This window comes from Tasmannia lanceolata, unplaced genomic scaffold (assembly GCF_043159265.1).
Source record: "Tasmannia lanceolata isolate RefF3 unplaced genomic scaffold, GAP_Taslan_0.1 ptg000013l, whole genome shotgun sequence".
NCBI lineage: Eukaryota > Viridiplantae > Streptophyta > Magnoliopsida > Canellales > Winteraceae > Tasmannia > Tasmannia lanceolata.
In genome coordinates, this window is record NW_027518690.1 from 27,483,356 (window position 1) to 27,555,444 (window position 72,089).

The following is a 72,089-nucleotide window of genomic DNA, read 5'->3' on the forward strand; positions in this document are numbered from 1 at the left end:
CATCCTGCGCGCAAGGAAAAAAACCGGCTCCCACAGACTGGCGACTCTGTTGGGGAGATTTTGAAAAGATATTCTTTCTCTCAGCAGACCTGTTATTGAAAATCAAAAAGGTTATAGCTCAATTTTGACTTAACTTGGCATTTTTGAAAAATTCAACCAACTAACTTGGCTTTTTCCGCCGTTATTAAGGTTATCCTTAACCTAATGTAGCCTTTAGGGGTATCCGCAAGTTGTGAACACTTCGCAAGTTGCGAATGCACCTGACGTGCGAAATAAAATAAGTGTTAGATTTACTTTCCAGTACCATATCCTTGTTCTGCAGGAATTGCAAGAGCCAATGCTCAAAATTGCCGCCAATTGCGCGAAAACGCCCTGGGAGGCACTTAGACTTACCTATTTACTTTTATGCAAACACATGTACACGCCATATTTTGCATACCTATTACCCTCGGGAGTGACTAGCACTTGGAATAGATTCGGTAGCATTTGGGATTTCATCACCCGATTGTAGCTGATCTCGCCTCCATTTGATGTGAAAGCACCACATCTTTGCACGTCGCCCTTGTGGTGGCGTTAAAACGATGATGTATTAAACTTCTCGCAGCGCTGAGGACCACCTTGCAACGGTTTTTTAATCACTTCGGCAAGAGGGACCTTCAAGCCTTCATCATAATGCATCAGCCCAGCATACACACATAGATGCTACCATACTCGCATAGGGCATGCTGAGCTTAGAGTTAGGCAAAGCCAAAACAAGTTACTCTTGAGAGATGCGAGGGTCTTCCCAAATAGGAATACCCTAAACCTTTGGCCCACCTCGGGCATGCCAAGCGAGTCTAGAAAGGTGTCCCCGGGTTTCCATATTTCTTGCTTGGGATGTCATTACCCTAGCTCGATGCGCAAACGGTCGCAGCTCATTTTACCATAAACTAGAGGTTACTGTCAAACCTGTAGTTTTGTCCAGAGTTATGTTTACAAACCCATATCATCACATTCCTTGGATAAAGCAACTATTGTACCCTGGAAGGATGTTTGTCCTGCGGTTAACACGCTTAGCCAAAGATCCTCATTCTGGTCCCATCTTTCAAAGGTCATTGTAACCCCTCAATCATCTTCATATCCAGACCTTCTTGGTCTCAGCCTCGTCAGGCTCTACTGCTTTTCGTGTATCGATCCGTCCTGACTATCATTATAGTCAAGACGGCGAAGCTCTGCATGGATAAGTCTATCTTCCGCTAGACTTACCCCAACCACCTCAGTCAAATCCTCTTTCAAGTTGTCTTATCACACAGAGATAGACCTTCCCGACCCTTGCTATGGTTAAAAGCAGCGGAGCTCTGCCCAAATAAACCCATCTTCTTGTACGATGATAATCTTGTTATGACCATTATTATGGTCACAGTACCCGAGCTCTGCTCAATCCAAGTCTTTTCCGAAAGGTTAGACTCATCTCGACCACCCATTATGGTCAAGACAACGGCAGAACTCTGCCCAAATTGTATTAATCTTCCTCTGGGAGGATGGCCCTTTTTTCGACCAATGTCTTGTTCATAATTCAGGAATCACACTCAGGTCATTTTGTCTTCAGTTTTGAAGACAATCCTGTCCCGACCTGTTCAATGTCGAAGCACCAGGGCTCTGTTCGAATGAATATGTCTTCTCACGAGAAGATATACCCGCCCCAACCTTTGTCATAATCTAAGTGTCGAACCTTTGTCCAATTGTCATCTCGAGAGTAGGGTTATCTGAACCCTGATCAAATTCAGTCATTTCGGGGGTGTCCTCCCAGTTCTCAAACTGCAGGAGCAGACCTTATTCTCAATCCCTCGCTTGTCCAGGATCCGTCCAAAATTTGTAAAAATTACAAAAAAAGAAAACAACAAAAATAAAAAAACAAATGTTTTACCGTTCTTTTAAAAAAAAATTTACCGTGTTAATGTTCTCTGTCTTCCATGTAGATAGATAATGAACCACTAGAAAGAATTGAATGATTGGATCCACAACTTCTACTTCGTCGAAAGTCTCGACTTTAGCTGATGGTACACAAGTCCATTCGAACAGTTCTTCCCTTTGCTTTCCTCCATTAAGATCGATTGGAATATGCTCAGAGCAGCTGCTCGATGTTGGGACAAAGACAATCATGTCTTTCGATTCGGATTGGAAGAAGTTTGTCCCACCCATGAGGAGTTTTGTACCTTACTCGGTGTGCCAGAGGAAAGACCCTCTTTCAGGCCTATCATTAGGCCGGGTTATCTACAATGACTCAAGCGATTTTTTGCATCCAAGGGCAAGACCCTTCGGACTTCATGACTTCAGAGGGTGTCCTCGTCAACTAGCTAATTGAGACATTTTCCCCAGCTCGAGATGTGGATGATCTTACCTATCAAGCGGCTTGGCATAGGGCTCTCTTATTTTGCGTGTATGCCAAATACCTCACCAGGCAAAAGTTTCGACAAAGCTTCCTTTGGCATTTTAGTATATTGGATCAGGTTCCTGACAAAGCCAATCCAGTAACTACTATGTAAGCCCAAGGGTTCCCATGGGTCTAATCATTCACCTTACCTTCTTGTTTTGATGCTAGCAAACTCAAATTGATTAGCATTTATGGACTAATGTGTTACTTTGAGGTATTGTGTTGTATACATGATTTTCATGACATAATCGCCATTACACAACTCTTCTCAACACATGACTTGTGGATCAAGAAGCAAAGGAACTAAGAGCTTGCACATACAGTGAAGACATCTCCATTTGGAGATGATCAAGTCAAAGAAGCTCGAAGATGAAGATTCCACAAGTTCCTAGCAAGTGTCAAGAAGGAGCTTGGAGTTGAACATGCTATGGTGACACCTCATATACCATTCAACATGTATTGAAGATTGGAGGAGGTCACAAGAGCTAGAACGAGTTCAAGAAGTTCACTCACAAGCCGAAGAAGTCCAAGAAAGTGCAAATGAGCCAACCATTTCAAGAAGACTCAAGGTCCTTTTACTTTTAGAATGTATTTTGGAGTCCTCTTATTTAGATGTAAAATGCACTTTCAAAAGGTTTTCAAATGGTTTTCATACCTAACTTTTTATGTCTTTGGAAACCATTAACACACCCAAAAATGTGTTTGAGAACCTAGGACTTAAGCCCAAAGACCATGGCCCAAAATCCTTGAAACTTATAAGTTAAAATGGAATTTTAACCAGGGTCAGTCGACCAGGGGTCTCCTGGGCAACCACGGAAGCAAGGCTGCAAAACCCAGCACTTGTGAGAAAAGAGAGGTCTAGTCGATCGGGGGAAGCTGGGCGACCACGGAAATGGTTCTGTCAAAGCAGAACCATTCCGTCATGGGTTTGGGGCGGACGACCTCCAAGGGCCGGTTGACCGCGGAAAGGTTTTGCGCTTAAATTTTTAAGAAACAGGTAGCCCTCGTCGAGCGACCGCCATTGGGCCAGTCGGCCGCAATGATTTGAATTTTGAAATTAAAAAGGTTTGCCCGATAGGGGCGAGAGACAGCCGTGGCCCAGTCGACCGCGCCGGTATGGCAAAAGAGCCGTAGGGGCTTTTACAGGTTGACCTTTTTAACCCAGTTTGTTACAGTTTTACCCCCAAACAGTCATATTTTCAAATGGGCTATATATACATCATAAAAACCTTTCTAAACAACCTTTTTGGAAGATCAAATCCTATCTTTGTGAGCTTAAACTTTTGATGTTCACTCAAGCCGAAGAAGTCCAAGAAAGTGCAAAAGAGCCTATACATTCCAAGAAGACTCAATGTTTACATCTTTTAGTTTGTATTTTGGAGTCCTCTTGATTTTATGTTTAAATGCACTTTCAAAAGATTTTCAAATAATTTTTACACTTAACATTTTACATCCTTGAAAACCATCAACACACCCAAAAATGTGTTTTGAAAACCTAGGACTTAAGCTCGAAGACCATTGCCCAAAGCCCCTGAACTTTAAAGTAAAAATAGAATTTTTACTAGGGCCGGTTTACCGAGGGTCTTCCGATTGACCGCGACAAGGTAGCTGGAAATCCAGCACTTGCTGAATTTTATCGGGCCGGTCGACCGGGTTGGGCCAGGCGACCGCGGAGGTGTCCCTGGAACGCCAGAAAGGGGTGTCCCGAGATAGGTTTTTGAGCCGAATTTTTGAGCAAACAGGTTAACCTCGCAGGACAACCGCCATGGGTCGGTCGACCTCGACGGTAAGAAATTTGAAAATAAAAAAGGGCGCCCAATAGGGGCGGGCAACCACGGTGGCTCGTCGACCGCGACGGTCGGGCAAACTAATGCTGTTTAATAGCTTTTCTCTACAAGAAAGGGGTTTTTCTCTCTCCAAGGGTTTCTTCTTCTTCTTCCTTTGCAAGGACATTGATCCAAGGTTATTGGGGTTCCTTTTATGGTGTTTTTGGGTTGTGAAGACATTGTAAAGAGGGAGTTGGGTTTTGCTTGAGTTGTAAGAAGAGGGTATTGGTGGGGTTTTCACCATTGTTGGAGAGGTAAGGGTTTTAACCCTTGTGTAAGCTCAAATTGATTAGCATTTATGGATTAATGTGTTGCTTTGAGGAGTTGAGCATTATACAGGAATCTCAGATGTCAATCATCATTACACAACTCATCTCAACACATGGCTTGCGGATCCACATACTCTATTAGGGTCTTAAAACATGATAAATATCTTGGGACAAGCCTTAGAGAACACACCCAAAAGATAGACATCATTGGCACTTGCTTAGTAATTCATTTTGTGACCACAGAACTTAATTTAATAATAACTGGTCCAAAACTTTTTTAAAGATTTTTTAAACTATTTTTAACAGATAGATATCCTTCTTCTACAGCACAGGAATGTCGAAATCCAATGAGAAACGAAGGAGATATGAATTTTACAAGTTAGACGTTGTAACCTGGAAAACTAGTTACAGACCTCCGTGGGATCCCACAGAGCTCCGTGTACGGAACTCCGTGGGATGTCACGGAGCTCCGTGGAGGCACCTGGACCAAAATAAAAATGGCTAACAGGTGCCACAGAACTCCATGCTTAGCCTCCGTACTAGTCGTTGTGGGCCCTATAATTGCTAGTTTTAGTCTCCCTTGCCTATAAAAAGGTCTTTAACCTTTCTAAACTTAATTCTAACACTCCTAAGCCTCATTTGAACATATTTAGAGTTAAAAAAACCACCCTTCAGCCTCTCTTAGTCTATTTGCAAAGGATTTGAGCTAGAATTTATTTGTACATCTTCTATATCAAGATTGTAACCCTTTGGAAGGATTTTTGTTTTCTTTCTTTCTTCATCAAACATTGTATTTGGACGAGTGATCGGAGAAGCAGAGCCCTCTCTCCGTGGTGAGGATTGCTACCAAGGTTAAAGCAATTGGAGATTGTAATTGGCACCGGTCTTCGCCGAAGTTAAGAAGATCAACATAGTGAAGCCATCAACGTGTTTGGTTGGTGAAGTGGAGTAGGCCTCGTGGGTTTGAGGACCGAACCACTTTAAATCTCAGGTGCACTCTTTCTTATCTCTTGCTCTTTACATTTGCATTGCACTTTAGATTTAACTTGTTTGCTTGAATGTTTTGATCTCTTATCTTTAATTGGAGAGTTTAAAATTGGGATAAAGTTTCAAAAAGTCGGGCCGGTCGACCAGGTCAAGCCGGGCGACCACGGAATGATTTCTCAAAATTGAGAAATCATCCCAGAAGGTTTTGGAGGGCGACCGCTATAGGTCGGTCGACCGCGACTCATTTTTTGAGCCAAATTGTTGTCAAACAGGTAGCCCTCGGCAGGCGACCGCGGTCACCTTGGTCGACCGTGGCGATTTGACTTTCAAAAATAAAAATGAATGCCCGATAAGGGCGGGCGACCGCTGTAGCTCTGTCGACCACCCCGGTCTGGCAAAAGAGTCGTTAGGGCCTGCGCAGGGTAGGTATACGTACCCAGTTTATTATAGTTTTGCCCCTGAATGGTCCGAAATGAACTAGAGCTATTTAAAGACCATTAAAGACCTTCAAATTATTCTTTTGAGATATTATCTTTGAAACCCTAGAACTTTAATCTTTGAAAATGAAAAGAAATCTTCTTCTTCATCTTGTGCATTTAAACTTGCATTCATTTCTTGTCAAGAGGATCTCCCTAAGCATTTAGTTTCAATCATTGGGAGAATATTGTGAGCTTGAGAGTTGTATATGCCTTAAAGAGGCTTGAGAGCTTTTATTTCTTTTCCTTCCTTCTTTTGGAGTTGCAGAGAGGAGTTTCTTTCTTCAAGGGGGCGGTACAACGAAGAAGAATATCCTCGGAGGTGGATTGTATACAAGGGTGTGTCCCCTTGTGGAGGTGGTGATTGTTTGTAACACTTTGTGAGTCGGCGTTGAGGAGTCTCACTGTAGTGGAGAAAATCACAAGGAAATACTAAGTACTTGGGTAGTGGAGTAGGTCAAGTTGTGACCGAACCACTATAAATCACGGTGTAGTCTCCTTGCTCTCTCTCTCTCTCTCTCTCTCTCTCTCTCTCTCTCTTTTCTTATGGTGTGATTGGTAATCTCTTTTCTTTTTCTATTTGAATATAATTTGAACAAGGGTTAGAACTAATTAGGTAAATCTCATTTGCCCTAGCATTTTAAGTAGAAAATTTTTAAAACACCCAATTCACCCCCCTCTTGGTTGTTGCCCTTTGGTATTTCATTTGATATCAGAGCTAAAGGCTCTTATATATATATTTTATCCAAAAATCTACAAGAGAAAAATCCATGGCAACAAATAGTCCCTCCTCATCCAATCCCTTTCCGGTAGCCCCTTTCGGCTATGCCGAAGGTCAGGCTTCAAATAGACCTTCGTATTTCAATGGTTTAAACTATGGATATTGGAAAATAAGAATGGCTTTTTATCTAAAATCCATAGATTTTGAAATTTGGGAGCTAATTGAAGAAGGGCATGTAGAACCTACCACAGAAAGGAAGACTTGGAGTGCCACGGACAAGAAAAAGGCACAATTGGATGCTAAGGGAGTGACACTACTATTTTGTGCACTATCTCCCGATGAATTCAATAGAGTTTCAACTTGCAAAACGGCAAAGGAAATTTGGACCATTCTTGAGACAACCCATGAAGGGACAACTCAAGTAAAAAAATCAAAAGTAAATTTGTTAATTAGTGCTTTTAAGGCATTTGAAGTGCATGAAGGAGAATCTATCTCCAACATGTTTACAAGGTTTACTAACATCATTAATGAGTTGAATGCCACAGGAAAAACTTACACAAATTATGAGTTGGTTCAAAGACTCCTTAGATGCTTCCCGGACTCTTAGGATCCAATGATTACGGCAGTTGAACAATCAAAGGACTTGGATATCCTTCAACCTAATGACCTCATGGGAAACCTCATCACCCATGGCATAAAGATGAAGAAGAGGGAGAGCAAAAGAAAAGGGAAGAAGGAAGAATAAAGGAGGAAGGATGTGGCTTTCAAAGCCAAGGTGGATAGTGAAGAAGAAGATAGTGAGGAGAGAGAGAGTGAAGTATTGAGAACTTAACTTCGGAAATGGCTCTCCTCACTAAAAGGATCTCTAGATTTGGGAGATTCAATCGGAAGAATAGGAGCTCTAGAAGGACAAACTCCCCAAAGAGAGATAAAGATAGAAGAAGAGGAGAAAAAGATGATGAACCGGTTCGATGCTATGAATGTGGCAAAGAGGAACACATTCGTCCCAAATGTTATGAATATGGCAAAGAAGGACTCAGATAGAAGAAGAGGAAAAGATGACAAGAAGAAGAAGAGTTTTAGTGCCAATTGGGATGGCTTGAGTGACTCGTCCGAGAGCAACTCAAGTGGAAATGAAAAATCCAACTTCGTGTGTGTAGACACCCCCATTTTGCTCCGCCTTAGTCAACAAAGATGTTAATGTTTTCTATCGGTTTTTCAGTGTTTTCCATTCCTGTGTCCGCCTCGTATGTTTTCTTGATCTTTTTCGGTCATTTCTGTCGTGTTTCGCATGTTTCCGCTAAGTGTTGAGAGGGGTTATTTAGAAGAACCTAAACAAGAGAGAATTTGGGCCCATTGGGTGGGCCCGCCCTGAACATGTCGATGGAATAGGATCAAGCAAGTGGGGCCCACATTATCATCTTGCTTAAACTTATGTCAAGCAGCAAAACCATACATTTTTCCATGAAAAATGCATTTCGGCTTTATTTGGAGTTAGCATTGAAACATTAATTTCCATGAGAGGGTGCCCATGCGTTTTAAGCCATGGGATGGGGCTCACCATGTGTCCAGCATGGTGTGGACCCATCGCCATATCTGTAAAACATTCAGACAATTTGGAGTAGGGCCGCCATGGTAAAAAGTTTAAACACTGGTAGGGTCATTATCATTGTGGGGTCGCTATATTAATTTAATTTTCATTTCATGGGAATTTCGGCTAATTTTTAATAAGGTTGGGCTATGTCGGATCACTTATTTATACGTGAGGGCCCGCTGATTGATCATTCTTTAGTATATGTTAGCCACTTGGGTTTTCTATTATTTTGACGTAACCCATAGTGAAAACGATCTACATGGGGTGGATTCATGTGTTGCGGCCATGTGATGATGCTTACCATATGCATGACATGGGTCCACTACATTGAAAGATTAATTTCATATTTTATGGGGTTGGGTCAATATTTTGAGTGTGGCTTATTTAATTCTCATAGGCTGCAATTTAGAAAATGACCCTCATGCTTTCTATAAAGCACGACCGGCCATCTAAGAAGATCAGCATCACTCTCCCTTTGAGAAATTGCCAACAATTCCTTTCCTTAACCAATATTACAAACCTCTCTTGATATTCTTAATATATGCTCTCTTATTCTCACAAATTCTGTCAAATAGCAACATGCCATGTCCTGAGTGTCGAAAATTCTCATAAATTCTGTCAAATAGCAACATGCCATGTCCTGAGTGTCGAAAATAAGATTGTTACTATTTTTAATGAGAGTAAAAGAGGCAGCTTTCTCTCTTTTGATGGGCCAAGAATGTCAAGGCATCGCTCTTGAAAACTCTGATGAAAAAACCTCTAAAGAGGGGAGAAAAAGCACACGTAGATCTGGCTGAAGGGAGGAGTAAGTTAGAATGGGGTTTTCTTTCAAAAAAACCATAAAAGGCCGAGAATTCTAAAAGATCTGGGGACCCTCTGTTTTCTCTCGGTTTCTCATCATCCTTTGCTTTCCCTCTTCCTCTCAACACCCTCTGTCGGATCCTCCCCACACAGTTTCTCCCTCAACCTCTCCCTGACTCAGCGTCTCTCTCTGTCTCTGTTCCATTCTCTCTATCTCTGTTTCTGTTTTCTTCTCTCCCCAATCCTACTCTCTCCGTTCCTTCCTCTCCCCTACCCATTGCCCTCTGTTCTTCCCTTCCCCTACCTCTCTCCATCTCTCACCCCCTCAAGCAGCCGAGCGATCTCTATATTTTTTCTCCAAAAAAAACAGTGTCGTTTTTTTTTGAAAAAAAAAACGAGTAAAAAAAACAAAACAACAGAGCCCCCCTATATCACTCGATTTTCTTTCTCTCTTCCCCTCATTCTGTTTTCATCCATTCATCACCTCCCATTCCCTCCACACCTTCTGTTACAAGAAAAAAAAAAAAACAAAAGAAAGAAAGAAAAAAAAAAAAAACAGAGCATCGTTTTTTTTAGTATTTGCCGATTCTCTCTCTCTCTCTCTCTCTCTCTCTCTCTCTCCATCTCTAGATCTCTGTCTCAATCTCCATCCCTCACTCATGAATTCTCTCTTTCACTCTCGTTCCCTACCTCTGTCTCTCGGATTCCTCATCCTTTTCATTCTCTATATTCTTCTCTAACTCTCTCATACTCTACATCTCTCATTTCTCGATAGCTCTCAAACTCTCAACCTCTATGCCGACCACTCTCACTCATTCTCTGCCATTCTCACATTCTCCTCCCAATCACTCCCTCTCTCAGCCGTGAGAGAAATAAAAACAAAAAACAAAAAAAGAAAGAAAAAGGGAAAGAGAACGGAGCGGATCGCACGTCGGCGGGATTTTTCGGACTCTACGGCTCTCGGATTCGGCGAGGAACTCTATCACAGGTAGGTACACTGTTCTCGAATTTTTCCCGAATTATTTGGTATTTTTTAGATTTTTGCATGATTTTTAAGCATTTAAATGAATTTAATTCAATATTAAATGTGTGGGCTCAAAATCATGATCTGCATGAGTGTTTCAATTCCGATTCGTCCCGAAATTTAATGCACTGATCTATCTAAATAGAGTAAAGTAATCATCGGATCGGATCGGACATTGGATCAAAGGTTTTCGAAATTCGAAAAAATAGCTATCTCAGGATGATTTATTTTTTGGAATTTTAAATTTTTTTTGTGTTCATCAAATCAAAACAAGATTAAAGGACGTTTTCCGGAGTCGTAATTTTCTCGAAAATTGTGTTTTAAAAATAGAAAACTCTTCAAAAATATCTTTTTGATGAAGAAAAATAAAATATATACTAAACAGATTCCAAAATTAATGCAATTTCGTAGGAAAATAATATGATACTGATACATTCTACCATGAAGTTTTGAGAGTTTTTGGGTTTTGTTTGATATATTATTTAATGCTTTCTTTGAAAATTATCAGATTTTGTGAGAATTTTTACTGACATCAGATCACAATTAAAATTCTCAAATGTTTTACAGTAGTCTTATATTTCATATTTCTTGCTTCTGTAAAATATTTAACTGATTTGGATCTTCTTTCCTTAGGGATGTAGTGTAAATTCATAATCTGGTCATAAAATTGAAAAATCTGAACTTGGTAGTAAATAGTCTTTAAAATTCATGAAAATCTCACAGCATGCTATAGTTACTCTTATCTTATTACTATAGAAATTTCCATGAATTTAGATTTCTATTTCTAGTAGTTTCTGTTTTAATTTTGCAATCTAGTCTCATCATTGTTAAATTAAAATTAAATATGAGCTTAATGTAAAAATTTGCAAAACTCTTCCAGTAAGCTACATTCTATCACATCTTGTTGTTGCAGAAATTTCAAATCATTTCAAATTTGTTTGCAATAAATTCACTTGTAAAATCACTCATGCGGTTTAAAATTGATAAAATCCACTCAAAATTGAAATTAATCAAAAATCATTATCAAAATTTCTAAAGAACCTTAAGTTTCTATCACATATTCACTCCTTAATCCATTGAAACAAAAATTTTAGGATCTTTAGACTCCCCTGGAAAAATGGTCAGTGCATCCATAATCGTATCCCAATTGCAACCGATCTTTGACAATTTGAATATTTAAGCTATAGCATGTTGTTGGCTCCGAGGTTACTGTCCACGAAAATCCTGAGATATGCCAGGCAACAAGATGCTATAACCTAAGTATTAAATTGCACAAGGAAAGAGCGCACGATTCCCTTCCTTGAATTCTATTCTAGGCCGAAATTGGTGAACCCTAGAACCATTGGTAATCCTTAAATGTCCAAAAACTGAAAATCCTTGAAATCTGAAATTCATTAACTTCAAGAACTGAAATCGATTCATCTCGTGTCTCTCGGAACCATTGGATTATGGTTTCCGTCGTAAGAATCATTAGAGCCCAATTTAGGAACACTGGTGTCGTGTCGTGTCCTAAGTTTTAGGGAGTCTTAGGTTTTAGGGAGTCCTAGAGTTAGGAGTCCAGCCTCATCACGGACGCTTGCTATGGATAGCAACTGTGCCATAGGTCTAGTTACACTAGTCACCCAATCTTTCCCCAGGACAAGCCTAATAAACTAGGATGTAGGCCAACCTGCATTAGTCTAAGGAACAACTTGCATTTAGATAAGAATCATATAGCATCTTAGATGAAATTCTAGGATAATAAAATCTTCAACTTGAATTAAATAACTTCTCCTAAAACTGTTGAAACAGTCAATCCCGTCTAGGTCGGTGTCTTAGTTGAGTTAGGCGTAAGTAGCTTAGCTTAGGTGCACTGAACTACGTCGACTCTGATCCCAGTGAGGCTTGGGTACATAGGCAGCTTGGATGTCTGATGGCATACCAACCGCGAGTCGGCTCCACAACAAATTGTGGTGTTTTGTATATTAATTTTCTTGTAAATGCTTAATCAAATCACTTAGGATTTTCCATGAAATTAGAATTTTAGGAGAACTTTCACTTAGATTGAATCCAGACAAATTAAGGAATCAAGATACACATTTAGGATCCACAATGAAATTAGATCATAGGATGCATGTCACATAGATATCACATTAACAAAGAGTTGAATGAGCCATTTAAAATAAATTTAAAAGAGTTAACTTTCGGAATTGAAGACTGATAATCGGGCAGGAATGGTGCATGTGGTGGATAACTCCCCATACCTTCCATTCTTGTAACCAGGTAGCGAGTCTAGATTTCTGGTTACTTATGGGTCCTAGATCCCACATCTAGGTGGCGACTCTGTCAGTCTCTTTTATGTGGAATTCGGATTGCCTTAGTGATCCCAAGTTCACATAAAAGATGAATTAAAATCAACACTAAAAATGCACACGTCAATCGCGTGGGTACGAGAGACCAAGGGAGATCATGGCGGCTCGCACCCCGCCCCTCTCGTCGGATCGGGTCCCACAGTGTGCTACATGGCAAGCCATCCCTCCAAACCCAATGTAAGTCAAATCTTTAACTCTTTTATTCAACATAATGATAGTAATAGTGGTAGTGAAAGTGATAATGAAGATGAAAAACCTTCCATGAATGAACTAATTCAAACATGTCAAGAAGTTAAGGAAGCACTACTTCTTGAAGTTTCCAAAAATAAAAAATTAGAGAAGTCTCTTGAAAAGATAACTAAAGACTTTGGAAACTTGAAGAATGAGCTTGATGAAAAATCTTCCTTAAACGATAAACTTTTTATGAAAAATACCTTACTAAAAGGAAAGCATAAAAATCTAAGGTGTAAATTTGATCACTTAAAGGAAGAAATGAAAAATTGTATGTTGATATTGAAAAACTATATATTGAGAACTAAAGACTTACTAGTGAAAATGATAAACTTGTTCTTAGACATACATATGGAAAGAACAAGCTTGATGAAATTTTAAAGAGCAAGATCTCTATTGGGAAACAAGGTCTTGGTTACCAAGATTCCCAAAAGAAGGTCGTCTTCAAAAATAAGTTTGTTAAGTCCAAAACCCCTTATAAGAATTTTAACACTTATTCTCCTAAATGCTACTATTGTGGAAAACGTGGACACTATAAACATGCATGTAGATTAAGAAAATCTTCTAACATTGTGTGGGTAAAAAGAGATAAGTCTTGTGATACTAAGGGGTTAAAATAGCTTGGGTACCTAAGACCGAGACTTGAATCTCATTTTGTAAGGGTGCTTGAGCTCAAGATCCACAACGGACAAATGGTACTTGGATAGCAGATGCTCAAGGCACATGATGGTAGACCCCACCAAGTTCTCTAGCATTGTCATGGGAGACAAAGGGCATGTCACATTTGAAGATAATGGCAAAGGGAAAATCATCGAGGAAGGTAACATTAAATTCAAAGGCCTTAATATCAAAAATATTTTTCTTGTTGAAGGTCTTCATTTAAATTTGTTAAGTACTAGCCAACTACGTGATGTTGATTGTGAAGTTTTATTCAAAAATAACAAATGCATAGTTAAGAAGAAAAATGAAAGTAAAATCAAATTTGTAGCAGATAGAGATGGAAGTCTATATTCATTGGTCCTAGAAGAGCTTGATGACCAAGAAGTGAAATGTCTTTCCTCCTTGGAAGACAATTCATGGATTTGGTACAAAAGGCTAGGCCATGCTAATATGGACCTCATGTCTAGACTCGCTTCAAATGAGATTGTAAAAGGTTTACCCAAGTTGAAATATGAAAATAATCTTGTTTGTAGAGGTTGTCAACTTAGTAAACAACATAAAGATTCTTTTAAACCCAAGAATATCATATATTCATCTAGACCATTATAATTATTGCATATGGATTTATTTGGACCTATGAAAACATGTAGTCTAAATGGTAGAAGATATGTGTTTGTGATTGTTGATGATTTTTTTAGATTTACTTGGGTTTCTTTTCTTACATCCAAAGATGAAACTTTTTAAAAAAAGTGTACTTTGTGTAATAGATTACAAGTTTAAAAATGATGTAAGATTTCAAAAACTAGAAGTGATCAGGGAACTGAATTTGAAAACATTAACTTAGTATATATTGTAAAGAACATGGAATTGATCACAACTTCTCAACACCTAGAACCAAAAATAGGGTTCTTCAGGATATGGCTAGGTCTATGCTTCATGACAAGAATTTGCCTAGAATCTTTTAGGCGGAAGCCATTAATACGGCTTGCTATGTAATTAATAGAGTCACGATTAGACCACATACACACAAGACACCTTATGAGCTTTGGAATGATAGAAAGCCAAATATTATATATTTTAAGGTGTTTGGGTGTAAGTGTTATATCTTGAATATAAAATACAACCTTCATAAATTTGATGCTAAATCCGATGAAGGTATTTTTCTTGGATACTCTACTATAAGTAAATCATATGGAGTATTCAATAGAAGAACACTGTGTGTTGAGGAAGTAATTCATGTGAAGTTTGATGAACTAGTGAAGAAATCAAAAAGTCACATGACGATGATGATTATGAAGTAATTCCCCGAGACATAAACGAAAATAAAATTGAAAATGAAGTGCAAGTTGATAATATTAGTAAAACCTTAGAGACACTAGAGCTAGAAAGCCCTCCTAAAGAGGTTGATGATCAAGAGAAAGAAAAAATGATTGTATCTCATCACCCAAGTACCCAAATAATTGGTAATACCTCTCAAGGAATTAAAACTAGGTCACACTATAGAAATGTATGTGAGTTTGCTCCATTTTTGTCACACATAGAGCCTAAAAGTATAGATGAGGCTGAAAAAGATGAGTTTTGGATTATTGCCATGCAAGAGGAACTAAACCAATTCAAAAGAAACAAAGTTTGGAAATTAGTTCCTAGACCTAGAGACCACCTAGTGATTGGCACTAGGTGGGTCTATAGAAATAAGCTAGATGAACAAGGGAAAATTCAAAGAAATAAATCTCGATTGGTAGCCCAAGGTTACAATCAAGAAGAAGGAATCGACTATGATGAAACCTTTGCACCCGTTGACCGATTAGAGGCCATTCGGATGCTTCTTGCATTTGCTTGTCATAGAGGATTCAAGCTATATCAAATAAATGTCAAAAGTGCATTCCTAAATGGGTTCATAATGGAGGAAGTTTATGTTGAACAACCTCCCGGATTTGAAGATTTCAAATTCTCTAACCACTATAAGTTGGACAAAGCCCTATAAGGATTAAAGCAAGCTCCTAGAGCTTGGTATGATAGGCTTAGTTCCTTCTTATTAAACAAGGGCTTTGTAATGGGTAAGGTTGATAAAACCCTTTTCAACAAGAAGCAAGGAGATGACATACTCATTATGCAAGTTTATGTTGATGATACCATTTTTGGTTCAACAAATGAGAGTATGTGTAATGAGTTTGCTCAATGCATGCAAAATAAATTTGAAATTAGCATGATGAGAGAACTCATATATTTCCTAGGTCTACAAATTCATCAATTAAAAAATAGCATATTCATTAATCAAGAAAAATATACAAGAAAATTGCTTAAAAAGTTTGGGATGGATAGCTCTCCAACAAAGCCTACTCCTATGAGTACATCCACCAAACTAAGCAAAGATGATCTTGGCCCATCTATTGATCAAAAGAAGTATAGGGGTATGATAGAAAGTCTACTATATTTGACTATTAGCCAACGGAACATTATGTTTAGTGTTTGCTTATGTGCTAGATTTCAGTCAGACCCTAAGGAATCCCATGTGCGAGCTGTCAAGAGAATATTCAAGTATCTCAAAGGGACTCCTAGTCTAGGTTTGTTGTTTGAAAATTTTAAAAAATTCAACCTAGTAGGGTATTCGGATGCTGACTTTACCGAATGTAGAGTGGATAGAAAAAGTACAAGCGGCACTTGTCAGTTTCTAGGTAGATCTCTTATATCTTGGTTTAGCAAGAAGCAAAATTCAGTCGCCCTATCCACTACGGAAGCTGAATATATTGTTGCAGAAGCATGTTGTGCACAAATCCTTTGGATGAAGAACACCTTAGAAGATTATGGTCTTAAATTTGAGTGTGTTCCAATTCAATGTGATAACACAAGTGCAATCAATCTAACCAAAAATCCCATTCAACACTCTAGGACAAAACATATTAAAAGTAGGCATCATTTTCTCAGAGATCATTCATAAAAAGGTAATATTTTTGTTGAGAATATTAACACTGATGAACAACTTGCTGACATATTCACTAAACCCCTAAGTGAAGAGAGATTTTGTGATCTTATAAGTGGTTTGAATATGTGGTCACTTCATCAAGTAAAAGAATTTTGATTGAGCTATTGAATGTCTATTTCTATACTATGAATTTGGTTGTGTGTTTGATATTGAATGCATGGTCATGATGTCAACTTAACTTTAAAAGCTACTCAATTGGTACTCTTAGTCCTCTTACCTCGTAAGATGGAGAGTGTACTCTCACCTTTTAATTAAGACATCTAATCATTTGGCTATATGCCTCATCAAGACCATGAACATATCTATTTGCTTCTTATTACTATATTTACTTCGGCATGTATTTAGTTATCCAGGGGGAAAAAGGTTTTTAACAAAAAAAATGAGATTTTCACCTGTTTTATCTTTCCTCATTCTTTCTGATGTTACTCAAGGGGGAGAAGAATTGTAAATTGATTATGTATATGCATGTGTGCTCACCCTTTCAATCTCACTTAGTATTCCATGCATTTGTTTCCTCTAGTCACCATGATAGCACTACCTATGCTTATCTTGTAATAATTGTTCTAAGGCTTCAATTAGTGCATAAATATCTTAATCATCTAAATTATGATAAGCATATATTGAGGGGGAGGCACAATTTGCATAATTGTTTTACTAAGGGGGGAGCCTTCAACCTCATAATCAATTTAGATTTGTCATCATAAAAAATGGGGAGAATGTAAGCCCAAGGGTACATCCCTCTCTTGTTTTGATGATCAACAAACCCAAATTGATGATAGTTTTCTAATGGCTTCTCTAGTGTTGTGTTTTAGATAGGTTATGTTCATATCAACACTTGAAGCAAGAAGAACCTGGCTAGTCTTGGAGAAAGTCAAGTCTTGATGGTCAACCTTCAAGCCGGATGGTCTATCAAAGAATCAAAGGAACCACAAGTGCAAGAACAAGTTCAAAGACTATCTCAAGACAAGGAAAGTTGTTAGCCCAAGGGTTCAACAAGTACTCTCATTGACATGTTCTGATGATTAACAAACTCAATTTGTTATAAAAAAGGTTTTAGGAACTAATGATTTTCATTGGCTAAGTGATTGTGTCCATAGTACCTTCAAGATTGCGCAACAAATGGTCAAATCATTCAAGCTCAAGATGATATCAAAGACATGAAAAAGGCATCATCAACACAATGACAAATCAAAGCAAGAGGAGACCAATACAAAGGCAAGACAAGGTAATTCAAGAACAAGGTTGAATTCAAGCCTAACAAGGATGGAAATCAACTCAAAGGCTCAAGCTAGGCTCAAGCATCAAAGGAGTTGATTGAAGACAAGTCAAAGCCTCTACAAAGTGCCAACAAGATTGAAAACCAAGCTACTTTAGAATGTATATGGTCTATCATGTATAGTCTAGGTCAAACACACAAAAGGGAGTTAAAACCAACCTAAAATCAAACTTAAATGACTAGAGAATGATCATGATGGTGTCCTCACATATTTGGACCCACATGACATTCCATTTAACATGCTTAGATTGAGTTCCAAAAGCCCAAAGAAAATCAGCGCTGAAAACAGAAAATCCTGCTGGTTATAGGCTTCTCGGAGCTCCAAGAAAGGTTCCAGGTTTGAAAGACAGGTGTGACAATCTAAGAGGGGGGTGAATTGGTCAATTATAAATTTTAGGCTTAATTAGGGAAAGATTATAAATTAATCCATTTAATTAAGTACTAATTAGTCTAACCCTTGTTCAAATAGGCATATTGATCATAGCTAGGGTTTATATATTCTAATCATGCACATTTACTAACCCTTCTTCCATTAAAACAATAAACAAGTTAGGGTTAGAGATTACCAATCACCACATTTGCAAGAGAAGGAAAGGAAGAGAGAGAGAGAGAGAGACAATGAACATAAGATTTATAGTGGTTCAGCCGATCACAAGACCTACTTCACTCTTCACATCCATGCGTGAGTTCCACTATCTCGATCCTCCTTCAAGGCCGGATCAATGAGCCATTACATGACCAAGCTTTTCCATTCTCAAGGGCCAAAGCGAAGCCCATCTGCACGAAGCCTTCGGCGAGAGGACACACCCTCATACGTCGTCTTCACCTTTCTTAATGGGCCGAAGAGGAGACCCTCGTCTTCACGATTCTTAACGGGCCGAAGAGAAGACCCTCAATGAAGAACAAATATAAAAATGAAAAACACTCAATGCCTCTTAATAGGCGGATTACAACTTTGTAAGCTCACAATCACTCCAAGAAAATTAAAATGTAATGCCCTATGGAGTGCCTCTTGATAAGATGTAGAAATGGAAGATCAAAGAGGCTTTTGCTTTTGAAATAAAATGTTGAAGCTCAAAGAGAAATGGGACTTTATCTTTCTCAAATGTTCAAAAGCTTATAGAGATAGGTTTTAATAATGTATATATAGTGTATTTGAAAATATCACTGTTTGGGGTAAAATTGTAAATAACTGGCTTGAAAAAGTCAAGCAAAAAAGGCCCCAACGGCTAGTTTGCTCTACCGCGGTCGTCGACCGAGCCATGGCGGTCGCTTGCCCCTATCGGGCACCCTTTTTTATTTTCAAATATCTTACAGTCGCGGTCGACCAGCCCAATGGCGGTCGCCGACGAGGTCTACCTATTTGCTCAAAAATTAGGCTAACAAATCTATCCCTGTCGACCGACCCACGGTGGTCGCACGTCCAAACCAACCTGGATGTTTTCTGGATTTTCAGAAAACCAATCCGTGGTCGCCTGGATTGGCTTGGTTGAACTGCCCGATAAATTTTGAGATGTCCTGGACTTCCAGGTTCTATCTCACGGTCGACCGGCCCTGTGTGAAATTCCATTTTTAACTTTAAAAATCAGGGGCTTTTGGGCCATGGTCTGGTGGCATCATCCTTGGAAGATGTCAAAGCAAGGAGCTTAAGTAAAGATCCCACAAACAAGGCAAGAACCACAATGAAGATCAAATGAAGATTGGCTTAAGAATTCATTCAAGAGAGTGTTCAAAATGGTAGAATGTATTCCTCTCTCTCTTGGACTTTCTCTTGATCAAGGCACATCTTAAAACCCCCTAAAAATATTTTTCAAAGTGACTCATAACCTTAAAAAGGACTTAAATGGATAAGTGGATGACCATGGTGGTGTACCAACATGTTGGGATCCATATGGCATTTCATTACATAGTATAAAAACAAGTTCCAATGGGCAAACCTGGATCAGCAACTAAATCCTGTCATAACTAATCCAAAATATTTTCAAATATTTTTTAAAATATTTTTAACAGAAATATCTCATCGTTTCCATTCAAATCGAGTATAATAACATCAAAATCCATTAAAAAACGAAGGAGATATGAATTTTACAAGTTTGAACCTGAAATCTGAAATCCAGGTAGGGAACTCCGTGGGTTCCCACGAAACTCCGTGGAATCCCACCGAGCTCCATGGAGCAACGTGTCCGAAAATAAAAAATAGCCCAACGGTTATGACGGAGCTCTGTGGGATGCCTCCGTACTAGCCGTTAGAGACTCCTAAACGGTCGTATTTGAGTCTCCACTATATATATATATGATGGTCTAGAGCTATTTTTACTCTTCTAACACATTGCCTAACATTCTTGGATCATAAGATACATACCTTAGCATCATTAAAGATCCTTAATCTCTCTCCAATTCTCTTTGTGCCTTGATCTTGAGCAAAACCTTTTGAGATTGGATTAGGCTTTATTTGTAATCATTTTTTAGAGAATCTTGTGAGCTTTACATTGTATCAAGCCTTCAAGAAGCTAAAGAGTGTGCTTCTATCTTTTTCAATCATTGTAAACATGGGTTCTCGATTCGGCCCGTAAGAAAGGTGAATTCGGCATTGGTGCGAAGGGGTCTCCAATTCGGCTCTAGAAAAAAGGTGAATTCGACATTGTACGAGGGTCTTCGATTCGGCCAGTTAAGAGAGGAGAATCAAGTGTTTTATAGAGGGTCTTCGATTCGGCCAGTTAAGAGAGGTGAATCGCAATGTAAGAGGGTTCATTGATCCGACCCGGTAAGAAAGGAGGATCGTATAGTGAAAATCCTCAAGGAGCCAAACTTGGAAGAGTGGACGTAGGGCTTGCCCCGAACCACTATAAAATCCTTGTGTTCATCTCTGACTCTCTACCTACTTCTCTTGATTGGTGATTGGTACACATCTCTCTTACTCTCTCTCGTATGTGCTTTCATATTCATATCCTTGCTTGAGTGAGTGATTAGCACTTAAGTTGAAATTGCATATTCATCTCTTGCTAATTAGGCCTCTCATCATTCTAATCAAGTTATAAAATTAAATAGGGAATAAAGTTCACATAATTGTTATTATGCTTAATTAATCAAACAAACTTGATTGAGAAAAGTTAAAACTAGGGTAAAACAAAAAGGTTTCAAAAAACGTAAAATCTTTTAAGACAACCAATTCACCCCCCTCTTAGGTTGCCTAAGTAGAATTTCACTTGGTATCAGAGCTAAAGGCTCTTATATAGATTTTTGAACTTGTAAAATTCTTCAAGAGAAAAAATCTATATTGGCAACCTAATGGGTTTTAGACTTCCTTGTTTTGATGGAACCGACTATGGATCTTGGTCGATCAGTATGATGTCTTATCTCAAGAATCTAGATGGGGAGAGTAATTGAAAATGGTTTTGCCCTAAACTCTAAATCTAGAAGAATTAGTGATCATGATAAGAAGTTGTTTTTTTTTTTAATTCAAAAGCTATGATTGCACTATTTTGTTCTTTACCATATGACATGTTTGAAAATATTTCATCTTGTAAAAATGCCAAAGAAATTTGGACTATACTTGAAAGTAACTATAAAGAAAGCATTTGTCTTATGGCATTAGAAGAAAAAGAATATGATTCTTCAAATGAACAAAAGAAAATCTCTTCTAATGAACTCCAAGAAGCATTTCAATATTTATATCAAGAATCCCACAAACAAATGTTAAAAAATCTAACTCTTAGTAAGTCATTTGCTTCTACTTCCAAAGAGGTTGAAAAGTTGCAAAAAGAGTTTAATGATTTATTGATTAAAGAAAAGAGTTTGATTAAGAAAAATGAAAATTTTAGAAAAGGCAACTTGGTCGTAATTGAAAAATGTAAATCCTTGGAAGAAGAGAATGAAAAACTAAGAATTGATTCAAACCATGATAATAAAATTTTGAAAGAAGAAATGAATTACATAAAGTCTAAAAATAAAAAATTGGTTTTGGAAAATAAAAATTTACAGGTAAATCATAAATGTTGTCATAAATCTAGTAGTCCTTCTACATGTTCTTCAAGTAACTATTGTGGTAGATTTGGACACTATAAATTCAAGTGTAGATATAAGTTTGTAAAAAATGTTAAACTTACATGGGTAAGAAAAAATTCATTGTATAACACAAACCTAGTTGGACCAAAGTTGGTTTGGGTTTCGAAACCCCCTACTTGAAACATGACATGTGCTTAGTAGATCTAGGGGTGTGCTTCAATGTTATATCATTTAAGAAAATAAGATCTTTGGGCCTCCCGAGCACAACTTAGGACGTGATCAGATCCATTGACGCTGGTTCAACGGGTGAATACAAATTCAACAAAGTTTCATCAACCCCACCTCAAAATGAATGATCTTGATCCCTTAATCCATCAAGGCTCACAATCTGAACAAGAACTGTTGATTTTTCGCAGATCTTTATTAGATGGAGGAGATGTCCATTCTATGTGGGATCAGAACTATGAATTGTCCGATGATGATCTACAGGTTAACACTCTTCATTACACGTATATTTCCTTAGATGGATCAAGAAATTGACCACTAAAATTGACTACCTGAATGGCTACCACTTATACTTTGCCAAGAATGTGAGCAAAGAAGGCCGCCACTCTCTCTCTCTCTCTCCACATGATGTCCGCACTTACGTGTGCATATTATAAAAAAAGGAGTTTGCCAGGCAAATTTGCATAACGCCATTTCGCAGCTCACTATTGCAGGAGAGAACAACCACCTCATATGAGTGATATAAAATAAGACAAAATCAGCTAGGAGGTGGGAGTTAACTAGGCAAAAGTTAGCTGTTCCGCCTTTCTGTTAAATTGACTCGCAAATCCCAATAAAAAATATATAGTAGGGCTCTATTCGAAGTACCAAATCATTCATTTGTTGGGCCTCCAATAAATAATGCCAAGAAAATCACTTTCTTGGATGATCAAGCTCATTTCTTAAGCCTCAAGTAATTTATTGGACCTCAGTGTAAATAGGTTGTGCCCCAAAAATACCTCTACAACATGATCCTACCCTCCGATTAGCAGCGAGACCATCACATAGAAACGCATAAAGTCTAAGGGTTGTGATCATTATATAGATACGATTTTAAGGCAAACCTATTTACCTAACACCCAACAAATAAACGGCTTGAATCATGGAATAAGGTGGCCCTACTATCTTTTAAAAATAAATATACCCCGATTTGGGGCAATAAAATAACTCTTGCCCAAAATTTGGTCAAGAAAGGCTAGAAGGAGAAGAAGCATGAACCTTCTTTTCTTCATCTATCTGTCTGTAATAACTGAGTTGAGGTAGAGGGAAGATCCATGAACCTTCTTATCTTAATCTATATTTGTCTTTAACTGTGATGATTTCTGTCATTTTCCATTACGCAAAACACCCCGACCAATCAACTTTCATTCTCTCAAAGCCGCCTTCTCTCTCTCATTTTTCTATTAATACACTGCCTTTCTGTCCGGAGTCCGGACATCAGTGCGCAATTTGTGGTGCGTTTAACGGGTCAGTATAAAGAACATTTCTGCCTATTCTTTCATTTGATAAGAACAAAACCCTAAAACAGAAAACAGAAAAAAAGGCAAAAACAGTTATTTTAGAAGAAAAAAAAATGGATTCTGCAACTGTAGCAACTTCTTCTTCTTGCTTTCCGACATACAGAAACCCTAACCCTAATCTCCAAAGCTCCTTTGTCAAGTGGGTGAAATGCGCCCATACCATTAACCCCAAAATCAGAACCATCATAAACCCTAGCTCTGCTTCTCGTCTCTCTCCCTCCTCATCTCTGTTGGGAAACCCTAACCCAAATCCAAACAGGTCCTTTGTCAAGTGGGTGAAATGCGCCCATAGCACTAACCCCAAAATCAGCATTAGCCCTAACCCTAACCCTAACCCTAACCTTAGCTCTGCTCCTCGTCTCTCTCCCTCCTCCGCCTCCGCCGTGACTGAATCTCCGTTAGGAACCTCCGATCTCCCTCTCTGTAAACTCGAACGCCTTGTCTCCGAATTCCAATCTCTGTCAGAGCCAATCGACCGTGTAAAACGCCTCCTCGATTATGCCACACTCCTCCCCCAATTCGCCGACTTGGACCGAGTCACGGCGAACCGAGTCATGGGGTGCACTGCACAGGTCTGGCTCGCAGCAGCCATGGACAAAGATGGCCGGATGCGATTCTCAGTTGATAGTGATTCAGAGATTACTAAGGGATTCTGCTCATGTTTGGTTTCGATCCTTGATGGGGCGTTGCCGGAGGAGGTGTTAGAACTGAAAACGGAGGATTTGGGGGCGTTGAATGTGGGAATGCCAAGTGCGAATTCGAGGGTCAATACATGGCACAATGTGTTGATCAGTATGAAGAAGAGGACGAAAGCGCTTGTTGCAGAGCGAGAGGGGAAGCAGCCCATCGAGCCTTTCCCTTCGTTGGTTGTTAGTGAGAATGGCATTGAAGCTAAGGGGAGCTATGCAGAAGCTCAGGTTAGCAACCACACCGTTTCTCTTTCAGTCTCCCTCTGAATGTTTAGGTTTGAATTTATGTATTTATTTACTTCTAGGAAATATGATACATGGGAGTTTTTTTGTTTTCTGAATCTCTTGTGTGGATGCTATGTGTATTGGAGTGGTCATTTATATGGAATGTTAATTAATGGGATTGAATGATTGAAAATATGTACACTTTCCAAAAAAAAAATCTGAAGATATGGGTGAAATTGATGACAGATAAAGAAAATTTCTCATTTTGTTATTTGAAATTTAAAGAATGGATAAGTTCAAACAGAGTTCAATCTTTGGAGAAAAAACACGACAAAATTTGTTTGACAATTCATTCCCACCTGCTCTGTTCTTAAGAAAATTGATTTGTTCTCCGCCGATCTGTAGTTCCATTAATGTGTTTGTGCCCTTGCCTGCATCTTTTGGTATGTGGCAACCCTTGTTGTCAGGGTTCATGTTCTAGAATCATAGAGCATTAGCTGTATATAGTGTTATGGGATAAGATAATGAAGATCCAGGAATATGTGAGAGACTGTTCTAGAAACTTGAGGCACAAATCTATCTATCTATTTCTCTCTCTCTCTCTCTCTCTATATATATATATATATATATATATATATATATATATATATATATATATATATGTGTGTGTGTGTGTGTGTGTGTGTGTGTGTGTGTGTGTGTTTGTGCGCGTGCGTGCCTGTGTGTGTGCGCACGCGCCTTTCAGAGCTTCTCAAAAATAGTGCATGAAAGAACACTTGGGAAGTGTAAATCAAGACTGATTTGTGGATCTGTCAAGCCTGGTTCAGTCTTTGGTCTCTAGACCAATTTGCAAATCGTTCGCTTCCAGTGCAAATATTCATTAACCGAGAGCAGGCTTCTTACCAAGGCAGAATATATGTTTCTTAGGTTTTGAATATACATCTATTTACTTGCAGCATTCTTTAAAAAATGACAACTGTTTAAGTAGATAGTAACTGCAGAAACTTGTTCGGAAGAAGTTTGATCAGTGGGCCCTTGCCAAATTGAGGAAGAATGTTTTACTATGCAGTGGAAATGTGATATTCTATCTAAAGAAATGTGTCAAAATCTGCTGATCGCAAGTCCTACTGTGGGCATACAGTACTTTGTCGGGAATATCTGAATGGAAGCATATAGTTGCATTCATGAAGAAAACTATATGCAATTTCTCATTATATACAATCATTTTTTTATTAATTCAGATTTTCCAGAGAAGCGTTGGTAATGGAATGGTCCTCTTTGATGTTTCCCTATAAAATTATGTTCTGCCACTTTCATTCACCATGCTGCTCTGTGAACCTAGTCCCTTAAGTCCTGATTTGTTAGAAAAAGTTGGCGGCTATTTAGTTTTTGTATTACTCAAAAAAAGAAAAAGAAAAAAGGAAAGGTTGATTTCTGTTTAAAATGAGTGGCATGAATAAACAGAAACATTTGCTATATTTCCTTCTCACCTGAATGCAAAAAAGGAAATTGTTTCTTCTACTTTTCCATTATAGTTTTTGGGCTGTACCAGAGTTCTAAGTTCCATTATAGTATAATTTCAGGCCCAGTTTTTGTCCCCAGATGAGTTAAAGGTTAAAGAACTTGTCCGTGTGCTAAAGGAGAAGAAGATTGGCGTTGTTGCACACTTTTATATGGACCCAGAGGTCCAAGGTGTCTTAACTGCTGCACAGAAACAGTGGCCTCACATCAATATATCTGATTCCTTGGTCATGGCAGATGGGGCTGTCAAGATGGCTGAAGCTGGATGTCAATATATAACAGTTCTTGGTGTAGATTTCATGTCGGAAAATGTGCGTGCGGTCCTTGATCAGGCTGGTTTTGGGAAGGTATATTTCACTTTATCATTCATGTCTTTCCTATTTTCTAGTGTGTGTAGGGGAAAATGTTTGTGAGGGCGACCTCATATAGCTTATATGAGCTAGCGCTCACAAAACATAAGGGGCCCACTTTGTTTGTATGAGCCACTCTATTCATTAATTTCATAAAGAAAGTATAATATAATGAAGCCTACTGATATTCCCACTCCCATGCTTTGATAATGAGACAAACTCACCTTGTCTTTTATATTTTATTTTGAAGATTGACAAGTATATATATAAATATTGATGAATCATACAAGATAAACATGAAAAGGGACCAGGAGTCGTCCGTGATTACATCGTATGATGGCTAAGGAGAGAGCTACAAAGCCCAAAAGATAATTAAAAACTATCCAAAAAGAACCATTTCCCTTTAATAGATCAACTTCCAACCGAACTCTTACGATCTTCTTCGAAGATCTTGAATAGCACCCATAAAAATTCCAACAAACTTTGCTATCCTCCTCGAGGATCTTGAATAGAACACCTTCAATAGAACTTCCAAACAACTTGTGCGATCTTCCTCGAAGATCTTGAAGACAAACTTTCCAACCAAAGTCTCAAAGAGCTTGAAAACAACTCCTCCGAAGATTAATAATCTCCCTCCACTTTGTGCAATCTTCCTCGAAGATTTTGAAGAAAACCTACTACAGGGTTAAAACAGAAACCCTCGACACCTTCCATCGACTACTTCTCAACACCTTCCATTGACAACTCCTGTGTCAAGGAATTACAAAAAGACTATGATCAGTCCTATCCCCAAAAAACTATACAAATCTAACCGAAAAACATAATAAAAATTGTCCCCAAAAAACCACCCAGAAACTCCATGAGAGCTAACCCCTTTACTTCTTGAGAGCTTTAAGCTCTCTACTGCCTTTGCCTGGGGTTTTTTCTTTTTTTCCTCCCTCATCCCGCTTCTCAATCTCAATGAACATTTTTTTTGTCCCTTCAACATTCTTCGTGTACCCTATTCCCAGATGGTCCCCCATTTTCGTCATTTCATCCAATTCACTAGAGTAGTCCTTCTCTTCTTCCTCTGTCACTTCCTTCTCTTCCTCTCCTGACTCCTCTTCTTCTGTTTTCGACACCACCTTCCATTCGCCCTCTAAAACATCCTTCTCTTATTCTGTTGAAACTTGTTCAACCTTATTAACAGGATTTAATTTTCCCACTGAGTTCCGCTTCCAACGAGTCTCTTGACATTTTAGACTCCTCATCAGGGAAAACTGTATACTTCTCCGTCTCGTTTTTTTCCACCGAAGAGGCCCCAAACGAGCCTTCCTTTTCTTCTGCTCCTCTTCTAGACATTGTTGGAAGTATGGCAACTTGTATTGTGGTATGCAAACTTCTTTGACATACCATTTCCGGTCAATTAGAGAAACTATTCTTCATTCTCCATTGCTTCCTTTCGGAATTTTTTCCATTGAACTTTCATGTATTCCATTGCAATCTCTCTTTTTGTTGGAGAACCCTCACATGATCTCTTCTTCTCCTCCCGTCCTTTTTTGGGTCTTGAATCATCTTTCCTGACAGCCTTCCCCTTACCTCCATCATCCACTCTTTCCTCATCTTTGCAGGATGACGAGTCTCCAGGTTTCACATAATTTTCTAGCATTGTAGGATATTTGAAACAAACTACTTCTTTCTTTGCTCACTTCTGTTTAACGATGGCCTTCTCGTTTCTTAAAGGTTACAGAATTGCCTTTTCTGGCCTCTTGGAGAGAGGAATTGTAGTGATGACTCTTGGAGAGAGCCTTTTCCAGCACGAAGGCTTGTGAAATTCCAATCTAAATTTACACCTTTACAAGCCAAGTGTCGCTTTTCAGTTGCTTTCTTGTTCTGTTTCCGAAAATTCTTTCTGTACCCAAAATTTGAATTTTTCGAGGCTATACCCCGTCTAATGTCCTTTTTACCCCGATGTTTTGATTTTGGCGCAGGTCTTTTCGAATAGTAATCCTCTTTTAAATTGTTATATGAGTTTCCTGCCGTCTTGTCAAAGCGAAGATTGTTTTCCCGGTTTAGCCCCCCTCGGTTTGTGGGGGCATTAATTGTGTCTTGCTTGAAAGCCTCAAAGTTAGTAGTCCTTGGTCTTAGAGAACCGGCTAGGGAAGTCTCAGCTACCATCTGACTAGAGGAACATTCAAAATTGGAGTTCAACGGCTCTTTCTGACCCTCCTGTGATATCCAGATTCTACCTTTTTTGCCCTCCACCATTCTCTCTTCCGGCACTGGAGGGAAAAAATCCATTATGTTTTTTCCATTCTGGCTAGCCAATTGGGACGAAACTTCCTCATTTTCAGCTTCAGGGATACATCTAACTTGAACTAAATAAACTTTGTTATCAACTTTTAAATTAATAAATGGTGTCACCGACTTCCAATATTGAGTTAAGACCTTTACTGAGGCAAAGGCCACACGGTAGTCATGATTCCCTGATAGTTGGACTTGAAGCACTTGTCCAAAAAGCTTTCCCAAGGCTTCTACTGTCGATAATGACCATGCATGGAGAGGAATATCATAAAATCTTAAACACATCGTTTTTGCCTCGGAATGTATGACCGGGTTCCAGGAATGCAGGGAGGCCATGAAGTGTCCTAGATCATCTCCCCTTTTTCTAAGGATCCATAGGGCTTGCTGCTCTGAGTCAAACCTGAATAGAATTTCCGATCTATTAATTACGAGGGGCTTTGGTAATAATGGTATATTCCAAGCTTTAATAGCCCACTGTCGTACCTCCTCTAGGTCCCATGAAGGATTTTTCATGCATGCCACCAAGCATTTTTTCTGTTCCATTTGCGCTCTTCCACCTCTTTTCTTGCTATAGAGATTTCAGGTATCTTGCATTAGCTCCCAAGTCGGGGGAGCACAACATCTCTCTCTTTTCTCGCATTATGTAACCCCCATCTTCTCCTACTAGCACTCCATCTCTAGCACGCGCACACTTTCTGCATTTATTTCGAGTGCCAAAGTTGTAGTATCCGCAGGTTGCGCACTTTCAATCCTCGGATTGTTTCGAGGTCGATGGTAGCCCCAGATCCTCCTCCCATCTTCCTGAATGTCTTCTGCGGCTAGAGAGACTTCCTGTGGCTTCTGATGTTCTCTCTCCTCTATCTCCTGAGATTGTATCATACTCCTGGGGGCTCCTCGGCGAAGAATGAGGTGATGAGTTTAAGCTTTGACCGTTTCCTAATAGCACCAAGTTTTTCCTACAACAGTCTCTCTCAATCTCTAACCATTGTAGAGCTTCAAGCACAGTGTAGCCAGCCTGTATTATGTCTAGATATAAATCTTTGAGGGAAGAAATATCTTGCGGGCTTGTCGAATGCGTCCTTGGATTTCTATCAGCCTAGACGAGAGCGCCTAGCCTCTCTGGCTCCGCCGTAAGATTTCGCTTCGCGGTCTAGACGAGCGAAATATCTTGTGGGATAGTCGAAATGCATCCTTGGATCTATCAGCCTAGACGAGAGCGTCTAGAGTCGCGGGCTCCATTGTATGATTCTGCTTCGCAGCCTAGACGAGCGAAATATGTCGCGGTCTAGTCGAATGCGGCCTTGGATTTCTATCAGCTTAGACGAGAGCACCTAGCCGTGGGCTCCGCCATATGATTGTGCTTCCCTGCTTAGGTGTTAAAGTATAAAAGATAAATAACACCTTTCTCCGACAGCTTAAGCTTTTGGAGAAGTTGGTAAGTTAACATGGTATCAGAGGCAAAGGTCTCGAGTTCAAACCTCCCGGATAGCAAAAATTCACATGCGATGGTCAGCCCAAAGTGGGACCACATGTGGCACATGTTTGCCAAGTGGGCCACACGTGCGGGGGAGTGTTAAAGTATAAAAGATAAATAACGCCTTTCTCCAACAACTTAAGCTTTTGGAGAAGTTGGTAAGTTAACACTAGGCAAGCAAAATATCTCGCGGGCTAGTCGAATGTGTCCTTGGATTTCTAGTAGCATAGACGAGAGCCCTAGCCTCATGGGCGCCTCCATATGATTCTGCTTCGTAGCCTAGACGATCAAAATATGTCGCGAATGCGTCTTTGAACAAAATATCTCGCGGGCTTATCGATTGCGTCCTTGGATTTCTATCGACCTAGACGAGAGCACCAAGCCTCGCGGGCCCTGCCATATGATTCCGCTTCGCAGGCTAGACGAATATCTCGCAGGCTAGTCGAATGCATCTTTGGATTTCTATCAGCTTAAGATCATTGGTGCCCTGCCTCGGATGAGGAAAAGGCTCCCCCAGAAAACACCTTAGTAAACCGCCTGCACTTAGCAGAAGATGTTCCTGGCATCACACGGCCTTGCCATTCTGGTCGGCTCATCGAATATAAAACTGCTGCACTTACATCTCCAAGGGCAGATCGCCCAATAAAGCCACTCCATGGACTATACAAGGCCAACACTTCTTAGCGGCAGCCCACCAGCGACGACAAGCTATACGCTCCAACCCTATCCTATTCCGCGACAGCCTTTGTACTCTACGCCCTGAGTAGGCCGACTCTGTTGACTTGCATGAATCTCCCGCTGGTCTCTATCACTTTGTCACCCCGAATGGTTATGTACGGCAGAACTACTTCTCGGCCAATATAGTAAGCTGGGCTTCTGGGTGAAATCAGCATTGCCTGCTCCTATTGCTTAGCCCCTCCGGAACACAAATATTCAATGAAGAACATAAAACAAGCAAAAGCAAAAAGAAGACACCAAAAGGAGAAATCTTAACCCCACCATTTATCACAGAAGGGAAAAAGACAGGTAGCATGCGAATTCAAGAAAAGGAAAAAGATATTTTATTCAAAACAAGGCTCTCGGCCACCCATTAAAAAAAAAAAAAGGCTCTCGGCCAGTCTTACAAAGAAATACCAATTACATCCATGGTCAAGACTCGAGGTCTTAGTATTACACTGAAACAGAGAAACGAAACAGTGAAACGTGTGCTAAACAACTGACAGGACTCGGCTGACTACCGGTTCTCCGCGCACCTTCATCCGGACCCTCGCCCCCTCCTCACCAAACAGAATTTAAGGGTCTTACCCCTCTCACCTGGTTCGCTGCGTTACCTTTACGTTCACCTCTGCCTTTGAGAACCCGACGCCCACCCTTAGGGTTCTCATCCATATGGGGTGGGGAGACGCCGGAGGAGATGAGAGGACCATTGCCGCCACAAGCTACCCTTCTATTCGTCCCTCCGCCTCGCCACCGCTGCACTTAGCCAGGCGGCCCCCCACGAGGCCTCCAATCGGAATCGGCGGTAGCGCAAGAAGAGAAGGAAAGACAGAAGCTGAAAGTCTGCTTGACCGAGATCCACCAGAAGGTTCGGCGCCTCCCACTCCGGGCCCCTAAACTGCCAAAGCTAGCATTAGATATTCTATCCTCAGAGGTGGGCCATCGCAGGAGAGGGGCCATGGAGCGAGGTTGTGTGGGGACCTCACGGTTGAAACTCGTGATGGCTCTCTTCTGCACAGTCAAGACTCGAGACAAATTCTGATAGTTCAGAAACCGCAACGATCTTCTAAGGCCTGGCCTATCTCGCAATCGTCTTCTTATGTGCGATTGCCACCATGATGTAAGAAGTCAGAATCCTCCGCAGTGAGAATAAAGCAAAGGTTGCATGACCAAAACAGAGATGATGACTAAACACTTGGCCTCTCCTTGTATCGATTGCCCCGTTGCGGTTCGTAGCACCCCTCCCCCCTCACACTCACAAGTGGGAATCGAGCCTCTTCGTATTCACGATCCCGGTTCTGCCACGTTGACTCTCCGGTTTCTCTTGCATTAACTATTCCAACGTTCCGTATTCCCCAGGTACAAAATATAAACCCTGCCGCGGTCACACCTCCTCGGTCTTAGTGGATTCCATTTAAAGTTCCTAAGAACACGCTCTCCCAAATGAGGCGCCACGAGAATTCAAAAAGACAATCTACTTCCCCGACTCGTTCTGACGCGAGGAAGTAGTGGCTTATATGATGGGGGTAAAAAAGGCAAAACCTTTTTCGATGGTTACACGTGCTCCTTCACCACGACGGAGCCGCATGGCCTTTCCCACAGAAGATCCAACTCCGAGTGGCACCACTTCAACCCTCGAGCGACCGCTTAGCTTCCTCTGGAAGAAAGTCCTCAAACATCCCATCACCATCATAGGTTGGCACTGCCAAAGTCTGCTCCAAATCCCGCTCTCATCGTAGCAAGACTTGCTTTGAATCAACCCCAAATCTATCAGTATCGAATCTCCTATCCTGTCGATTCGTCTTCCGGGATTGTTAAAAAAAAGGGGATTGATGTTTCCATTTTCGTGCCAATCGAAACTGAAACTGAAATTTAAATTCAAGGGTGGTATTAATCTTCCTAAGCAGCATGCCATGGACTAGGCAACAACTTGGCCTCTAGGAGGAATGGAAACGTTCAACACCTTCATCGATCAATGGGCAGATCTGTCTTCATCACAGATTTAAAAAAAGACTCAACACTGAAAACTTCTTTCGGGGTCTGGCACCCATATCTGTGTATCACTTGCAAACTGCGATACAAAAACTGATTCTACCAGACAAAGGAGATTAAGAAAGCTTTGGAACTCGAACAAATATCCGTATATCACTTTCAAACTGCAATACAAAAAACAGATTCTGCAAGACAGGAGATTAAGCAAGCTATGGAACTCATAATTTCCAGGTTGCAGTAGAATACCATCCCTAGGCCAGAAATGCTACTACCAATTCTTTTTTTCCCCTCACGGCGGTTTATGGACCATCTCGAGCAAGAGCAAGAAGAACATTGTGAGCTGAACTGACAAATATTCGGCAACGATTCCCAGATCAGTGGATTGTTGGGGGCGACTTTAACACAATCAGGTTCCCTTGAGAGAAGAATGTGATGGGGAGGATCACTACCAGTATGAGAAGATTGGCGGAGTTCATAAATCGAGGCGAATTAATTGATCTATCATTGGAGGGGTGTAGATTCACTTGGTCAAACAACCAAGACAATCCTATTCTATATAGATTGGATAGAATTTTTATCTCCAGAGAATGGGAAGAAAATTTTCCTCGGATTTGCCAGCGCGCCTTGCCTCGTCCAATCTCGGATCACAATCCTATGTTGCTGGAACTATTGGATTTTTGTGGAGGTCCCAAACCTTTCAAAATGGATATGTCCTGGTGCGATCTGAAGGGGTTTGATGATAAGGTTGAACACTGGTGGGGGGAAATGGAAGTATCAGGATGGAGGGGATTTATATTACATCAGAAAATCAAGGGTCTCAAGACTAAGATCCGGGAATGGGCAAAACAGGAATGTTTACTTCGCAATCAGCGAAAGGAGGAAATTCTGCTAAGGCTGCAGGACTAGGAATTGATGGAAGAAAGTAATACGTTGGACAACGAGCAGAAGCAATTGCGGGTGGATCTCAAAGTTGAGTATGAAGAGTTTGTCCGTAGAGAGGAAATCAGTTGCCGTAAGAAATCTCGTGCCTTATGGTTAAAAGATGGAGATGGAAATACAAAATATTTTCATAGAATGGCAAATGAAAGGAGGATTAATCACATTAACAGCTTAGTGGTTGAAGGTGTTCTGATTGAAGATCAGGATCGTATAAGAGCTGTCTCGGTGGAGTATTATCGCAACTTATACACTCAACCGTACGGCTGGAGACCAAAAATTGATGGATTGGATTTCAAATCGATCCCGATGGAGCAAAGGGTATGGCTAGAGAGACCATTTTCTCTGGAAGAAATCGAAGTGGCTATGGGATCTATGCAAAAAGGAAAATCACCGGGCCCATATGGCTTTCCAATGGGGTTCTATCATAAATATTGGGAGGTGATAAAAAATGATGTATTGGCATTTATGGTGGAATTCCATGAACGGGGCATACTCAATGACGCATGCAACTCAACATTCATTAGTCTTATTCCAAAAAAGGCCGGAGCTGTGGAGCTGAAAGATTATCGCCCTATCAGTTTGGTGACTGGTATGTACAAAATACTTGCTAAGGTCCTTGCCAGGCGCCTCTCTACTGTTATGGGGGATATCATATCCAAGAATCAGGCTGCCTTTGTAAATAACCGTCAAATCCTTGATAGTATCCTAATTGCCAATGAGGTGCTTGACTCGGTAAAAAAAGAGGGGGGCAGGGGGATTATTGTCAGGGTGGACCTTGAAAAAGCTTATGACCACGTTGATTGGAACTTCCTTGACTCCACGATATCGAAGATGGGATTCGGTGAAAAATGGAGAGGATGGATTAGGGCTTGTTTAACGTCTTCTGCTTTCTCTATTTTGATCAATGGGTCTCCGGCTGATTAATTTAAGAGCTCTAAGGGAATTAGACAGGGGGATCGTCTATCCCCATATTTATTCATCATTGTGGCAGAAGTTCTTAGCTTGATTACGAGGAGAGCTGAAGATAAAGCGTACTTATCTGGCCTCCGCATAAACTGTCGCTCGGAAGCTGTATCCCACCTTCAATTCGGGGATGATACCTTGCTATTAGTGGAAGAGGGGGTCAATTGTATGTGAAATATCAAAAGGCTTTTTAGGTGGTTTGAAATTATTTCCGGACTAAGAATTAACTTCTCAAAAAGTGTGGTGGCTGGGATAAACATGGAAGAAGATCAGGTATTTGAACATTATTATGCACTTGGTTGCATAAAAGCCACACTACCTGTAAAATATTTGGGGCTCCACTCGGGTTCGGGATTCTGAAGGCGTCTCTGTGGGATCCTGTCATCGAACGAATTGAGAGGAAATTGGCATCCTGGAAGAAAAGGTATTTTTCTTTTGGTGGTCGAATTACGCTAATCAAAGCGGCCCTCGCTAATATGCCCGTGTATTATATGTCTCTATTTCGGATTCCTGCTTCGGTTGCATCCAAAATTGAAAGGCTCCAGCGTGACTTTCTCTGGGATAGTATAGAAGTAAGTAAAAAATCAAAACATTTACTAAATTGGAATGCGGTCTGTAAAGCACGAAAGAAAGCTGAATTGGGGATTGGAAAAATCCGTCTGCGGAATCGGGCTTTGCTCGGAAAATGGCTATGGCGCTTCGGGACTGAAAAAGGGGCGTTGTGGCACAACATAATCCGCACGAAACACGGTTGTGATTGGGGGGGGATGGATATGTGGGAGTCCTGTGGCAGGGAAGGGATCCGGGGCCTGGAGATCTATATGTTCAGCTCAAGAGTCACTTTTACCCATCTTAGATTCAAAGCTGGCAAGGGTGATTCTATCCGTTTTTGGTCGGACCTCTGGATTGGGAATCAAAAGCTTCAAACCATGTTTCCAGAAATATTCAGAGTGGCCTCTAACAAGCAGGCCACAATTGCCGATTATCTGAAGCGGACGGATAGCTCTTCTACGGTCTTTTGGGATATTCGACTCAGACGTAATTTAAAGGCTTTGGAGATTGCCTGCTTCACGTCTCTTATGGAACTGCTTGAGAACCATTACATATCCCTGCTTGCTGAAGATGAATGGATATTGTGCCTTGAGCCTAGTGGGTTATTTTCTGTTCGCTCTTTCTTCGGACATCTAAATGAAGGTTCGGATCCTGATTCGGATTGTGCCCGCATTTGGTGTAATTATACACCCCCGCGGATTGTGGCATTTATGTGAACGGTTGCCCATAGCTGCATCAACACTATTGACAGATTGAAGCGTCGTGGCTTCCACCTTGCAAACAGATGCGTTATGTGCCTCTCTGATGAAGAGAGCATTGACCATTTATTCATTCAATGTCCTTTCGTCAATAGGACATTTTATTGGAGTTTTCAGGTTATTTGGAGTCAGTTGGGTGATGCACAACCATATCCACCCGTTGATCTGTAATTGGATTGGCACATTCAATGGTTGTCTTGGAAAGAATATGTGGCTGGCGGTACCTTATGCGATTTTGTGGCATATTTGGTCGGAAGGAAACTCCAGAATTTTCCGAGGCAAGGAAAAATCCTGGCGCTATATTTTATTGGATGTCTAATTAGCTATTATTGCATGGGCTAGAAGGAACGGTGGCATACCTTACTCTGTCAGATCTATTTTGCGTCAATGGGGTATCGTTTCGAGTGAGAAGAGGAAGTCCATTTCTATCACTCCGAGATGGAATCCACCACCGGAGGGGTGGTTGAAGTTGAACTTTGACGGCAACGCCCTTGGGAACCCGGGTTTAGCTGGAATTGGAGGGATTATTCGGAACTGCGAGGGACTTACTATCATGACCTATTCTGGACCTGCCGGTTGGTGTGACGCAAACGTGGCTGAGGCGAAAGCCCTCTTGACGGGACTAAAATGGTCTGCAAACAACAGAATTGGTCCTGTACTTGTAGAGGGTGATTCATCCAATGTCGTTGGCTGGGCTAGGAATGAAGGAGGGGGACCATGGCGAATTCATGCAATTCTTGATGAAATTCGTGATCTCGTTAGGGAACTTCAACCCTCCTTGCATATCGTCGGAGAACTGCTATCTCTGAAGCAGATGTGTTGGCAAAAGAAGGGGCCCATCTACCTGCCATTCGATTTGTCTATCAATATGAAATTGGCATCTGACCCTCTATAGGGGATGTGTTTATGCTATTTCTTGTCTTTTTCGGGAACATCTTGTCCCCACTCTATAACTGTCTGTTTCTTACTCCTAATTTCAACAAAGTTATCTTTCAAAAAAAAAAAAAAAAGAGGAAGAAAAGTGGAGGTTTGGGCATGAGGCTGCCTTGTGTGGCTTGAACTTCTTAAACATTCAACTCATCAAGTAAGTACCCTTGATCTTGTATGATTTCTTCTCAACAGTACTTTAGGTTTATACACCCAAAATTTTCGTGTATGTTCTTCTACCAACTGCACTATATATTAGCTTATATGCCATAGTTTTAGTGTATGTATTTTCAACAGCACTGCATATAGGTTACACACCAAAGATTTTGTGTGCGGCTTTTCCAACAGCACTACGTATATGGGTTTATACACTAAAGTTTAGTGTATGTCTTTTCCAACAGCACTATGCACATAGGTTTAATTTACCAGAGTTTTATTTAATGTCTTTTCTAACAAGACTGCACATAGGTTTATACACTAAAGATTTTGTGCATGTCATTTCCAACAAACACTACGTATATGGGGTTATACACCAAAGTCTTCGTGCATGTCTTTTCAACAGCACAATGTATATAGGTTCATACACCAAAGTTTTCATGTATGTCTTTTTCAACAGGACTCTTTATATAGATTTATACACCAAAGATTCCGTGCATGTCTTTTTCAACAGCACTGTATATATAAGTCTATACACCAATGAATTCCTGCATGTTCTTTTCCAACAAAACTGTCTATATACATAAGCATCTATGCCAAAATTTTCATGTATATTTCCATTTTCATCAGTACCATGTATTCATCAGGTTTTCGTCCATATTTCCATTTCCTCAATACTAAGTAAATAGATGTGCAAATCGATTTTTTTGTATATTGTCCATTTCAACAGTACCATACAGATAGGTATTCAAATAGATTTGTGTGTATAACCTCATTTCAGCAATACTATGTAAATAGGTGTGCAAATTGATTTTTATGTATAATTTCTATTTCTTCAATACTATTATAACTGGCTCTTTTAGGTACTTGAATATTTTCCAATTGTTCGAGGGCATTTACCGACTTTTGATCGAAATAGTTTTACCAATTCCGGCAAATTTTACTTTGTTTTTTTTTATTTGAAACTTGTTGGAATTTGAACCTTTGGATTTCTATATGGAAGACAAAAATTGAGAATTGTCCACTTAAAATATTTTCTATCCGGATTTTTACCCGTATCCATAATAGACACTTCTCCTAGATAATCACAAATAGCTATATCCCCTAGTACATAACATGATTCAGTCCAAACTAGATCTAACAAATTGCCCATCCTACCTCCTCTACGTTCTTAACAGTCCGTCTTTGTCTCAGTAGAGTCTTTTAGTGGCATGTTTCTTCGAAATGGTTTGCCATTTCTATAAAGGATATAATTGACAACTCAGAATTTCACATTATCCCTTTCTTGCAATAGATCCTGGATCTTCCACCTATCTGACTTAAGTGATCCGTTAGTCAATTCTTTAACGAGCCTATTTCAGGAGCGACAACCTATCTTACTTAAGCATCGCCTAGAACCCTTTGTAAGTGTAAGCCAAATAAGGCATGTTAAGAGAGGCTAGTAAAGCGCTACTTCTAAAACAATATAGTTGGTCGTTCTGCTCTCATACATATCAACGTTAGGTCAACCCGAAATTACTGGGGCTTGGCTTGAGAATGAAGAGTATTGTAATGTGCTTCTCCATGGGTATCTGGCAACCATGTATGTAGGGGTATAATCGGTGATTTAACAGCATAAGCAATAAAGAAGCCAAAATAGAATATTATTTCCAATGTCACGCTTCCTTTTCCTCTTTCAGGGCTCGTGACACTTACTTAATCTTACATTTCTGCCAAATTAACACCCGATTATGAAGGATTAATGAAAATGTGCAAAAGCTCTATTTGCCTCTGCCATTTTATGAGTCTCTTCCTTTTTGCGTATGGCATCGCCACTCCCTTTGGCAGTCTCCGTTTTTAGTAACAAAATGAACCATAAGTAGAAATAGAAATTATACATAAAAATCAATTTGTACACCTATTTACATAGTATTGCTGAAATGGGGTTATACACACAAATCTATTTGAATACCTATCTGTATGCTACTGTTGAAATGGGCAATATACAAAAAAATCGATTTGCACATCTACTTACATAGTATTGAGGAAATGGAAATATGGACAAAAACCTGTTGAATACATGGTACTGATGAAAATGGAAACATACTTGAAAATCTTAGCATGTAAGCTTATGTATATAGACAGCTTTGTTGGAAAAGAACATGCAGGAATTCATTGGTGTATAGTCTTATATATACATAGTGCTGTTGAAAAAGACATGCACGGAATCTTTGGTGTATAAATCTATATAAAGAGTCCTGTTGAAAAAGACACACATGAAAACTTTGGTGTATGAACCTATATACATTGTGCTGTTGAAAAGACATGCACGAAGACTTTGGTGTATAACCCCATATACGAAGTGTTTGTTGGAAATGACATGCACAAAATCTTTAGTGTATAAACCTATGTGCATAGTCTTGTTAGAAAAGACATTAAATAAAACTCTGGTGTATTAAACCTATGTGCATAGTGCTGTTGGAAAAGACATACACTAAACTTTAGTGTATAAACCCATATACGTGGTGTTGTTGGAAAAGACACAAAATCTTTGTTGTATAACCTATATGCATATACACCAAAACTTTGGCATATAAGCTAATATATATAGTACAGTTGGTAGAAGAGCATACATGAAAACTTTGGGTGTATAAACCTAAAGTACTGTTGGGAAGAAATCATACAAGATCAAGGGTACTTGATGAGTTGCATGTTGAAGAAGTTCAAGCCACACAAAGTCAAGCCTCATGCCCAAGCCTCCACTTTTCCTCCTCTTCTGTTCCTCAAAGATTTTTTGGGTTAATGGGCAGCGTGCACACGTTATTGTTAGTGCAAAAATATATATAACTTTTGTTTTGTAAAATGTCTCTCTCCTCCCTTCCACTTTCTTAAATTGGTTTCTCTTCTTTTGTTGTCAAATTGTGGTTGGTTAATTAAACACTAAAAATGTTAAGATATTATAAGAAAAGAGAAAGAATTCTTTTTCATTTGCCCATTAACTAATTTAGGGACCAGTGTCACTACTTTTCGTTATTGAAAATTCGTCCAACACAAAAAGGCGGAGAAAAGTGACTTTGTGTACAAGTTTCCCCTTTTTTTGATTCACAAGATCTCTCTCAAGATATTAATATTCTTTCTTTCTTTTTAGATATTACAAGATTGGATAGAGGGAATATTGAGTATCCAACAAATCTCGAAAAGAATCAAATCATATCTAAATCAAATACAGGAGAGAAAAGAAGTCAAATATTGTGACTCACTTTTCCCTCCAAGGGAAATTCGTCCAGACGAAAGGGGCGCATTAAATTTTGTAGTGGAAAATTAATTCCAAGGGAAACTTTAAATGCAAATTGCATACTTGTGATTTTTTCAGAAAAAGAGGGGAACAAAGAGAGCCCTTGATCTCTTTACTCCTTGATCTTAAAGGATCAAGAGTTAATTTTATTCAAAGAATAAGATTAGATATGTACACAGGATAAATCAATGATTCAAGAGATCTAACACTTGATCTGATGGTCCAAAAAGGCTCCTAATTATGGTCAGACTTGAGGGCTCGTCGATCAAGAGAGATTGATCCTCAATAAATGCTAATTATTAAAACCGAGTGACCCAAGGTCACAAGATCAATGATCAAGACTGTAGATCGAGAGGTTTATGGTCAGCTCATCGAAATCAAACACAAAATTAGACCCAAGTAGGGTCAGGTCTTCACAAACACAAAGAATAAACAAGCTAAGGAGCTCAGACTTTTTCATGTTACAGTAGAATGCCATCCCTAAGACACCCTTCTCCTGATGGAAGACCCATCTACGACCTTAAGAAATCCTGGGAGTGCCATGATTGGTCGTAGTCAAGTGGAGGCCACATGGGCCACTAGCCAAACATTGAAGGTCATGAAATCCATCCACACGAGAGTTTGGGGGGGTGTTAAGATGGTCATTTTGCAAATTTGACCTATGTCAACTTTTCAACTATAGGTAAATAACCTTTTGGGTTTTTGAAATGTAGGGGAGGTTCCACTTGTAGTCCCAAGTTTTGGAGGTTGTTATTTTGGGATTTTTTTTGAATGATAACAAAACTTTTATTCCCAAAAGTGAGAAATACAGGGGAGAAGTCGTCCCCAGTTGAAAAATTCAATCAACATGTCTTACATTTTCTCCGGAATACAAAAAGAAGATGAATCACAGTGATCCACTCCCCCATTGTGAATAGTAACGCAAGTAATCAGGATGTCGACGCCTTCCTTTTCAAGCTGATCCCCCATTGTGTAAAGTAGCTAATGGGTCGTTCTTCCGCCCCTATGTTGTAAGGTTCAGGCTTTAGAGAGAAAAGGGACCAATGGGAAAAAAATAGAAAGGAGGTGTCGGGAGGTCGTCCAACCCTAAGCTTCAGAGAAGAAGTGATCAACATGCACAAATGAAAAGTGGGTGGCTCGGAAACGAAGAGGAGATAGGACCCGGGGACTGGCAAAGGAGCGGATGTCGATGGAACCGATTGGTCCAAACCTTCGACCAACGGCTTCTTACGACCTGCCCAAAGTGCCCATACGTACCTTCTGTTCCAAGACCTTGTTCGCACAACGAATAAAGGCTGCCGGGTTGAAGGGGGCAGTTAGCTGGCTGCTTGCTTCTTGGCAAGCTTCCATGGTCCACAGCAGCGTCCACTAGCCCAAGCAATGGTGTTTGCCGAGTCGCCCTCGATAGGTAGATGGCCAAGATTGTTACGCTCATACCACTGCAACAGCCTCATTTGCATCACATCCCCTCACTGATCCGGAGTACGACATGAATATGACCTTCACCATTCCTGACGACACCGCCAATACCTGCCCGCCTAGGGTTTCGGATAGAACTTCCATCGAAGTTAAGCTTGAACCAGCCATCGGGTGGAGGAATCCAGTTGGGCGAGATCCGTAGATGAGACTTTTTCTCCGAAATAACTTTTTTCCAATGGCGAAGCATTTCCCCCACCGAGCAAGGGAGTTCCTTTTTGGAATGATTCCATGCAATGATTGACAATTTAACGTCCAGCAGAACATGCTGCCGTGTTCTACATTTATTTTGGAATATCCGGCCATTTCGCTCCAGCCATATGTGCCAGGTTATCACATATTGAATGACCATCCATAGGGATTCCCCAAGACATCCTTTGAAGGCACCTCTCCAATGTAGTGTAATTCTCAATATGCGATGTACACCAAAGGATTTAAACAAAGCCATCTAGATTCCTGAAGGTGAAGGGGCATACTGCGAGTAGGTGATCCAGGGATTCCTTCGCATTCCTACATTGGACGCACCAATTCACTAGATGGAAACATCGTCTTTTGAGTCGTTCTCCCGTATTGATGCATCTATGGACTAGGGTCCATGAAAACCCCGTGTCCCTAGGGGGAGCAACGTTACGCCATACGTTTGCCCACCGAGAGACAAAACCATATCCGCCACTTAGCTGACGGAAGAAGGACCGCACTGAGAATTCGACCTGGGAATTCGGCATCCAGACCCATTCATCTTCGTTATTTGGAGATAGATAGCAATCGTGTAGGTTCTGAAGCATCAAAGCTTAGGTGCTGATTTCATTATCGTTGAGATTGCGGCGAAGTCTGATATCCCACACCATATGTCCATGTTCCAAACCCCTTGAGAGATAATCCGATATTCGCGCATCCAACTTTTGTTTAATCCGATATAAGCTTGGGTATGCTTCATTTAATGTACGTTCTCCCAGCCATAAGTCCACCCAAAATCTGATCATGTTTCCCTTTCCTGCTTTAAAACGCAAGTTAGGTGAGAATAATGATCGAGTGCAGTTTACAGACTTCCGGATGCCTGACCATTTGTCCCTCACCGGAGAACCACTCTCCCATCCGCAGCCATATTTTTCGCGAATCAATTGGTGCCATAATACATTCTTCTCTACCCTAAATCTCCATAGCCACTTTCCTAGTAGCGATACGTTTCACAGCCTAATCATTCCAATTCCCAGCCCACCCTTTCTGCGTGCTTTACATACCTTTTTCCATTTTAGGAGATGACTGCTTCTTTTGCTTGGGCCCCTTCCCTCCCATAAGAAAGTCCTGTTGAAGTTTCTCGATGCGCGCGGCCACTTTCGCCGGGATTTTGAACATGGACAAGCATATTCGCTAGAGCCGCTTTGATGAGCGTGATCAGGTAGCTAATTTCCGTTCCACTCGTTCGATAACAGAGTCCCACTCCAGGGCTTTCGGAATTCCGTGACCGAGAGGAAGACCCAAATAAGAAATCAGTAGTATGGCTTTAGAGAGCCCCCACCTTATACCAAATCCCATCTTCATGAGGGCAAAGTCCAAGAATTGCCAATCAACATGGTCATAAGCCTTTTCCAGGTCCATTTATGACAACCCCGCGCTGCCGATTCCTTTTAGTCGAGTCGATAATCTCGTTCGCAAGCGAGCAAAGCCGTCCAATATCCACCGATTGTTAACAAATGTGCCCTGGTAATTGGAAATAATATCACCCATTACAACTGATATCGACAAGCGAGCACCTTAGCCAGTAGTTTGTATAGCCCATGAATTAGACTTCTAGGGCGATAGTCTTTCAACCTCACAACACGCGACTTTTTCGGTATGAGAGTTATGAACGTCGAGTTGTTACCTTTGTTGATGATACCATGATCATGGAATTCGTTCATGAACATCAATACATCATCTTTAATGGTGTCCCAGTAATGGTAGTAAAAAGTCATTGGAAGCCCATCCAGTCCGGTAGCTTTGTCCTTCTTCAGTTTATTGAGAACAAGTTTATTGAGAACGACCTCGACTTCCTCCAAAGAAAAACATCTTTCTAACCATTTTATCTTTCACATGAGATTGTTTTGAACTCTAACTTCTCAATCTTTGGCCTCCAAGTTCTGGATTGCATGTAGAGATTCTGATAATAGACCACCACCGTGTCCCGGATGCGTGTTTGATCTTCGGCAAGCTCGCCCCCCAACATCAGACTGCCAATGTGGTTGGTACGCCTCCGAGCACTGGCCATCCAGTGGAAAAATCTGGTATTATTGTCTCCCTCCTTAAGCCATATCTCATGAGATTTTTGGCACCAAGTAATCTCTTCCCGGTGAATGATCTCCTCATAGTCAACCTAAAGATTCAGCCGTAGTTGACAATCGTCGGGTCCCAGGTTGTTTTCCTCCTCCTTTCTACCCAGTTCAGCAAGAGTCAATAAGATTTGATATTTCCTCTGTTCTCTAGCAATGTGCTCCTGCTTCGACCATTCACGGATTTGATTTTTCAGGTACCGAAGCTTTTGGCCAACAATGAAACCATTTCAACCCACAAATGCCTTTTCGCTCTACCACCCCTGTACCAAGGTATGAGAAGTCGCTGCCTTCTCAGACAGCACAAATCTTTCATTGCCAGCCTCTTACTCTCAGAACCCAAGCCCCTGATATTCCAAAATACTATCTTCATTGTAAAGATTCATGATTTACCCCTGCCCCCGCTGCAACCTTCATCGCAGCCCCTTCAACTCCCTCAACGCCCTCCCCTTTCCCCATGAGGATGATGAGCCTACCTTGTGCCTTTTTGCCACATCCATAACCATTTTGCGAGATTCCACGATATTTTCATCAAAGAGAAGTCCCAGATCTCTCCCCATATCTTCCATGGCCTCAATTTCCTCCCCCAAAGATTATTCTTCGCCTGGTTTCTCCCCGATCTCACATTCCGATTCATCACGTCTGAGACATTAGTCAAGTTTTTCATGTAGTTCTCGGTAAAAAGTATCCTCCGTTAATGATACATCCGACTCCTGTGATTCTCTGGACTTGAATGCCCCCCAGTTCGTTCGTGGTGATCATTTATGTTGGGATTTTATTCTATTTTGTTATGAGTCCTTGTACCTAGTAACTAAATCTTAGTTTCCCTAATAGAGTTAGTCTCTATTTGTTACCATAGCTTTTTAGTTATTGGATTTAAATTTGAACTTTATTTCGAGGATTGTTAGTTGGTTAGCTTTTAAGAGTTTCTAAATCGACTAGGACTCTATTTAGTAAGCTGTTTCAGGGTATTTCTCCTTAACATTTCCGTGGGATTTGATGGCTATAAAGATAAAATTAGAGGCCTATGGGCCAAGATGATTATGGAGATTGAATAAAAAACAAGTTTTCTTTGCTTTGCGAATTTCAGTTGGTTTGAAGCATTTTCTAGATGGGAAGCGTTGGCCTAGAGGTGAGATTCCTTTGGTTTGTTAGTGGTGGGAAGTCCTAACCTAAGGTATGATGTCTTAGAACCCATTTAAATTTTAAATACACTCCATTTTAAATATGCTCCTTTTGCATTACCAAACGGGAAAAATAATCTTTTACAAAAAATTATCTTCTAAATAGGAAGGATACTCTTAATTAAGAGGAAGCTTGCGGAAAGCGTGCTTCTGCTAAATTTGGGATGCAGGAATAATTAGGGGTGCAACTTGGGTTGGGCTCAACCCGAACCCGACGGGTGCAACCCAATTTCGGCTCGGGTTGGGTTGGCTTTTCCCAACCCTAACCCGTACTCTTAATTAAGAGGAAGCTTGCGGAAAGAGCGCTTCTGCTAAATTTGGGATGCAGGAATAATTAGGGGCGTAACTTGGGTCGGGGTCAACCCGAACCCGACGGGTGCAACCCGATTTCGGCTCGGGTTGGGTTGGCTTTTCCCAGCCCTAACCCAACCCAACCGGATCCTAACCTGACCTCCGTCCTCTAATTTTATCTTGATTTTATTTATTTTATTGTATTTTTCTGTTTGGCCCAAGGTGAACCTGAACCAACGTGACTCGGCCCGACCTGATTTCGGGTTAGATGGGTTGTGTTAGGGTTGAGAGATTTAGAGGCTTGGGTTGGGTTATTGTTGGCCATCCTCAACCCGAGGCTTGGGTTGGGTTGGGTTAGGGTCAAGGGAATGCTATCTCGGGTTGGGTTAGGGTTGGGAACAACCCGATCCAACCCGACCCGAGTTGCACCCCTAGGAATAATTTAGCTTCCAAAGAGAGCTTCCAATCTCAACTGGGGATCTTCTAGTAAATATGATCTTAGGAACCATTTCTCTTTATGACTTATTCATTATGTTCCCAGTGGAGCCTGTGGAATGTGCTTCATATGATTTTTTTTTGTCACGAGTCTTCATTTTGTGAGGCAGCTTCTTCTTCTCAGTTAAATTCTGTATTATTTTTTTTCTTTTTATTCCTATCATTTTTTTCTTTAAGTTTGCTACTTAGTTTATGGAAACGATGTTTGTGGAATGAATATGATTGAATGAACAGCTAAGGCATTGGTTCTGTAACAATATATTTGTGCTGGAATTAGCTAATCATATTTCTCCCAATTAGTTTCCTGTTTTGAAATTATATGCAAACTTGTGATTGTCCCAATTAGTTTCTCTGTTGTGTTCTTGTTCATGTTCACTTCAGACTTGACTATGTATTAAGCAATATTGATTTTTTGGATGATGTTTATGTAATTTCCTTTTATTTCAATTTTATTTCTGGGTGCTTTATGGAAAAGATTGTTGAAAAAATGATCATCATATGCATCTCTCTTATTACCATCTCTGTGCAGGATTACGGTAAAGAATTATTCTTACATGAATATGCTTTTCTGGTGCTATTCTTATCAAATTTTCTCTACAAATTTGGCACACAGGTTGGTGTATACAGAATGTCAGATGAACGTATTGGTTGCTCCCTGGCAGATGCTGCGGCCAGTTCTGCATATACAAGTTTTCTTGAAATTGCTTCAAAGTCATCTCCTGCTTTGCATGTGATCTACATAAACACTTCCCTAGACACAAAAGCGCACGCCCATGAACTTGTGCCAACAATTACTTGTACTTCTTCTAATGTTGTGCAAACCATGTTGCAGGTTGGTAGTTTTGGTTGCACTTTCAGTCATTTTCCAAAAACTTTATCTTTTGTTTAATTGTTGCTCATGGGTCCTTACATTTTTTTCGATTTCTTCTTAACCAGTGCATGTCAATAATGGGATACCTGGCTTTCCTTTGCACATTTCTAATTCAAATTGTGTATTCCATCAGGCATTTGCCCAGATACCAGATTTAAACATATGGTATGGCCCGGATTCTTATATGGGTGCAAATATAGCAGAGTTGTTCCGCCAGATGGTTAGTATGACGAATGAAGAGATAGCAGCGATACATCCAAAACATGACAGAAACTCCATAAGGTCATTGTTACCCCACCTCCACTACTATCAGGTGACTTTTTATTGAGTTCTTTTTGAAAATAAGACGAATTTTGTTTATGGAGATTTTATATGGTGTAAGCCCTTATTACAGTCCCTTACTTTTCAAAAAGTACTGTACGGACCACATCATAGGATGATCCAAACTGTCCATGTGATGAAACATAACGTAAATAGCTTGTTCCCCAAAAATCATTTCCATAGGATGATCCTAGCTCTCCAATCTATAGAGGTTTCCATAATATGCAGTTTCTCTATAGATCGGAGGGTTGGAATCATCCTATAGAAATGATTTTTTGGGAACAACCTTTTTACTTTGTACTCCATCCCATTGACGGTTTGGATCATCCTATAGTATGTTCCGTACAATACTTTTTTGAAAAAATACGGGACTATAAGGGCTTACACCATGTTAAAACTCTTGTTTATATATATATCTTATAAAGTTTCAATATGATTTGAGCTACATAAATTACGTAGCTTGGTAGAATCTTCTGCTTTTTACATGCTTTTATTCTGTACGCCTTTGATATTTGGGTGAGATGTTTAGAATAAATAGATATTTTCTTATCTAAATTTGCAACTCCACTTCCGAGCACTCTCTGGCTTTTACCCCAAATCAACCATGTGTGTTTATGTGTTTGATATCAATTTACCAAATCGAATAATTAATCTTAATACTCTTGATTGTTCTGTCCCTTTATTGTGCCAAATTATTTCAAAATCAATGCCAAATTTTTCGTTCTTTGATATGATTGAGGGCCAATTGTAGACTTCTGAATTGGGCTTACTCACCTATAAGTAAATTTAACTGCAAATGAAACTGATCAACCATGATCTATCCATTTCCGTGAACAAATCTATGTCACCTGTTCCAGCAGTAACGTCAGCCCAGTATTTTAGGTTCATGATGTTTCATTAGTAACATCATCCCCAATATCTTGGCTCACTTGATTTATCAAATCAAGTGACCTGCATTGCTAGTCTCCACTCTCAAGTGGCTTACTTCAGACATTTTCGCTGTTTAAAATGTGTATTAATTGTTCAACCATTGCTATTCTTATTTATTTGCTTCTCTTATTTATTTCTTCTTTTTATGTGGCTTGATAAATATGCATAAAATTGCTATGCAGTTTTTGGTCGGCATTGGAGGATAGGTTAGCAAATATTACTCTCTGAGTGATTTTCTTGGCCTCGCAGTTTGACACTCGTTACATTAAGGATTGGTACAAGGATCTATTGGATGGTTGGATATGGTGTGATACGTCAGACGCCTCTAGATGAGATGCATTTTCTCTTTCCTAGTTGGCAATTGGAATAGTTACTTGGTGGAATTACTTGTTATGATTCCTTTGAGATTAAATTTCTCTGTTGCTTATCCTCTGCACATCTTTTAAATGTTAACTCTTTTAAATAGATTATCTATTAGTTAATCTAAACTATTATAGTGGATCATTAGTCATATATGATAAACTGTTTCTTTAACCATTCAAATTTCTGGCATCTATACTTATGAAATTTCTTTATCAGGATGGAGCTTGCATCGTACATGACCTTTTTGGACATGAAGTAGTGAAGAAGATACATGAAATATATTGTGATGCATTCCTAACAGCTCATTTAGAAGTCCCAGGGGAAATGTTTTCCCTGGCAATGGAAGCAAAGAGAAGAGGAATGGGAGTTGTGGGTTCCACCCAAAATATCTTGGATTTCATCAAACAAAGGGTGCAAGAGGCGCTGGTCCGAAATCTTAATGACCACCTTCAGTTTGTTTTAGGAACAGAATCAGGGATGGTGACTTCAATTGTTGCAGCAGTACGTGAAATATTAGGATCTGGTGTTTCCTCTTCTGGAAGACCAAAAGTCAATGTTGAGATTGTGTTTCCCGTTTCGTCAGATTCATTGTCAAGAACATCTGAGCATTCATCCCATGGCTTGAATTCTATTAAAGCAAGTGATCTCGATAAACTTACTGTTGTTCCTGGAGTGACAAGTGGTGAAGGATGTTCTATTCATGGAGGTTGTGCTTCCTGTCCCTATATGAAGGTCGGTATATTCTCCATTCTGTACTAGAATCTGCATGAGTTCACCCTGTAGCTTATCAAACATTGTGCAATGTTTAGTAGAACATGCTAAATTAGAGTAACATAGTATTCTCGTAACAGCTTGCACACACCTGAAGTTGCAGCAGGATGCAATACCGTTGCTTCACACTATTCCTTCTGATATATACGCATGTGGTTACCTTATCACATAGAATGTACAAATACCAGCTGGTATGCCACATTCATGGTTTTAAATTTCGGCCGAAATGAAACGAAACGGTCGTAATATTTCGGTTTTGGCAATGGCTGAAACGAAATGCACATGAAGTCGTTTCTTTACAAGGTTTTGGAATTTTTGTTGAAATATCATTTTTAGCCTTTTTTTACAAAATTTCCACCGAAGTGTTATAATTTTCACCGAAATTTATGAAATTTTCACCAAAATAGCCGAAATTTCAAACGAAATCGCCGAGTTTAAAAAAAATGAAATCATTAACATATTTTTACATGATTTTGGTCGAAATTTCGGCCGAAACCGAAATATTTTGGTTTCGGTGGTGGCGAAAACCTACACCGAAACCGAAATTTAAAACCTTGGCCACATTATGAACAAGCAATGGATTGAGGTTGTTAAGAAAACTCACACAACCCAAAGGCCAAGTCATGAACCACATATTCGAGATAATATTTTTTTTGGGCGATGATATTTTCACCCCCCCCCCCCCCCCCCCCCCGGCAGTACGCATTCGCCCCCCTTTTAACATGATTTGACGTCAAAAAGCGTTAAAGTTGGCCACTATTCACGTTAAAAGGGGCACGAATGCATACTGGAGGGGGTGGGGTTGGGGGTGAAAATATCATCGTGTTGAAATTAACACTGCATATTTTTGGACTTGGCAATTGGTCCTATTTTGAGTGGTTGAGTGGTAAGCCTCAAGTGGGTGGCGTTGAGGTATGCTTACTTTTTTTTTTGGTAGGTAAGCTGAGATCGAACCTGCAGCCTCAAGGTTGAGAAACAATGACTCAACTGTTGAGGTATGCTTACTTATCAGAGAAAAAAGAAGAAAAATGAAAAATTGGTTGTGAGGATTTGTATTCTAGATTTGCTCTCTTGGAGTTGTTAAATTTAGGGTTGTCTTGAGCTCATTTTATGGATTGATAGTTGGATTTGTTTTATACTAGTAATGTGACTTGTATTGAGTTTTCCATGATGCCCTTCATATATGTGTTTTTTTAATCTTTACCACCACGATCTGCAAGATTCAGTTCCATGGTCCTACCAACTAGTTGAAAAGAAAGTTCTATACTTTGTAACATCAGTCAAAAGTTCCAATTTTATAGTGAGGGTATTTTTGTCATTGGCTTCTGCAGCAGCTTTGTCATTTCACCAACCAAATACTTAGAGAATTATCACAGTATGATAACTGATGTCTGTTCTCTTCATTTCTGTACTTTTTTCTACATTGGCACCTAGTTGTGTCCGCATGTCCCTTAGATGACTTAATGCTGAAGGCCTCAGCAATTCTCTTCAGTAACCCAAGCAACTTGTGAGAAAAAATGCTTATCATTGTATGTTTTTATGGCATGCAGATGAATTCTCTCACCTCACTGCTAAGAATATGCCGCAACCTTCCCGACAAGGACGATATCCTTGCTTCACATGAAGCTAAAAGATTCAGCACGACGACCCCACTTGGGAAACCAGTTGCAGATCTTGGCTGCGAGCCAATTTTGCACATGAGGCACTTTCAGGTTAGTCCCTTTCCCAAAAGCTGCATACTATTTCTTGTTTCCTTGACCATAAGTCAAAAGATCCAGAATTTCTTTTCTAGGCTACTGGGACCTTGCCCGAAAAGCTCGTCCATCAGATCCTTCATCAATCCGACAATGAGAGACCGACAGTATCTTAACGAATGAACAAGCCCATGGAGATTATATCCTCTCTTGTGCAGTGCAGAACAGCATTCTGCAATTCGCCTTCTCAGCAAAAGGGGTGGGAGGGTAGCCCTTCTACCTGCAAAATACCCGCAATAAGGTGCCAAAATTTAAACTGCACAACACTGCAAGATACTTTTTATCTTCTACAATACCAATCAGCAAAGGTGAATAATAGTAAATTACGAGATTTTTTTGTTAAAATATATGTAATTGTTTTTCAAACAATAAGAATCATTTAATGGGGTCATTTAATCAAGTGGGGCATAAGGCAACGGGCCAGGTTTGTGTTTGTTTGGCTGATGGCTGATGGCCGATGGCATGTAACGATCTGTATCGCGTCCAGTTCTAATCTCCCATTTCCAGCATATTTACAATGAGATTCGGCGGCAAGCAACCAGGACACAAGGGAAACAGGTGAGGAATGCAGATTTCAAAGGCCCACTTTGATAAAACTCCAAGGGGGGCATGAATTTGATGCCCTGCTCCACTGTTAAATGGGTTCCACCACACATGGAGCATGGGCTGTGATCAAAACCAATCAATTGATCGCATTACAAATGGGCCAGCTTACCAACCCAACCATGTTGCCTTCAAATAAAGTGATGTTCATTCGATGGTTGGTTCATCAATCAATTGAAACTCGTCTGGCTTGCCTGTGTTGACTCGTTTTCTTAATTTTGAAAAACTTGGAATGAGAACACATACTTACCTGGCCGTCCAATTTGTACCATGCGCACAAACAGTCAATTTAATAAGCTCAAGGCTAATGTAATGCATTAAACGACCCACACCACCCCCCCCCCCCCCCCCCCACCAAAAAAAAAAAAAAAAAAAAAAAACAGCCTCTAAACAACTAATTAGAAAGTGTAATACTAGGAGTAAATGGTTATGACAGCTACCAGAAAACTCTTCGGAACCAATCAGATAGTGAAGAAAAAAACATGGGCGTGCCATCGATATGTAACGAAAAACATAAATGTAAATGAGCATTTCTTGCTATCCACATTCTTCCCGTGAAATTTCCCCCAATTGATTACTTTAATGATAAAAAAAAAACTGCTAGTAGATTTACAAAGAAAAAATAATCCAAAAATATTATCATAAAGAGCCCAAATCGTAGTTGCTGGAAACAGAAGCCAGAGGGGAAATTCTTCAAAGAGATGGAGGGAAACCGAGAGAGAGATGGGAGAATGATTTCGAAATTGTGGTTAAAAAGCTCAAATGAAAATTTATAGGCAGGGAAAAAACTAAATTAGCACATTAAATTATTAGAAATGATAAAAAAAAAATTAGCAAGTCAAAATGCCTTTAAGAGTGGTAGCTGTCTCATACATCAAGTATTCTGGGCTTTTAAGAACCATACAATAGAAATAACAGTGGCTTAAAAAGGCCAATAAGAGTGATAATTTTATACTTTTAGACGGAATATGTTTTTATAGATATAGAAGCAGCAAATCCAGCAATAAGCATTTAGGGTGGTAAAAAGTTAATTAAGAGCCGTAAAATAGTAGCGGTCCAATTTATTAAAAGCAGTAAAACTTAGATAAGAGCAACAAAAATTCAGTAGTAAAAAATGTTTAGCACATTAATTTTTTCGAAAAATCTTTTCTCTGTCTTCCTAGTATTCGTTTCCGTTTTTATAGTTTTTTCCAAATTGTTTCTATTTTCTTCTATAGTCTATCCACAACTATTTTTCGCAGCAATTTTTTTTTTTTTTTTCTATTTCCACTTCGAAGACATAAAAAGAAGAGGAATAAGATGAAGAGGAAGAAGAGGATGGAAAAGATGATAAGGAAAAAACAGAAGAAGAAGAAGAAGAGAGAACCCCTTTGGGTTCCAATACCAGCACCAAGTTGGTTCTGACCGTTTAACTACGCTAAAGAACTAACCATGACTGGAATTATCTGCAATTACACAAGACTGATCACTCTGTTGCAGACGCTACAATAAATCAGACATGCATCCATGAGAAAGTTGCAACTTGCGACTGCACGCTTTGAGTCTACATCAAGTCAATTGGGGTTTAGAAGTGAATCAAGAACAAGGATACTGAGAGGCTGCTTGCCTTTCCATGGGAAAAAAATGCAATTTTACAACTTATCAAAGAAGCAATAAATTAGAGAGGTTCTCCCGTATCCCACATCTCTCGCCGCTTTTTCAAGTGCAAAACCAAAATAGAGGAAAAGAAAAAATAAAACAGTCAGCATTATTCTTTTTTTGGTGTCGAATCCCAATGAATCCACACCAATAATAGCTTCACCATCTTTCCCTGGACTTGGGCCTGCAAAATCACACGCATTTCAGGACCATCTTGTACAAAATGTATGCTAAAGAAGAAGAAAAAATGACAATGTTAGTGTTTTTTTTCAAATTTATCTGTTTGTCAATATACAGCTTCATATGCATAGGCCTAAACTCTGTCCAATGCATGAGAATACCAGACTACTAATGATTTTCAAAAAGAAAATGATATCTGCATTCCCTTGTATCTGCATTTCCTTCTTTTAATAATGGGACACTTTGTGAAAGCAACACTGATTAGTAATGTGGGAGTGATCTCACCAAAACAATAGAAATGCAGATATCATTTCCCTTCCAACTTAATATATCCACATGCATCAATAGCAGATCTATCTGCACTGTAAATCTATGTTGAGATATGAGTTTGCTTTCCACTAAAATGATAATCATTCTCCAAGAAAAAAACAAACTAGTAATGAAACACAGCTGTCTAGTTCCCTGTTGCCGAGAAACCCTCTTTCCTTGCCGCCTTGAAAGGCTCTTCTGTCATCTCCAGATCTGGTCCAAGTATCTCCTGCTCCACGGGCTCGAGACCTATCCGTGAACTCCGTACTTCTAGACTCCTCTGACAAGCCAGACTGAGAGGGCGGCCTCTCAGGAAGGCCAAAAACTCTACCTGCTCCAGAATTTTGTCATCCAACTCTTGCGTCAGTAGCTCCAGGTCCCTTTCTTTGCTAAATATTTGCTCATGTAGACTAATGCTCTCCCCAGCAGGTCCTGTTGTAGATTCCCCTTTCACGTTCACCTCGGCTTCATTTGCCAATTCCTTCTTTAGCAGTTGTATCTCTTCTTTCAGCATCTTTTCCTCCTCTGTCTCAGGTCTGAAGACTTAGACATCCAGAAAGAAATCAATAATAAAGATTAATGAAAAAGAAACTTTGACCAAAAATGTGTGATATAAAATAAGTTTATAGAACTGCATAAGACCCATGTGCATGCTACATTCATGTCTTGCATTTAGACATGTGCAGGCACATAAATAACACTACTCCATGCATCAGGAGGATGGTGACCAAAGACCATTCATCTGGTCACCCAACCATGTGACCATGTACAGTGCCTGCTCCCACAAAGATCCCAACTGTTGATCAATGCCTGCAAAAATCAACAATCAGGAAAGTTCATAAAGGAACCCTTATTTGGTCAAGTAGCAAGGATCATCCATTCGTTTGGGGATATGGCATTGTCCACTGCCCCCATGATGGCCGACCAGATGAACACAGATCCTATAACCCCAGACACATGCATGTGTTAATGGCTAGGAAGTGACAATTATTAGGAGAGTCAAACAACCGAAATATTTTTGTTCCCATCCCCACTGAAACACATCGAAATTGAAATTCGTATCGTAACCAAAACCTAAGTGTATTGGTAGTATATCATACTAGTGTTAGAGGAATTAGGTCAAGCAAGAGGTTGCTTGAAGCATTACACCGAAGGTATCTAATTTGGAATACCAAGTTTGTTGCCTCCAGCCCCTATATATATATATATATATATATATATATATATATATATATATACACACACACACACACACACACACTAGAGTTATAAGAGGTTAATGAGCTCCAGCCCATATGGGCTCACTACACCTGATCCATTACCTATTGGGCTTATTTTAGAACATATACTAGGGTTATACCATACACATGTATACCCAACAATCTCCTCCTTATGTTCTACGTATAGCATAATCCAATAGATAAATAGTGTGATGTTCAAACAAAATATTGAATCATCTACATCACCATATCATAAAAGATCTATAATCCAACTGAAAACACGAATACTTTTATGATTAACCAAGAGTTTGAGATACAATCTAAACTCAACCAAAGGCAGTTTCACATATAAGTGAACCCCACTGAATTTAGAGGAATTCATTCATGGGGTATAATTCTCATCGATATCCAAAATAAAGTTTCACAAACAAGTGAACTCTATACATACTGAAATGAAAGCATAGTCTCCATGACTTTAGAAGATTTACTTATCAAGTAAGTCATCCTCATCAAAGTTCAAATCAAGACAAGCTCCTCCTTTCTCGCCAATCCCTGTGAATTATCAAATATGGATTTCATGAAAATGAATCCAACCAATTGTGAAAACATGAAAGTATCTAGTTCTACCTGAAGAAGAACTTAGTACAATTCCTTAATTCACGAAAGTATCTAATTCTACCTGAAGAAGAACTTAGTGCAATTTCAAAATGGCTGAAAAAGTATCAATATCACTCTCACCATAAGCATCATTGTCAAGTTTTAATAAAGAACAAGACCTAAACAACTTCTTTTGCAAATATAGACACCCCATTTTGACCGAACTCCTATATATCTTGTTTGAGCAAAATCCTATCAAATCAAAGATTTAAGGTCCCAAATTGCTCCCTAGGGTAGGTTAAGGTCTTAGCTAGGTCCCTCTAAAATTTTGTCGAAATCCGTCGAGGTTTGACTAGCAAACGAGTGTGGTTCGTGAGATAGTGTATATATAGTGTAGCAGAAGGGGAGTGATTTATCCTGTTTGGGGGCTGTCCAATTAGTTTTTTTTAGTAAGGGGATTTTCCCAGACAACTAAGGAGCACTAATTTGTTCTCGTAATTTTCATTAAACTCTTTTCTCATGGACCACCCAGCTCTTCCAAAACAAAGTACAAACATACACAAGGGGGGATGTCCTGCAAACTAAAGGGGGCGAAACATTATTGAAAACATCTATAAAAGGCATCAAAGGCTCATTTGTGAGGGATCTAAATCTTTCCCCAAATTTTTAGAGAGAGAGAGAGAGAGAGAGAGAGAAAATGAGAGTTTAAGAGAGACAAAGTGGATCTCAAACCCCAACCCATCTTCTCCGACAAGATCTGGCCGGAATCCGGCCAAGCTCTGGTCAGTTCTTCTTTCCTAAGCTACCTATGTCTTTTGCAAGTTCTTTCTCTCCTATGGCTGATTTATAGCTTCTATTCCTTAGATCCCCCATTTCAAACCCTAATTCCTCATCTTCCTTGAGATACTTGCCGGAATCTAGCAATCCTCCATGAAATCCGGCCAATTTCCATTGAATGTGACATTAGATCCGGCCTCTACTACATCATAGCCATCTTATTTCTCTTCCTTTTGTCTCATCAGCCCTACTTCAGCTTCTAAATTTTCAGACTGGCATAGAGAAAGTTGCAGAGGAAAAAGGAAAATCTGTAAAGAAAAGGAAGAGAAGAAAAGGAAGAGAAGAGTTCGGTCTAGCTTTCCAGCAAAGAGGGGAGAGGATATTCGTGATTCAAAACTCACACATCTTTTTGTGAAAAAGAACTCAGCAAAGGAGCTCAGAAGACATCTACATTCAAGTATAAAAAGAGAGCAGCAGAGAATGAGTTGCAGAGACCCAAAGCTCGCTTCCCCAATTAAAATTCCGGCCAAATTTCTGCAATTGTATTCATGGCCAACAACTCAAATCTTCGGATTTTGGATTCGGCACAAATTGATCGGATCATTGACAAGAGCTTTGGTTGGGTAAAAACATGAAGAGATCTGTAAGAGAGGTAAAACAAAGGAAATAATCTTAATCTTCTCCGGTTTCCATTGGCGGAATCCGGCGAGTAGTCGTCTTGGTTTCAGTCATCACAATCGCCATCTCCAATCTACTATCTTTTATTGGAGAAGAAATCGATGGTGTCCAACAAAAGTTCAGCTCTCAAGGGTTCAACCACTTTTCCAGGTAAGTATTTCTTATAATCTCTTTTAAAAAAAATACTACGAAAAATTATTAAAAAAATGCAAAGTTTTGTCTAAATTGTGAATAAAGGGTAATGATTTGAAAATTATAAAAAAGGTGTTGTCAGGTGAGAGAAGATGGCTTTTAGGACAAATATACCCCTCCTACCTCTTTTTTCCCTCCACCTTTTTTACCTATCCCTATACACTTATTACCTTCTCACCTACCACCTTCTTCTTCTTCAAGGCTTTTCTAACTTGGAAAACTCCATGAGAGGGTTTTGAAGGTTGCCATTTACCTACCACCTTCTTCTTCCTCAAGGCTTTATGGAAGGTTGTTGAAGCTTGCCATTGCCATTGTAGTTTTGGAAAAAAAACTCCATTGCCAACGTTTCCAAGCTCCATTACCATTGTAGTGTTGAAAAAAAAATCCATTTGCAACGTGATAAAGCTCCATTGCCATTGTACTTTTGGAAAAAAGCCCATTGCCATTGTAGTTTGGAAAAAAAATCCATTGCTTATTTGGGTGATAAACATAGCTTCGGTTAGGTTTAACATCTTCTCTTCATGTTTTCATGTTTTTTGTGCTTTGATTTTTTCACCCTATTTATGAGACTCTTTGTTTGGTTGCCATGTTTATCTTGACCTCTCTTTATCTCTCTCTATGTATACAATCATGTTTGGTTACATGTTAGAACCTAGTGGTTCCGGGGTATAAAATGTGGTTCCCTAGTGGTTTTGGGGTATAAAATGTCGTTCCCTAGTGGTCTCGGGGTATAAAATGTGGTTCCCTAGTTGTTTTGAGGTATAAAACGTGGTTCACTAGTGGTTGTTGTGTATAAAATGTGGTTCCCTAGTGGTTCCGGGGTATAAAATGTGGTTCCCTAATGGTTCCGAGGTATAAAATGTTGTTCCCTAGTGGTTCCGGGGTATAAAATGTGGTTCTCTAATGGTTCTGGGGTATAAAATGTTGTTCCTTAGTGGTTCCAGAGTAGAAAATGTGGTTCCATAGTAGTTCCGAGGTATAAAATGTGGTTCCCTAGTGGTTCCGGGGTATAAAATGTGGTTCCTTAGTGGTTCCGGGGTATAAAATGTGGTTCCCTAGTGGTTCCGGAGTAGAAAATGTGGTTCCCTAGTGGTTCCGGGGTATAAAATGTGGTTCCGTAGTGGGTCCGGGGTAGAAAATGTGGTTCCGTAGTGGTTGCGGGTTATCAAATGTGGTTCCCTAGTGGTTCCGAAGTAGAAAATGTGGTTCCCTAGTGGTTGCGGGTTATCAAATGTGGTTCCCTAGTGGTTCTGAAGTATAAAATGTGGTTCCGTAGTGGTTCCGGGGTATAAAATATGGTTCCCTAGTGGTTCCGGGGTAGAAAATGTGGTTCCCTAGTGGTTCCGGGGTATAAAATGTGGTTCCCTAGTGGTTCCGGGGTATAAAATGTGGTTCCCTAGTGCTTCTGAGGTATAAAATGTGGTTCCCTAGTGGTTCCGGAGTATAGAATGTGGTTCCCTAGTGGTTTCGAGGTAGAAAATGTGGTTCGCTAGTGGTTCTAAGGTATTAATTGCGGTCCTGTAATGGTTTTGGGGTATAAAATATGGTTCTGTAGTGGTTCCGAGGTATAAAATGTGGTTCCCCAGTGGTTCCGACGTATAAAATGTGGTTCCGTAGTGGTTCCGGGGTATAAAATGTGGTTCCCTAGTGATTCTGAGGTATAAAATGTGGTTCCCTAGTGGTTTCGTGGTATAAAATTTGCTTCCCTAGTGGTTCCGGGGGTAGAAAATGTAGTTCCCTAGTGGTTCCGAGGCATAAAATGTGGTTCGGTAGGGGTTCCAGAGTAGAGAATGTGGTTCCCTAGTGGCTCTGGGGTATAAAATGTGGTTCCCTAGTGGTTCTGGAGTATAGAATGTGGTTCCGTAGTGGTTCTGAGGTATAAAGTGTGGTTTCCTAGTGGTTCCGGGGTATAAAATGTGGTTCCCTTGTAGTTCCGGGGTTGAAAATATGGTTCCCTAGTTGTTCCGGAGTAGAAAATGTGATTCCCTAGTGGTTCCGAGATAGAAAATATGGTTCCGTAGTGGTTCCGGGGTATAAAATGTGGTTCCCTAGTGGTTCCGGGGTATAAAATGTAGTTCCCTAGTGGTTCCGGGGTATAAAATGTGGTTCCCTAGTGGTTCAGAGGTAGAAAATGTGGTTCCTTAGTGGTTCTGAGGTATTAAATGTGGTTCCGTAATGGTTCCGGGGTATAAAATGTGGTTCCGTAGTGGTTTCGAGGTATAAAACGTGGTTCCCTAGTGGTTCCGGCGTATAAAATGTGGTTCTGTAGTGGTTCCGGGGTGTAAAATGTGGTTCCGTAGTGGTTTCGGGGTATAAAAGTGGTTCCTTAGTGGTTCCGGGGTATAAAATTTGGTTCCCTAGTGGTTCTAAGGTATAAAATGTGTTTCCCTAGTGGTTCCGGGGTATAAAATGTGGTTCCCTAGTTGTTCTGGGGTATAAAATGTGGTTCCCTAGTGGTTCCGAGGTATAAAATGTGTTTTCCTATGGTTCCGGGGTAGAAAATGTGTTTCCCTAGTGGTTCCGGGGTAGAAAATGTGGTTCCCTAGTGGTTCCGGGATATAAAATGTGGTTCCCTTGTGGTTCCGAGGAATAAAATGTGGTTCCCTAGTGGTGCCGGGGTAGAAAATGTGGTTCCCACGCCGGGCCTGTACCTGCCGGGTCGACCCGTGGGTCACGTGGAATTTTGCCGTATTTTTTAAGATGTTTTTGGGAAATGTTATCCGCACTACCGTATTTTGATGAGGACACTCCTCACTTTATTAAAGTACGGTATGGCCCGCACCATAGGATGATCCAAACTGTCCATTAGATGGGCCACAGCCTAAATATGTTGTGCCCCAAAAAGCATATTCGTAGGTTGATCCTAAGCCTCTGATCAGAATGTTAGAGGGTTGGTCCTAACCCTCTATAGATCGGAGGGTTAGGATCAACCTATGGAAATGATTTTTGGGACACAACCTATTTAGGCCGTGGCCCATCTAATGGACGCTTTGTATCATCCTATGCAGGGGGCCATACTGTACTTTTAATTAAGTGAGGAGTGCCCTCATCAAAATACAGTAGTGTGGATAACATTTCCCTTTTTTTTTAATAGGAATTTGCTAGCCACCTTCGCCGAGGCAACTTCTCGGCTTGTGGCCCATCCTTTGATGCAAAGATTGGGGGTGCAAAGGTGGCTAGCAAAAACATAATTGCAAAAAATAGTAATCATTACGGATTTGTGGCTGAAGTGCTAAGTTTTAAATGAAAAATTACGAAAAATGGAAGCAAAGTAGTAAAATTACGAAAAAATACCAAAAGGATGCACTAACATATGACAATTACCGAACTACAAAGTCCGACTGTCTTCCGTCGGAAGTCCGAACGTTTGTTCGAAAGTCCGAACAAACATTCGGACTTCCGAATGGAACCAGTATTTTGGTTACGTATACTGGCTTCCATTCAGAAGTCCGTAGTTTTGTTCGGACTTCCGACGGAAGCCAGTAGAGTAGGGATAATTCCAAAGATTTATATTTTCAAATTGAGTAATAATTCCAAGGATAATAGGGATATACATTGTGATCTTAGTGTCATGCACAACCATAAATTGAAGCTTGATTTTAATGTTTTTGAATCCAAAAATGCAAAAAAATGGATTTATCTTGAAAATGGGGAAAACAACAAAATTCAGTTTTCAGCTCAAAATTTATTTTTTTTGCATTTTGTAACACTGCTTTAATAAATTTATCATGAATAAACCCTCATGAATACCAAATCCTGTTGTAAATGGCAACTTTCAAAACCCTTCCATGGAGTTTTCCACGTTAGAAAAGTCTTGAGGAAGAAGAAGGTGGTAGGTGACAAGGTAATAAGTGCATAGGGATAGGTGCAAAAAGGTGGAGAGAAAAAAGAGGTAGGAGGGGTATATTTGTCCTAAAAGCCATATTCTCTCACCTGACAACACATTTTTTATAAATTTCAAATCACTGCCCTTTATTCACAATTTAGACAAAACTTTGCATTTTTTTAATAATTTTTCCAAAATACTATTGTGGTTTCTAATATTATAAGCTAAAGGCCTGCTACTTTGATTTAACATGATAGGTTTGTCATGAGTGAGTTTACAATTGACTCACCAGGTTGAAATCATTCTAAAAATTGCATAGAGTACTGTTAGGCATATTTAATTCAAAATGCAACAGGTTATATACTATTCAAGTGATTTGAATCATTCGTTTCTTGGCCTCATAGCAAGAAAAAGCATGCCCAGTCAATTTTCTCTATAAGATAATTTTGACCCTATGATTTCCTAGGATTTAAACCATGCAATTATGTGATGAAATGCCCCTCAACCCTATGATTGTGACCATAATGAAATAATCATAAACTGGGCAGTTAGGGTCGTCTTATAGAGAAGGTTTTCTGGGTTTGTGTTTAAATTCAATAAAAGAATGAACGATCTGGATTGCCAAATAAGGTAGTTTTGCTATTTTCCAATCATGTGAGTATATTCTTGAAATGATCAAATAATTCTCATGTTCTTTAACTTGGTGAAGTTGCTCAAGGAAAATGGTGTTTATAATTCCCAAATCTTCTATTATCCTTAAATATCCAAGACCCAATTACCTCCTTGTATATGTTAGTAAACAGCCCTCACTCTCTTGCTATTTGCATGCCCTCATACCCTCTTGATAATGGCAGCCCTCATACAAACCTTGATAATTGCAACCTCATCTCCTTGATATTGACACTACCAAAGTCGGATATTTGCACAAGTTCACCTTGCTTAATCGATTCCAATTAGTTTATTCTTTATGGGGTCACTTTTGAGAAACCATAATGGCTATCCACGAGGGTTATGCTAATAATGTGTACCCTGTAGGTTTTTTTTATGGTTTTTTATGCTCAAGGTCTAAGGGTCTCACAAAATTATTTATGAAACAATTAGCATGTAGTAGAATATCAGTTATGTTTGTTTGGATACTTTTAACCTAGACCTATTTTAAATCTTAGTCATGGTTTGTAAATGTTAATTCGATGTTCAGTTTGTTTTGGAAGCTAGTCTTTTCATACTGTTAAATATAGGGTATAATTAACATAAATAATAAAGTGTAGAGTTGGTTAGATTATTTGTGAAAAAAAAATGATAAAGATTATCTTTTAGTGGGACGTTTGTAAATATTATTATTTACTTTGAGTAGTATTGCATAGACATGTAATATGATTGCTATATGAGGCCTGTGGAATTTTCTTATTTGGTACTAGTATAATATGCCTGTGTATAGGATGAAATTAGTGGTCATTTTTTTTAAAGTTACACCAGATGTTTATACAATTCAATTTTGTTCATTCTTTTATTGTTAGGTTGTAAAGAAATATTTATTATTAATTTAAGATGGTTGAGTTTTATGAAAAATGATAAGATTGTTAAAAGCTCTTTTGAAATGACACAACGAAGTTACTTGTTAGTTTAGACATGAGTGATTCATGTAATATTAGTCTCTTTTTCTTTTTCCTTATTAAGAAATTAAAGTAGTATTTTGAGTTTATCCTCTTATCATCGTGAGGGCGATGAAGGCGTTAGCCCAAGCCCATCCTTAGGGGACTTGCTCGGTCCAAGTAGCTCTCCCCTCTTTTGTTATAAGACTAACCTAGTCTTTTAGACAAGAACCTTGTACCTTGAAACCACTAGTTCTTCATTGCTAGGGCAATGAAAGATTTATCTAAAACCCACCATTTAGAGAAATAAGCTATGTCTCAACAAAAAAATCAAACCCCTTTTAGGAGACAAGCTATGTCTTGTGTAGAAATGTCACACCCTTTAGAGAGACATGCTTTGTCTCATAGAAAGTCACACCCTTTAGAGAGACATGATTTGTCTCATAGCAAGCTTTGTCCTTGAGTCAACCCATAGGTCTCATAAGCTGTAACCCTACTAAGTAAAGACCAACTCGGTCTATTAGTGGCCTAATCTTTTAATCATTGCAAGGGCATTGATAAGGATACTTGGAGCCCACCTCTGTGTCTAGGAGACCTGCCCAGTCTCACTAGCACCCTTCTTTATCTCCTTCTCTTTTAGAAGACATGCCTTGTCTCATTAGCACCTCTCTTAGAGTCACCACTTTAGGAGTCAGTCCATTAGCTTTAGGAGTCAGTCCTCTTGTTCAGGAGTCTGTCCTATCATCATAGGGGTTAGGATTCTGTCTAACTTCTCATCAAATCATGTGATTTTATCCAATCCAAAAAGGTATAGGACGTTGTCCAACCCTTGCAGAGATGTGATCGAGATGTGATCCCATCCAGCCCCCTCGTAAAGTATAGGATTGTGTCCAACCTTTGCGGGATATCAGGAGTACCCTTATGATGATATGATGCTGTCCTCTTGAGTCAAAAACATCTGAAAATATTTTAAAATCCAAAACATCTCAAAAGTCTTGAGTCATTAGTGTGGATCAACGATTAAACCCTTTAAACGAAGATATCAAAGCCAATTAAGATATTAAAATGTTTTGTTATCGATGATTTAATGGGATAATTTCGACGGATCTCATTCGTCCTGCCTTGATCCGTAACTTTTCACTGGATTTTTGCTTAATAAAAGTGACCCAATGTTTAATCCAAATTTGAGATCGACCTTGATTGATATTAATTTGAATAAATGATCACAAATTCTTAGTAAAGAAAGACACCCATGTTGAAAATCAGCCCTTGATCTGACGATTTACGAAAATCGGGTCTCATAATAGAATCAGGGTCTAGGCTGTGAAGTGACCCTAGCTTATTTTGTCCCGATTGATGATCCGTAAAGTCAGATCGAGATATTAATACCTTAAAACATATAAATCCATGATAGAGGGACTCTTGCATGGATTTAACACTCTAAGTCACCAATCAGGGCATTTTTCCAATTTTTCGGATCTAATCGTCTTACCAGGTACATCTCTTTATTATTTTGGTTTTCAGGGAATGTGAGGATGCATATTTTACCAATGAAATTCCACGGATCAATATATTAGGTTATTGTTGGTTAAAGTGTAGCAAAATGAGGGTGTCTACAGATGCCCCTCTTTGGTAAAGGTTACTTAGTAACCGCATGCCAAAGCTAAAGAGACATTCTCATTTTGCGGAACTTTAACTGACAATAAGCCAATTCAGATGGACGATGTGATGTTTCAATTTGTATTTCTATGGCAATTTTAATGAAATATTTCAAACAAAACAACCGATACCCCCCAATGCAATGCAATCCAAAATGCAAACTAATGCATAATTTTTGTGATTTTTATTATTTTTCATGCAACATGCTTTTCTATCCTAATAATGCAAGATGGGATGATAAAAGTGTGGGTGAAAGTTACAGATGATTGAAAATATGATGATAGGAGACCTAATCTAGAGACCATAGCTTGGTAATCTAGGATAGAATTTTTTTGAAAATCTGGTAGTCCTAATCTAGACACCATAGTCAGGTAATCTAGAATATGATTTTTTCTGGAAAATCTAGACACCATAACCAGGTAATCTTAGAATAGGGTTTTTCTGGAAGCTGGTAGACCTAATCTAAACACCATAGCCAGGTAATTTAGAATAGGATTTTTATGGAAGCTGGAAGACCTAATCTAAACACCATAGCCTGGTAATTTAGAATAGAATTTTTCTGGAAGCTGGTAGACCTAATCTAAACACCATAGCCTGATAATTTAGAATAGGATTTTTCTGGAAGCTGGTAGACCTAATCTAAACACCATAGCCTGGTAATTTGGAATAGGATTTTTCTGGAAGCTGGTAGACCTAATCTAAACAACATAGCTTGATAATTTAGAATAGGATTTTTCTGGAAGCTGGTAGACCTAATCTAAACACCATAGCCTGATAATTTAGAATAGAATTTTTCTGGAAGCTGGTAGACCTAATCTAAACACCATAGCCTGGTAATTTGGAATATGATTTTTCTGGAAGCTGGTAGACCTAATCTAAACACCATAGCCTGGTAATTTAGAATAGGATTTTTCTGGAAGCTGGTAGACCTAATCTAAACAACATAGCCTGATAATTTAGAATAGGATTTTTCTGGAAGCTGGTAGACCTAATCTAAACACCATAGCCTGATAATTTAGAATAGGATTTTTCTGGAAGCTGGTAGACCTAATCTAAACACCATAGCCTGGTAATTTGGAATAGGATTTTTCTGGAAGCGACCAACAAGGCCTCACATAAGGTGAGACAGTCTTGACCATGATTTTCTCAGCTGGATGTCTGAAGAGTATTTGAATGAAATGAGTATGGATTGTAAACTTGAAAGCTCTGGGTAGCTGGAATGATTTATGAATGAAATAGGATAATGGATTTTTGAACTTTTTGAAAAAATGTGATTGTGATGGAGATGAAAATCGAGATGGATTGAGATTAGGATGAATTGAAACTGGTGGAAGAAAGATTAGGATGTAAGGATATTGATGGGGCTTGATGGAATTGAGACTAGGTGTTTGGAAAACCTGGGAGTTGAAAAACTTTTTCTTATAAAGGAGCTCTGTCTCTGGGGATACGGATATTCCATTTTCTTTGACAAGAAAGGACAATCAGCAAACTGGACCTGATGAACTTATGAGTAAAAGAAGGTTTGAATTGAATGTAATGCTCACAACTCCTGAGGGTAGCTCTCTTTAACCATTACATCTGAGATTCTTCCAAGCCTGAGATGAGTTTTGGTTGCACGGTATTCTTCCAAAAGTCTTCACTTCTGAATTCTCTTTTAAACTAGCTTTGCTTAAACTGGCTTCTCTCACTTGTCTCTTGAAGTCTTCAGAATCAATCTGGCTCTGATGCATTTGCAAGTAAAAGTGATACCTTACCTCTTCACCGAAACAGTTGCAACCTTATGACACGAGGACGACAATCAACTTGCATTAAAGTGAACAATTGGCAAAAGACACTATTTGAGAAACTGAGAGATTCTGAAAAAGAATAGACTTGAATGGACTGATCGGAATAAAAGACAGTGATGCTTCTGACTTTTTTAATGTTTTTGTTTTTGCTAAGTCTTGCCTTTCAGAGAATAATTTATCGATTGGTAAACATTTGAACATTTTCTTTAAAACAGTAGTACTTCATGGACATTATCACCGCTCCTTGGATTGCTTGATTTTCATGCCCCTAGTTCCAAGAATTACAAGTATTCTTGCCTGACTCTCTTGAAATTCCGAGTTATTTTCAATTGATGGATCACTCTGTGAAAATGTCGAAGGTAGCCTTCGTGGATAACCCTTACCATGACCAAGTTGCCCTTTTCGGGTTTTCAACTTGGCGGACCGTCTGCCCTAGATTTTGCCTGAACTACCCTTTTCGGGTTTTCATTTCAGCGGGCTTGTACCTTGATTTTTGCCTAAGCCGTCCTTTTGGATTTTCAACTTAGCAGGTGAATGACCTTAACTTTTGCCTAGACAGCCCTTGCGGGTTTTCAGCCTAGCAGGTCTTCAAACTCCGTTTTTTTTTTATTATTTGCCTGGAACCTTTGCATTGTACGCCGGAAAGACTTTATGGGTAGGATAAGGGTTCATTGAGGAAAAAGCTTGAGGTTTATGCAAATTTCGACCGAACCTGTGTATACAGGTTGCCTACGTATCCCGGCATAGGAATCAGGTCGAGCGTAGTTCAGGGTAGGTGCTCCTAGTTTAGAAGCTTTCATTGATGGTTTTGCTTTTTTCTCTTTTTCTTTTTTTTTTTGTTTCGACCGAACCTAGTTTTGCTAGGCTGCCTACGTACCCCAGTGTAGGGATCAGGTCGCGCGTAGTTCAGGGTAGATGCCCCTAATGTGATGGGTTTTGAAAGAAAATTTTATTCAGGCTCAAAGGGGTTTGAAAAGGGATTTGATTTTTTTCTTTTTAGGGTTTTAACTTTCAGGGATTTACTCGGCCAAAGAAGGCCTTCCAGTGGTCAATGATAGAATTTTTATTTATTTATTTTTTTTTTTTTGGAGTTTGACGGCATTTCCAGGTAAGGGTCTTGTTGAAGGCTTTATCTGGTTCTTGACTCCTTTTGTTTGAATTCGAACATCGATTCTTCATCTCCAAAGGTATCTAGATTTTATCTGGGAAGTGGACCAACAACTCTTTGTATCGATAACTGTATTGTGATATTTGAACTTGAACTCTTTTGCAATGAATTTTGTGTCCGCACACTAGTTCTGATAGATTTGACCATTGGAAGCATAAGAGGTGGCCTTAACTGATGCCCCTTGTGTACGTGTCTTCATTCTTCGATTTCATATCTTTGTAAGACCAAGCGAGGCTTTTCTCGTATTCTTGTAGTAGGTTTATTGATTTCTTGCATTCCTTAGAGGGTAATGCGTTCCCAACTCATATTTCCTAGTTCAAAGTTTAAGCTCAAATGTTTATAATTTCAATTTCTTTTTTGAAAGGCAGGATTCAACGTCCTTCCACTTGTTAAAGCATTTGTTGTAATTCAAGTGGAGTTTTGTCGACCTTTTTATCCTCTTCCGAGGAGGGATTTTTTTTATTGTTATTTAAGTCAGAAGCATACACTCGAATATACTGAGAAAGAAATTTTATTGAATGAGAAGAAATTACATTTGCTGACTTTTCCTGAACAGGCTCAGGATTCACAATTCTGGACTCAAAATAAATGCAGGAAATAATGACTCGCCCGGACTAGGCACTTATTGTAACTGAATATAAGAACTGGACTCGGCATCACGACTGGACTAAACTTGAACTGATAAAGACATAAACTTTAATCGGAAAGACTTTCTTCGGTTGCAACTGTCTGGATCTGAGATTCAGCGAAACTTCCTTTGTCTTGGAGAGCTGCAATAAGTGGGACTTCAGCTTCTGGTGCATCATCCACAACAAGAACAGTATCTGAACAAGCTTCTGATTTTTCAACAAAATAAACTTCTGACTGCAATTCTGGTAGGGTTGCCTTTCTGTGCTTCTTCTCCTCATCTTCTACTCCTACCCAGTTAAGGATATGGGGGTGATGTTGGGAATCAAATGTATGAATTAAGGTAGAATGATCAAACTCGGGATTGTCCAAAAATATGGCATTGACATCGGCTGGAGGTGGAACAGCATGGTTTGGCAGGGGATTGTTGACTACATTTGGCTTTGGTGGAAAGACGAGTAGGTCATTATCAATAAGCTGGATTACAAACTTCAGGCTTAAGCATCGATCAGTAATATGGCCTGGTCCTTGATGATAGTCGCAGTGATCCTGCGCTCTCCATGTCTTTGGAAGAGGGTTGGGAGGTGGCTTAATAGGTGGTAAGGTAATGTGGCCAGAGGCCAAACATTGTTTGAGTACAGCTGATGGTGGAACTGGGATAGGAGTAAACTCTGTTCTTGGCCTTTCCTGAGGCATGGTACCCTGTTGACTGTAATCAAACACTACAGCCTTCTGAGGCTGAGTGGTTCTAGAAACATTACTGATTTGGGCTGGTGTTTGTCTCTTAACTTCCTTTGAACCCGAGCTATTCTTGTTATAAATTCCCAATGCCATAGCATCTTCAATTTGGGTGCCAGCTATAATAAAATGTTCAAAATCTGGATAGAACTGCAGTGACATATGCTGTAACATGTGAGAGGAGAGGTTCTTCAAAACTATCTGTACTTGTTCTCTCTCAGACGGGCGATCCATCATCTGTGCTGGCTTCTTCCTCCACCTCTTTACAAAGGTCATGAATGACTCATTGGAATCCTGCTTTGTAGTTTCTAAGTCATGACGGGTAATCTCTGTTCCATCCTCATAACCAAATTGCTTAATGAACTGCTCCCCAATATCTTTCCATCTTTTGTATCGGGTCTTGTCTAGGCTCAGAAACCATTTTCTTGCAATTCCCGTCAAGGAGATTGGAAATAGTTGAGCCATCTGCTCAGGAGTTAGGCCTTGAGGTTGACACATTATGATAAACATCTGAAGGTGAGAAGTGGGACAACCTACACCATTGTATTTGTCAAAGTCCGGCATTTGGAAATTAGCCAGAAGATGGACTTCTGGAAAGAGAGTAAGATTATCATGGTTAAAGCTATCAGGTTCACGAATCTTGATATTGTCGACCTTCTTGGACAATTGTTCAAATTTTTCAGCCAGAGACTTGTCCCCTTGAGTGGTAACTGGATTACAATTCTCCTCTGCGTACTGCTCTAAATCTGGAACTTCAATCTGAAGAGGAGTAATTTTAGGCTGTGGTTGAATCTCAGATGCAACTGGGTATTCAGGTTTTTTTCCTTTTGAAGGTGAGGAAGAAGATGGACCAAACTTTTCTACAAATTGGGCTTTCAGAAACTGATTGTCCTCTTTGAGTTCTTTCATCTGCTGAAGGATATTGGCTAATACCGCATCAAGGTTAGTGGGTTGCAGATTCTCAGTAGGTTCTGTCATGGCTACTGGAGATAGAGATGACTTTCTAACCAGACGAGAGTCTACTCGAACCCAAGATGCTTGAAGGTGATCAATGGTTGACACAAGAACTCCTAACAAAGAAATGATTAAAAGTTTAGATACACTGGTGTTCTTGATTGAAAACATGCATTGGCTAGAATGACTCATTTTGCAAACACATTTGAGACTGATGGATCTTTCATTCAAAAGATATTCCTTTTTGAAAGAATGTAATCAATGAATTAGTAAGGAATGACTTTCAAAAGGGGATGCCCCTAGTTTGAATGGAATGGCATTTTAGGGGTTTTAAAGATGAACTCGAGGAAGGTGCCCCTAGTCTAAAGGAAGCTGAAATCCTAAGCTGTGGTTAGGAGATGAGACCTCGAAAGGGAACCCTAAGCAATAGGACATTACCCCACGATCCACAGAAAAGGAATAGATGGTGATGATTTCGCAAAATTGTTGATCAAGAAGAGATGATTGGTAGGAATTGATGGGATTTCCTAGATCTAAGAACAATGAGATTATTATCCCAACCTCAAAGGCATTTTATGTTTGTGCTTTATTTGGAGGGCGCAATTCCTAACCCCTAATCTAGCGGAACCACTATGATTGGTTCATGACTTTGTTCGTGTTCCAAAGACATCGGATGTAGCCTCAAGAGATCGGCTACCTATTCTAAAGATGGGAAAGGATTTCCTAGTCTAGGCTCACATGCGTGAAGTACACATGTCCGATCTACATGAATGTGTGGGGTAATCTAGGGGTAAGGTCAAGAGCTCCCTTAGCACAAATCTGTGTTCAATATACTCTACCGGTGTCCAGAGTAGCAGTACGCGAACCAACAGATCCGTTTACGCACCATAAAGGTACTAGGCTAAGAGTGGAATGCTTCTTTAACACGGAGGCACCGGGTCATGACCTCCCAGTCAACCATGCTAAATAACATTCCGGGTTCCTAAAATAGGATGTGTGTGAATGTGATATGCAGGGGTGTAAATGCAAGTGATGTAAGTGTGTGCAATTTGGGGATTCGAATCTAATGCCCTCAAGTCCTTTAATTAATCTTCTAAACGTTTTGGGTGATTACATTTCATGAACATGAATTATTGTTTTCACTTTTTCCTTTTTGTTCATTAATGAAGTAACACCAAGGTTATTTTCTTTTCACACAAGTAAGCACACAACATCTTCTGGTTCTCTTCTCCTTTTTTTTTTTTTGAATTTTTGAGTTTTTTTAAGTTTTTTTTGGATTTTTTTGACTATTTGGATTTTTGATTTTTTTGTTTTTGTTTTTGTTCCACATTTATCCCCTTTAATTACGACTTAAATGACTAAAGCTTTTAAAAGTTATAAAGTTAGGTAATTTATCCCTAGCAGAGTCGCCAATCTGTGGATCAACGATTAAACCCTTTAAACCAAGATATCAAAGCCAATTAAGATATTAAAATGTTTTGTTATCGATGATTTAATGGGATAATTTCGACGGATCTCATTCGTCCTGCCTTGATCCGTAACTTTTCACTGGATTTTTGCTTAATAAAAGTGACCCAATGTTTAATCCAAATTTGAGATCGACCTTGATTGATATTAATTTGAATAAATGATCACAAATTCTTAGTAAAGAAAGACACCCGTGTTGAAAATCAGCCCTCGATCTGACGATTTACGGAAATCGGGTCTCATAATAGAATCAGGGTCTAGGCTGTGAAGTGACCCTAGCTTATTTTGTCCCGATTGATGATCCGTAAAGTCAGATCGAGATATTAATGCCTTAAAACATATAAATCCATGATAGAGGGACTCTTGCATGGATTTAACACTCTAAGTCACCAATCAGGGCATTTTTCCAATTTTTCGGATCTAATCGTCTTACCAGGTACATCTCTTTATTATTTTGGTTTTCAGGGAATGTGAGGATGCATATTTTACCAATAAAATTCCACGGATCAATATATTAGGTTATTGTTGGTTAAAGTGTAGCAAAATGAGGGTGTCTACAATTAGGAGTAGTTAGGAGAGTCTGTTTTCGAACTATGTTGGCTTGATCCTCTTCCACGAGGTACGTAGTGCAACTTGAGATCTTTATCCCAGGTCCAGCCAAACCTTAAAAAATAAACATTTCAAACCTTCCAAAAATACAAAAATTCTTCAAAACCTTCTCAAAAAGATCTTCCCTAAGAGTTAGGAGTCTCTCCTAGATATTTGGGGTGTCTTAGAGTTAGGAGTCTGTCCTGGTTATGTTGATGCTTTGTGTGTCTTGTCGTGTGAATGTCCCTAGAGTTAGGAGGCCTCAAGTCGTGGTCGGTTAGACAATTAGTTGAGCCGCTGGCTAGACTAGGAAATACTTAGTTTGCCCATGATTTTTCGTAGGACACACAACCTAGTTACACATAGGATATATGAACCACCTGCATTAGCTTAAGGCTAACCAACTCGCATTAGTTAGGGCATATAGGGAGTCCTAAAAAATTACAATTCACTTGAATTTAAGCAATCGTACAAGAAGCTTTAAAAACTAGTCGAGTCTAGTTGATCGAGTCTAGGTTAACAATTCTAGATGGTTAGGCATCGTAGTTTAGAATAGGTCACCGAACTACGTCGACTCTGATTCTTCCCAAGGCCGGGATACGTAGAGTAGCCAGGATGGATGGCCATCTTGGTCCGAGTCAAGTATCACATTAGAGTTTAGAGTTTGTCGTGTTGAGTCGTGTGTGGAGTCGAGTTGTGTTGTGTTGTATGTTTTGTTGTGT

The 72,089-nt window shown here is 39.6% G+C and overlaps 1 protein-coding gene and 1 pseudogene across 2 annotated transcripts; one reads left to right on the top strand and one right to left on the bottom strand.

Moving 5' to 3' along the window:
* The first annotated feature begins 22,828 nt into the window (after window positions 1-22,828).
* On the top strand, window positions 22,829-51,183 carry QS (quinolinate synthase). 2 transcript variants are annotated; one of them, XM_077394428.1, is made up of 7 exons: window positions 22,829-24,099; window positions 25,680-25,964; window positions 46,371-46,589; window positions 46,762-46,941; window positions 48,459-48,974; window positions 50,564-50,725; window positions 50,806-51,183. In XM_077394428.1, exons 1-7 carry the CDS (start codon window positions 23,236-23,238, stop codon window positions 50,881-50,883), a joined length of 2,304 nt encoding a protein of 767 aa, XP_077250543.1. In that variant the 5' UTR covers window positions 22,829-23,235; the 3' UTR covers window positions 50,884-51,183. The 2 variants fall into 2 exon arrangements, with proteins under 2 accessions (XP_077250543.1, XP_077250544.1); XM_077394429.1 differs by lacking the exon at window positions 25,680-25,964.
* Window positions 51,184-53,316: 2,133 nt separating this feature from the next.
* Window positions 53,317-65,768, bottom strand: LOC143891114 (eukaryotic translation initiation factor 4B1-like; annotated as a pseudogene).
* Between the last annotated feature and the right edge of the window lie 6,321 nt (window positions 65,769-72,089).

Bases quoted from the DNA above. Each gene is read 5' to 3' on its own strand.
- QS (XM_077394428.1), top strand. From the start codon at position 23,236: ATGGATTCTGCAACTGTAGCAACTTCTTCTTCTTGCTTTCCGACATAC. The intron at 46,942-48,458 runs GTGACTTTTTAT...TTTCTTTATCAG, and splicing joins CCCACCTCCACTACTATCAG to GATGGAGCTTGCATCGTACA. The intron at 50,726-50,805 runs GTTAGTCCCTTT...TTTCTTTTCTAG, and splicing joins TGCACATGAGGCACTTTCAG to GCTACTGGGACCTTGCCCGA.